The sequence below is a fragment of the Mustela putorius genome, unplaced genomic scaffold (genome assembly GCF_011764305.1).
Source record: "Mustela putorius furo isolate JIRA1106 unplaced genomic scaffold, ASM1176430v1.1 tig00000835_pilon_pilon_pilon, whole genome shotgun sequence".
In the NCBI taxonomy this organism is placed as follows: Eukaryota; Metazoa; Chordata; class Mammalia; order Carnivora; family Mustelidae; genus Mustela; species Mustela putorius.
Genome location: NW_025421492.1, coordinates 3,219,777 through 3,291,865, shown reverse-complemented (window position 1 = coordinate 3,291,865; position 72,089 = coordinate 3,219,777).

Sequence of the window (72,089 nt, the reverse complement as noted above, 5' to 3'; positions counted from 1 at the left end):
AAGTCTATGAGCTTTACAATAACTAATTTAATCTGGAGAACAAACCTAAAGCCTACATTTTATTACCACCAATTTATTAAAAAGAGGGAAGGCCCAGAAAAGTCATCTTCCCGCACTATACATTCATAGGCAGAAGAAGAGTGACTGAAATCCCACAGGTCTGAATTAGACCATGTTCTCCTATCCACTAGGTGACCTTAGAGCTTCAGGCCTGGGAAACAGATAGAATCTAGATAATAAGATAGTATCTTAAACATGCTTTTGATTGTGGGAGTGTTGCATAAATATTAAAGCTGTTTTACATAAGAATAATTAGTAAACTAATATTTAAGTAAACATTTTTAAAGCTCCCTTACATTTGCTAAAATCACTCATATTTAACTGAATTCATCTAAGATTATGCATGATTTATGAGACCAATTATTTTTATTATATTTTATTTTTTCATCCATTTTTGCACCACTTTCTAATGTACAAATGCCATAATTTGGGGAAAACCTTTTTTACAAAAGAAAGAAAAAATTAATTGAATTTTTACTCTGGGTGGCACATTTATATCTTTTCTCTTTTAAAAAATGTTTCATAAGTTACAGGTTTATTTTGGAATATAACAGCTCCTGCAACTGACTAGCAAGTGTGGTAATGATTATTACAAATAAAATTCATCAGAAGTCTGAAATCTTCATTAATTTTGCCTATAATGTCGATTTATATCATTAAAAAAATCTCAGTTTGAGCTGAAATACTTAGTAATTTCTATTTCTTCTTCTCCTCGTGATGATGGTGATGCAGCAAGCATTTTTTTTTTTTAATTCACGTAGACACACAATGTTACATTAGTTTCAAGTGTACAGGTTAGTGATTTGACAAGTTTATGCTTGGTGCTGTGCTCACAGGCTACCAACTGCCCCTCTACACTGCTATCACAATAGCACTGACTTTATTCCTTATTCTCTGCTTTTTATCCCCATGACCTACTTATTCCATAACTGGTCTGTAGCTCTCTCTCTTTTTCACCCATTTTGCCTAACTGCCCACACACCTTCCCTCTGGCAACTATAAGTTTGTTCTCTGTGTTTATAGTTCTGATTCTACTTTTTGTTTATAATTTTTTTTAGATTTCACGTATCAGTGGAATCATACGGTATTTGTCTTTCTCAGTCTCACTTATTTCATTTAGCATAATACCCTCTCGGTCCATCCATGTTTTCTCAAATGGTACGGTCTCATCCTTTTTTCTACAGTTGTGTGAGAGTCCATAAAATATATGACTTTTCTTCCTTATCCATTTTTCTACTGATGGACACTTGGGTAGCTTCCATGTCTTGGCTATTGTAAATAATGTTGCAATAAACATAGGTGTGCATATATCTTTTTGAGTTAGTGTTTTCATTTTCCCTGGGTAAATGCCTAATAGTGGAATTATTGGATGATAAGGTATTTCTGTTTTCAATTTTTGAGGCACTTCCATACTGTTTTCCACCGTGGCTGCACCAGTTTACATTTCCACTAACAATGCATGAGAGGTCCTTTTTCTCCACATCCACACCAACACCTGTTGTTTCTTACCTTCTTGATTTTAGTTATTCTAATAGGTATGAGGTCAAATCTAATTGTGGCTTTGATTTGCATCTCCCTGATGATTAATGATATTGAGCTTTCTTGGTTCTTTAAAAGAATCTGGTGATAAATTATATAATTGTTAGGGAAAAATCTTCCCATTTAACATACCATGAAGAGAAAGAGCAGTTCAAAATAAAATTGGAAAGCTATTTGAAGCATTTATAGAGCTTTGATTTAGGCTCAATAATATGATGACTTTTACCTGCAAACATATTATGATATGCAAATAAATGCATGTTTTAAACTATGTGAAAGTGTATAAAACCACACTGAAAGTATTAGACAATTGTTTGTTCAGATTAGACCAAAATTCCGATAAAAACTGAGAGGAAGATGGACCCACTGGCCCACTGGCTAAAATGGAAACACTTCTTCCAGTTAAATCAATGAGTAATGAAGACAGTGCAAATCATTGTCATGCTTAGCAGAATAACTTCATAGGCATTTTAGTATTAAAATCACAGGACTAAACATTTTGTTTATCATTGAAATTAGAACCGAAGCAATGGTGCTAATATATCAATCGTTTTGCTTGGCTTTGTTTTCCATATTTTCTATTTATATCAGAACTCAATATTTAAAAGTAAATAAGCAGGATTTATTATACAATAAATTTTTAAAAAGAGGTACATTAAAATATGAGTTTTACTTTCACACATCTGTACCCATCTACAGACCTCTCAGAAGAAATCACTGATTTCTAGTTTTATCCTGAGTATGATGTGAATTTAGAGTGGCAGTAGCCATAGCAAGAATTAACGTACCCATTCATGACTCTTTCTCCTGGTTCTTTCGTTTGGCATGTCTGCTCTTCTACCTGATCTCATTGTAGCTTGTCATTGCTTTCAAAGAATGATCTCTTAATTCCAAGTTTCCTCATTCTCCCGTTTTTGCAATTTTTTCACTTTGTAATGATCCTATCCAAACCATCGGAGAAGTTTATCGAAATCTCCATTTTCAAATACATAGAAAAACTGAGAATCCCCGCCTTGTGCACACCGATGGATACTACCTTCAATATTTGAGCTAACAGTGACCTGTCGGAAGGGTTGGGTAATGATGGGACTAATGAGGTATCCTGATGACAGAAAAATAATTTTAGTGTCACTCTGATTTTCTATGATCTGAAGATTTTCTGCACTAAAATCTTTTATTGTAAGTAATAGAGACAGATGATCCAAAGAATATTTTAATGTACTGATTCTGTGGCTTTGTATTCACATTTCCAGAGACATTGTTTCATTACAAGAAAGCCCTCAGTTTTATATGCCTTGACTATAACTTCAAGTAGTTTGCTACAGATGGCGGAATCACATAAGTTACAATGGTAGTTTTATCGCTTAAACAATTTTAGCATTTTTCAAAGTAGGCAGCTTAAAAAATTAAAGATATTTTAAATAACCCATCCTCTATCTATTATAAGTTTTAGTAATGATGTTAATAATATTAGTAGCACCTAGCAGTTATTAAATATTTACTAGGTTTTAGCTTAGAGTTATTCTATCATTCCAAGTGAGATTACTGTCCAGGAAAACTATTATTCTGATATTTGGGACAAAAAAAAATTGTACTAAGCAAAGTGACATTTAGAAACATTTAGACTAAGAGAGGCAGGAAACACGGACCCGATAACCTGCACTTTGAATCTGCCTTCAAAGCCTATACCCTCACAATGCCCTCTGGACCCCTCGGCCAGCTTTTATACTTCCTCCAATTATAAGAGCAATTTGGATGTTATAGAACAATTGATCAAAGACAGTGCATGACACACTCTTACTCGGCTCTTCCTTTTTTTCTTTGTCTCAAGCTTTTCTTTAGGGCCATGTTGGATGCTTTACAGCTCTGAGACTTTACTAGGGGGGCAGTTCATAATACTTTGCTGGGGACTGAGCATTTCTCCTAGAAACAATTCAGGCCACAGAGCAAGTAATGAAATGAGAACAAAAAATATTTCGTATCGTGGGTCCTTTCTTCTCCTGTGCTCCGATAGGTAATTCTTTCCCATAGTTGTTAAAGAGGTTCCTTTAACTTACTTTCAAAATGTTTTTCTTTTTTCTTTTGAAAGCAACTACTAATATTTCCCAGTTCTTGAGGGAATGATAGGGGATGTGCAGTGTAATCTTTTCTTGCTTTGAGAACAGCATTTTTTGGGAGGGGGAGAGTATTTTTCACTGACACTCTTACAAATTATGATTGTTTCTTTTTATGTCAGTACTCAAAAGAAACCCTGGAAATGAGAGCTTTACAGATTTAGAGTGTAATGAATAAAGCCTGCAAGAGAAGAATCCCATGGGTGATGTTAGCTCACTTTACTGATGACATTTGACAACAGTTTTGTTTAGCATGCGGTTCCCTTGGCAACTGTTTTATAGGAAAACTGAAAATAGTGAAAAAGCCCTGAAAAATGCACTTTTATTTTAATAGCATTGGTGACTTCTGTTTTTTTCTTTTTCCTTTTCTTTTTTTCCCCTCCTTTGTAATCTGTGTAATTATTTAAGGGGATTGGCCATTAATCTAACATTTATTTGTGCAAAGCATAAGTATATTTTTAAGGAATGATGAGATTCTGAAAGTGATTTGGCTTCCATAAATTTATTCTAATGTACATGATTCTTCTGTAGGATTTAAGATGTCATGATAAAAATGGTGATATATCAGATTACCCTGACTTCCAATTCCATGTGTGATAGTAAAGATTTCCTTTTGCATGGACAGGATGTGTGTTGTAAATAATACCAACAAAGTCCACATGACTGAAGGAGGACCTGATTTCAACTTTGAACACTGCACCACGGTGATGAATTAGTTCTCATGTTAAAGATCAAATGGCTCAGTGCGTTAAGTCTATGCCTCCGGCTCAGATCATGGTCTCAGGGTCCTGGGATTGAGCCCCGCATCAGGCTCTCTGCTCAGCAGGAAGCCTGCTCCCACCCCCCAACCCACCTGGTTCTCTGCCTACTTGTGATTTCTCTGTCAAATAAATAATTAAAACCTTTATTAAAAAAAAAAGATCAATAAAAGCTAAGTCAATGTTTTAAGGCTAATATTAAGTCTATACTTAATGAGACTGTAGACACTGGAATAATGGAATATTTCCTAAGTAAAGTCTATTTAAATTACTTACTGGTTTGAGCTTCAGTCTGTAAGCAAAACATGCCTATTGATGTCCAAGGACAACATTTCTTACAGCAGGTGGAGGACCCCTTGGTACTAGTATATACTCCTGGACCTAACAGTTCAGTTATGTGCTTTCTAAGATTCCATCATGTCTGTTCAAAACCTGATTATGTCAGCTGACTTTGTTATTGCTATTATTAAGTTGAATTAAATATTTTATAAGCTTATTAACTTTGAATGCAAGATCATTGTTTCCATGAAAATTAAGTACAATGTATTGGAAGAACGAGTTACTGTGAATCTCCAAAAAAGATAGTTTTCAAACTAGATGCTAAAGACACAATTTTGGTAACACTTCTAGTGATAATATAGAATGAAAGAACAGCTGGCAAACACCCCAGGGGCCAGCACTGGGATAGGAAACCTGGAACTGTAACTGATGAATTGCAACAGGTTTAGGTTGGACAGTTTGAGAGTTAAAAACTCCAGGAGAACCAGTCAATGGCAGGCACCACAAGATTTTGAGATTCACCTCCAGGATGTTGACTAGATTCCCATAGTAAATATCAGAGAAAAATTCCCTTGGGCTTCTAACAGAGAGATTGGGGAGCGGGGTAGGGGCAGGGGGGAGAAGGTATCATTTTGAAATACACCAGAGCACTCTGTTCTTGACAGCGCCTTAACACAGGGGAAACTAGTCACCCAGCACCTAACCTGCTGGGTATTGTCAGAGCCTCATGGACCTGGGGAAGAAAAATACCCAATTCCAGCGTACTCTAGCCATCCTATCCTGCTTGAGCGGGGAGGAAGGACTGAGAAGTACTTATGATGTTTATGGTCCAGACACACCCCCAATGAAAAGAGTGAAACCTAATCCCAGGACTACAGAACACTTCCCTTTGCCTTGTACCTCACCATTACATCACCAAAGGCCTATTTACATCAGTTTTCATTAATCCAATACATCATATCTATTAATCAATAAAAATTACAAGACATACCAAAAGGCAAAAAACAAAATTTGAAGAAACAGAGCAAGCAGAGAAACCAGATGTGGCAGGAATGTTGGAATGATTAGGTTGGTAATGTAAGACAATTCCGATTAATATGCAAATGACTCTAATGGATACAATAGACAGCATGCAAGAACAGATGGGCATTGTGAGCAGAGAACTGGATATTCTAATTAACCACAAAGAAGTGCTAGAGATCAAAAACATTGTAACAGAAATGAAGAGTGTCTTTGAAGGGCTTATTAGCAGACTGGACCTGGCTGAGGAGAGAATCTCTGAGCTTGGGGATATCTCAGTAGCATCCTCAAAACCTGGAGTGTAAAGAGAACAAAGACTGAATAAAACAGAACAGAAGATCCCAGGACTATGGGGACAACAAATGGCATAACATTCACACATGGGGATCCTAGAAGGAGAGAAAAGAGAAGAAAGAACAGAAGAAACATTTGAAGCAATAATGACTGAGAATTTCCCCAAATTAATGTCAGACACCAAGCCACAGATTCAGGAAGTTCAGAGAACACCAATTATCAATTAGGATTAAAGCCAGAAAAAGAAAAGAAAGAAAGGAAAAAAAAAAAAAAACCTATACCTGAGTATATAAATTTCAAATTACATAAAATCAAAGACAAAGAAAGAAATCCCAAAGGAAATCAGAAGAGAAAATACACCTTACTTATAAAGGGGTAAAGATTAGAATTATATCCAAGTTCTTCTCAGAAACCAAGAAGCAAGAAGACACTGGAGTGAAATACTTAAAATGTTCACAAATGTTCAAAAAACTAGCTTAAACTCTGTACCCTATAAAATTTTCTTTCAGAATTTTAGGAGAAATGAAGACTTTATCAGACAAACAAAAATTGATGGAATTTGTTGCAAGGAGACCTGATTTGCAGTAAAGGTTTTAAAAAAGATTCTTTTGAGAGAAGGGAGCTAATGTTCATCTTAATTGACCTAACATTACAATTTGTTAAAAATAATAATAATGAAGTTGATTTTATGTTTTTATATACATCATATATATATATATAGCATGTATGTATGTTTGCATATATATATCTTTTATATATATATGTGTGTATATATATATATCTATATGTAGATATATATATAGATATCTTAAATTGCTTTAAAAAATAAATTCTTTGAAAATCATGGAGGAGGGGCGCCTGGGTAGCTCAGTGGGTTAAGCCGCTGCCTTCGGCTCGGGTCATGATCTCAGGGTCCTGGGATCAAGCCCCGCATCAGGCTCTCTGCTCAGCAGGGAGCCTGCTTTCTCCTCTCCCTCTCTCTGCCTGCTTCTCTGCCTACTTGTGATCTCTCTCTGTCAAATAAATAGGTAAAAATCTTAAAAAAAGAAAAAGAAAAGAAAAGAAAAGAAAAGAAAATCACGGAGGATAGGGGCACCTGGGTGGCTCAGTGGGTTAAAGCCTCTGCCTTCGGCTGGGGTCATGATCCCAGGGTCCTGGGATCTAGTCCCGCATCAGGTTCTCTGCTCAGCAGGGTGCCTGCTTCCTCCTCTCTCTCTGCCTGCCTCTCTGCCTACTTGTGATCTCTGTCTGTCAAATAAATGAATAAAATCTTAAAAAAAATAAAAAAAATCATAGAGGATAAGACATGCAGAGCCTGTTTCTCTTGGTTTCTGATTTATTTTAATTTTTTTTTAAGTTGTTTTTATTTATTTGAGAGAGAGAGAGAGAGCATGGAGGGCGAGTGAGAGGGAGAAGCAGGCTCCCCACTGAGCAGGGAACCTGACATGGAGCTCCATCCCAGGACCCAGGACCTGAGCTGAAACCAGACGCTTAACCAACTGGGCCACCCAAGAACCCCTGATTTATTTTAGTTTTTAAACAACTTCATTGAGACATAATTAATATGTGAAAATGATATATTTAAATGTATGATCTGATAAGTTTTGACATACATGCACACACACAGGCACGTGCCTGTGAAAGCACGGGCATCGTCAAGCAAATGGAAATATTCATCCTCCGTAAATGCTCCCTCTGGCCTCTGTCCCCTTCTTGTCTCTCTGCACTCTCCTTTCCCAAAGACATCCCTGTCAGTAGATTACTTTTCACGTTCGTTATATTTGAATGGTATCGTAGGGCAGCCTCCCTTTGTTTTCCTGTGTTCATGGAGTGTAGTCTTTTTAGGATGTGCCCATGTTATGTGTGACAATAATTCAGTCATTTTAGTTCTGAGTACTCCCCAGCATTATTGGCACACCATGGTCTGTATACTCACTGACTTGTGGAGGCTATCCAGGTGGCGTCCAGGTTGTGGTTATTCTAAATATAGACACACTGGACCTTAATGCACATGTTTCCGTGTGGCATGTGCTTTCATTATTCTTGGATGTGTAGGGCACAATGGTTGGATCATGGTAGGTGTATGTTCAACTTTTTAAGAAATTACTGAACTGTTTTCCAAAAGGTAGCCACATTTTATATTCACTAGCAGTATGCGAATTTCAGGTCCTCCATATCCTTACTAACATTTAGTGAGGTTGTTTTTTTTTTTTAATATTAGCTTTCCGAATACAGATTTATTGACACCTCAGGGTTGTTTAATTTTCATTGTCTTCTTTATTAATGATGTCAAGACACATTTTCATGCACTCATTTGCCATCCTTACATAGGTGATAAAGTCTGTTTAAATTTCTTGTCTGGTTTTTTTTGTTGTTGTTGTATTATTTACTTTCTTCTTACTGAATTATATATATTACAGATGCAAGTTTTTCATCATCTATATGGTCTGCAAATATTTCTTTCAATCTCTGGCAGGTCTTTTCATTCTCTTAATAGTATCTTTTGAGGAGCACAAGTTTTGAGGTTTTTTTTTTTTTTAAGATTTTATTTATTTATTTGACAGACAGAGATTACAAATAGGCAGAGAAGCAGGCAGAGAGAGAGGAGGAAGCAGGCTCCCTGCTGAGCAGAAAGTCCAATGCGGGGCTCGATCCCAGGACCCTGGGATTATGACCTGAGCTGAAGCTAGAGGCTTTAACCCACTGAGTCACCCACGTGTCCCATGAGTTTTGAATTTTGATGAAGTCCAGCTGACTACATCTTTTCCACGAAGATTCAGGCTCTCAGTATTTTACCTAAAATATATTTGCCTAACCCAGGATCCTAGGTTTTCTTTTCAAAATATTGTTGGTTAATTTTTACATTTAGTATTATGATCTGCAGTGAGCTCATTTCTGTAAGTATGATATATGGATCAAGGTTCATTTTCATGTGTACGAAGATCCAGTTTTTAAGCAACATCTGTGGCTTGAAGAGAATGAAACTGCCCTTGTGGTGAAAGAGGCATATGGATGGCCATGTGGTGGTGAGCACAAAGTGGAATGTCTTTGTATCATGTAATAAAAGCCCAGTAGAAGCATCCACCATGAGAGAGGCGGACAGAAATAACTGCCCAGCGGAGAGCTTCTGTCATTGTCCATTCTTGGACTTTCACGGAAGCCTCATGGGCGCAAAGGTCACCTTGGCAGTGATGAGGCCTGTGTGTGGACCTAACAACGTGTGCTCCCACTGACAAAGACTGATGTAGCTACTCTGCTTGTGATGGTCCATGCGACCATGAATTTAATCCAATGCTAATCCCGTAATGTAACAGTCCTCCTCAGGGAAACCAAAACAGCCTCCTGGTGACAAGTTGATAAGACCAGGCCCCTTACACCCACGGGGGACAATTCCTCAAGCTGTCTTGGATTCAACACATGTTTTAGATATGACCTTGCATTTCCTACATTTTCTGCCTTACGCAGTATTGTTGTCTGAGGACTTACAACTGCCTTTGACCAGGGGATCCCTGTCACAGCGTTGTGGGGGTGTTGTGTCTTTCAGACAGCACACCACTTAGAGATGGTATGTATAGGGGGGAGAAAGAGGATAGCTTGTTAAAGTTGTGGCCGGGGGACAAACACCTGCAGTGAAGGATGTCTCCATCAGGAGGGTAAACCCATGACCTTTATAAGGAACCTGATCAGTTACTCCCTGTGAGCAGCTGGCAATTAACATGGCAAGTTCGCTGACTGCTCATTGGAGAGATGGTCCTTGTGACCTAGTGCACTAAGGCTGTCCAAAGTCTTTTCCCAATCCTCATGGAAGTGTCTACTTCAACCAGTTTCTCCGATTCAGGCACCTGTGGATACACAAACGGTATGATATTGCCCCAAATTATATGCCCCTTCACTGAATGGGAGGACTGGAAGGGGGAGCAGCAACTGACACCAAATCTTTTTTTCCATGAACCATAGGACTAAATGTTCAGTCAGTTGTTTTACATTAGGAACAAATGGGTTTTGGTGGATTTATTGTATCATTGATCATGATTTTATTTTCTACCACTGCTTAAAGGCATTTGATAAAAATAACCTAGTAAGAATTATTTCTCTTATTGATTTTTAAATGCCCTTCGATTTTGGACAGGTTCTGACAATGGGCCAAGTGATGTCAATATTACTTAGATTCTCAGTTAGTAATGTTTTTGGAAATTAAGCTTTCAGGACCATGAAGAACCAGTGAAAACAGGTGTGCTCTCTTGCCTACACCAACAGAGATTTCAGTAGATATAATTTATTTTAAAGCATCTTACATGTGGTTTCAGATTTGCGTGTTAAAGATTTAAAGCACTTTAGATAAGTTGGACCGATTCCCTTCAAACCCATAAAAGAAAGAAATATCCTCTTTCAAACCAATGCCATCAGTTTATTAATGCAATGCCAGAATTGTAGTAGAAACTGTTGTTTTGTATTTATGGGCATGAATAAAGTTGCCAAAGATAAAAAACAAGACTATCAGCTACAATATACATAATGCAGAATTCAAGTGATGTCTAAGAATTTGCTGCACCTAGTTAATCCGTGTCTTCATGCCTCGTGCTGTCCTTTCGAGCTATTTCTCCTGGCCAACAAGCCAGAGCTGCATGGCTCGGACAGTGCACGGGAGCAGGGCTATGCTGGTGTAGACCACGGTGCTTTTCTGCTGACACCTAGTTCAACATGTTTCCAGGCCTAAGACCTGTCTGTCCTGCTGTGTGGGTGGAACTCCGGGGAGTCAATCACGTGTTTGCTGAGGAGCTGATGCAGACTCCTCTGGCTGCTGTCCCCGGAGCCCGACGGTCATCCCCGCAGAGATGGACAGTCTTTCCATTTTTTAAAGAAAAATAATCATACTCCTAGAAATATCATGTCAATCTTCCCACCTGCTTGTTTCATTTTCCATTGGATTTCCATTCCAGAAGATAAAATACTGAATTAATTAGCAACAGGGAACACCAGGGAACCAATGCTCTTATTGGAATTCAATTGTTATCTCTAAGGATTCCTTTTTATAATAAAATACTCAAAATAGAATAATGCCCTTATTTTTGTATTACACAGTCCAAAAAGTCCTAAGTTACGGAGAATACATAATAAAAATAACCTGTTTTTTTTCCCACAGTGCCTACTACTCAAAATAAATGAGGATCTCATTGCAAGAAATAATAGACCAGAAAAATAGCATACATTCTTCCAGAGTGAAATATCTGTCGCATGTTTCGTGATTGTCCCATATTTAGTCACCCTGGGTCTTTTGGACAGTAGCTGATGGAGGATTACTGCCAGTCAGTTCACTTTTCCCCTCGAACGATGAGTAACCCAAACTAGCATCTGCAAAACATTGAAGCTTTTAACCAAAACTTCAAATGACATGCATGGCTCCGTTCTTCTAAACTGCAACTATAATTTTATAGAATTTCATACTTAATCTCAAAATAATCACCCAGAAAAATAAATAAATAAATAAATAAATAAATAAATAAATAAAATAATGACCCAGAAAAATGATATGCTATTAAAAAGCACACCTGACCTTCACAATACACACACACACACACACACACACACACTCACACAGTACAATACCCTTTGGCTCCAGATGGCAGTTACTTTTCAGGCCTTCTCCTGTTGATACAGAATAAGAATGAAATAATGGTTTTAATTTGCATTCTTTGCTGCTGGCACCTCGAGCTCCAAACACGTTATTAGTTAGTCACTGCCTTCAGTATTTCATAAAAAATTATTAGCTCATATGCACATTAGATCAAATGTTAGCATTTTTCCAAGAGAAGAATGTGAAAGTTAGGAGTGTGCCTACCATTAGGAGACCGGAAGGACCGTTATGCAAATCCTGTGACCCGCAATATTAAGCTGACACATATACAATATTAGCACTTGTCCTTACTCTTCTCAACTGATTATTAATATGAAAAAGATCAAAATGAGCATTTTATTACCACCAATGGACTAAGCAGGCTTTGTTGTTGGTAAAAGTACGCCTCACCAGTCAAAATTTTAAACAGGTGGATTATTTTTCAAACTAATTTAAAAAAAGGACTTATGGCTGTAATTAGACTTTCATATTCAAAAAATATATTTGACTCCTCATCTTTTTGCCTTATACATTGTTTGGTTTCAAAGAACATGTTAATCTTCTGAAATCTGTTTCTTTTCCTGTGAAACAATGGGAATGATAACTGATTTTTCCCTTCGTTAAATATACGTCTAACATTTCCTATGGGCCAGACACTGTTAGTCAACTAATATCATGGAACAACAAAACATGTTTCTCCTTTACTCACAAGGCTTAAAATCCTAGAATTTTGTTAAGTAATATGTAATGATGAAGAAATGACGAAGAAAATGCTAGTCGATATTACATACACCGATGCTGAGCTGTCCAGTGACGAGCTCTCTGTAGGGGAGCTACTCTATGTTAGTGACACATCCAGAAACAGAACAGAGGCTACTGTCCCTGTGGCCCTCACATTCCAGCACAGAAAGGATAATCGATCATCAATAACAGGAGCCTATATAAAATTATGTGTTGCACTGGAATGAGATGCATGTTGTGCGAAAAATAAAAGTAGATAAGGGACTGACGGACTACGGCTGCATAGGTCATGGCAGGGAGAGTGTTAAGCAGAATAGTCAGGGATGCTGTCGTTGAGAAGGCAGTATAGGAACAAAATACTCAAAGGATTTAGGGAGCTACTCGCAAGGTGGCCGGGAGGAGGTTGCTGCAGAAGGGAGATGCCTCGAACAAAGCTCCCAGGCAAGGTTCTTCCCAGTGCCCTTTGGAACCACCTTGAAGCCCACGTGGCAGGAGCACAGGGAGCAAAACTGCGCGGTGGAGAACCAGACTCAGAGGCGTGCCTTGGAACCAGATTATCACCTGGGGTCTAGTACCACACGGCCACGGGCTCCACTTCCCTCTGTGTGCAAATGGGGATCTACCATCGAAGTATGAATATCTGCCTTCCTGTTCGGACTTCTGCCGTTAGTACTGAGGAGAGACTGCAGGGGCATGGGAGGAGCAGGGGGATCTCTTAATCCTTTCAATAGTCCAGATATTGTTCATTTATGTTCCTCTGACTTCCTAGATGAATCTGAGAAAGAAAGAAGTTTACAGCTCGGTCGTCCATGTTGTGGCATCTAAAGAGGATGTTGACATTTTCTTTTTTTTTTTTCTTTAAATAACAATATTCTAAATATATATTAATTTAAAAAACCCTAATTAAGTGGCAAGTAATATAAAATTATTTGGGGAAAGAGGGGAAAATCATAAAAAGAGAAAGTGTTTTAGATGAATGAGAAATTATTTTAAATACGCACTTTATATGGAATGTCAATACATAAAAACTTGCTTGTGTGCTTTAGGCATTGACTTAGATAAAAGTTTCAAGGATACTTTTCAATAGCTTTTTAAAAAATATTCTAAAACAAAATATTCTAAGCTAAAATGCATGTATATAGATTCCGTAAAGCTTATCCCAAACTTATTTTCTAAACATTTTGAGAATCAGTTAGATTCCAACACTTTGTGCCCGGAACGGAATTGCATGGTCCAAAATGGTACTCAGCCTCAAGGACAACTCCAGCATCCTAAGACAAGACTACGTAATTCTAATTTATTTGAAAACTTAGATTTTCAATTTCTGTACTGCCTTCATAAAGGTCCTGCATTCCAAGTGATTTTATTTTATTTTAAACACAGGAAATCATGTTTTCATTTCGGTAAGTATAAATATTTTGTAAATAAAAGGGAAGATATTAACTTCACTTTAGGCTGTTTTTCTGAGCACAGTGAGTGAACTGTTTTTGTTTTAAAGCCTGACCCATGTTTCGGTCTTGGAAGGAACAGAATATTGGTGTAACGACAATGAGGCATTTTCCTGCGTTCTCTCCCTAGGTTCCTAATATCCCCATAATGGAAGTGAATCTTTGCAGACTTTTGTGGGGTTTCTTGTAAACTTAAAAGGATGAGTAAAAACAACTATGACATTTGAAAAGGGCTCACAACAGTTTTAGTAAAAGAATTTTAGTTTTAGTTTTAGTAAAAGAATTGGTTAACAATTATAAACTTAGCTCACAACTGGTTAAAAAGTGCATGACAATCAAAATGAGGGAATCGTGCAGCAACCTGCTTCCAGAGTGAGCTGCTCTAGACCCACAGGATGGGAATTGGTCTCAGAGCTTCTAACGTAGAACTGAAGTGGAAAGCCTTTCCTGCATTTATTTTGTTCATGATAAATAGCTCTGCCCCTTCTTTTCTCTTAACTCATGTGAAATGATGCTAATTTTTCTAACTGATGTCTATTATATTCTTTCCTTTGTTCACACACCCTTCTTAATAGTTTCCCCCTCCCTATGACTCAGCTTCTCCCTTTAACTTTGGTCAGGAGCAAAGAGAAGGAGAGAGAAAGGAACAGCCGAGAGAGGGAAGAGCTGATTGATAAATCCAATGTAAAACGTAAATGTCATGTTTCACATTCTGTCATGTCTTGACTAGTACAGTTTTACTGGCAAGACCTCTGGGAATCATCATAAACTGATCTCAAAACACTTGCAGTGATCAGGAGGACACGAGGTTTGGTGCCTACAGTGGGTGTATCTGAGGTCTGTGGTACTGGGACATTGGTATTTTTGGGATAGATCAGCAACCACCAAGAACTTTTAGTGTACTCTCCTAATCTAACCATCTTGTTTCCAGCTTTACTTGTAAGTTCAAGCTATGTCACTGTGCTTTCTCTATCAAAGATGTGAGATTTCCACAAAGTAGTCTGAAAGCTGCAGCGCATTGATTAGGAAGTGTCAAGAGACTTTCCAAACTCAGGGATTCTGTAGTATTGCAGGTTCCTACTCTAAGTCCACTTTGTTTCCGAGGGCTGCAAGGTCAGCGTCTTTAATGGGGTCCAATTAAGAGAAGCCTAAGGAAACCCTGAGGAAAACAGAACAATGACGTAAGTAGAAGAAAATTACTCTGAGCAAGTTTGAAACATAATCATCATTTAAGTTTGGAAAGAGTTTTCACCAAGATTATCTCATAATAACTCTATCAGTAAAGTTTATTTATTAAAGTACTAAGGAAATTAATAAACATCTGTCTAGAGGGAATACTTACTATATCTAATCATTCTTCAAAGCACAATAAAATTATTACTGTTTAACATGTTCTGTATTGACAATGGTGTTTGACAAAAAAAAAAAAAAAAAAAAAATTGACAAATACTTCAGTCTCTTCAAAGCTGTTAAGATAGACCTGTGACTTTTCAATCATTTTAAATAAGAAAAAAAAAAGTGTGAGAAATATCTATTATAGAATGTAATACTCTGATAGCATACCTACTCTGATAGCATACCTTCCTTAGGTATTGTCTCCTTGCCTTTTCATTGTAGTAAAAAAAAGAGGTATGTATAGTATTCTAAATGTTTCATAAAATATATTTGTTTTTCTTTATAAAATTACTAGGAGGTATTTTAAGTCTTTTGATAGCAAAATAGGTAAAATATTATTAAAATAAACTATTTATTTAAAAAAGAAAAAAATCAAGTTTTATTATTTAAGTTTATGTTTTAATGAACATGTTGAAGAAATACAGATATCAAAACATTTGACCAAATGATGCAATATAATTTTAAGGTATAAGGAAATCTGTTGTGTAAGCTTCCTAGGTTGTTTTTTGTTTTGTTTTGTTTTACATTTTATTTACTTATTATTTGAGAGAGACAGAGAGAGCATGAGCGCAGGGAGGAGGAGAGAGAGACAAGCAGGCTCCCCGCTGAGCACGGAGCCCATGGTGGGGCTTGATCCCGTGACCCTGAGATCATGACCTGATGCTGAACTGACTTAGCCATCCAGGTAACCCTATGTTTCTTAGGTTTTTATAGCTGGCTCAGAGTTACTTTCATTTTTAGATAATAGGCTGCAAACTAAGGTACATCTTATGTTTACATGAAATTAAACATCCACTTTTTAAAATCAGCTTTATTGAGTTATAATTTGTATACCATATGATATGACCTAATTAATATGCCATGAATTACATGGTATAGTAATTATAAAATTAACCAAAATTCAGTGATTTTTGTACATTCACAAAATGGTGCACCCATTATCACTGTATTATTTCAGAGTATGTCTATCATTTCCCAAAGAAACCTCACACATATTAGCTGCTGGTCCTCACACACCTAAAGCCAAACTCCAGCAAACCCTGATAAGATTTCTGGGTCTATAGATTTACACTCCTGAACATTTCAAATAGAGGTTCAAAAGAACCTTGCTTCTGTAAGTTACTTTTCACTGTGTGTCTGAGGAAAAAAAACTTCAAACATCTTTGTATTTCCCTAAATCAGTTGATAACTAGAAGGTGTGCAATAAACATGCAATGGATAGTATCAGTGTGAATCACAAAAAAAAACAAAGTAAAACAACACTAATTAAAGAATTACATTTGCTATATTTAAATATGTATATATCTCAATTCTATATCCATGAATATCTTTCATATGGTTGGATTTCCTTTTGCACTGATATCAGTTGATTTTTTAAAAAACAGGAAAGCAGAAAAGGTAGGCTGGTTTGCAGAAATTTTAAATTTGCTGTATCCAGCAAAGCCACATGTTTCTCTCTTTTTTTTTAAGGAAAAAGTAAAGCCTTGGAGATATCCGTCCATTCCCCTATTGTGTGAACACAAGATCTGTGTACTCTTTAAATAGGTCATTTTTTGAAACTTCATAAAAGTGTGTGTGTGTGTGTGTGTGTGTGTGTGAGAGAGAGAGAGAGAGAGAGATCTGAAGTGCTTGCATTACTGTAATTTTACAAAGGTTTCAAAGAAGCACCTGACACAGTTCAGAATATTTCTAATGATTTACTTCTCTGGGAAGGCATCGTGATTTACTACCACTGTCAGCTGGAGAGAGCTTCTCAGTGCCCACCAACACAATGTGATTTGATATCATGCCCAGAAATGCCATCACAAGCAAATGTCTCTCTTCAAGCACGAGAACATTATTGCGTAAGTTCCCCACAGAGCTATTTTCTAAATTGTCTGAGAAAGTAGAGTGGGGCTTACTGAAAAGAAGAATAAATGTTTCTCTTACCCTTGTGGTTGGCAAGAAGAAAGAGGCTGATTGTCAGAAGGTGGGTACTGGAGAGTAAACGGGAAATTGCCTCCATTTATATCCTGCCTTTTTCTAGATGCCCCAGCAGGATTTACTTTGCACATTTGCATTCCAGATTTTTAAAGCACCTCATTTCTATGTTATCAACATACATAGAGTTCTTGTGAGAGCAGAAATTATTACTTCTTTAAAGACTAAATCAAATGGAAATCTTGACACCTAATGTAGAGAAAGATCTTGGGAATTGTAGATCATTGTCTATTAGAATGCACCTTTAATGCTGAAGTTTCAGTCTTTCTAAATGGGCTCTAAAGTATGTATAGACAGATATAGATTCTGTTATATACAGGAACATATGAGACGAGGAAGGGTTGAATGCAGGTGTTCTGTGCCATTACCAATAGCTCTGCTTTGCACTGGTCAAATTGCGTATCAGGTACTGTAGCTTCTGTTTTGGGAAGAGATTTGTAAATTGCTGCATGGAGAAGACAATCAAATGTCAGGAGCAAATGTGCTCGTTGAGTTATGCTTTGCCATGTCTGGATTGTTTCCTTCCCTACTTTGTTGCTTCGCCTCATAATGCCAACTCAGGAAAAAAAAAATACAGTTTCATGTAATAAAAGTTCCACCTAATCCAGTTCAATTTAATATTTAAATTTGTCTTAGAGTATCTCCTCTTGCCCATCTCAGGGAGAAGAATTAGTAAAAACAGATGATAACACTGTTGAATTTGAAAATATTTGCCTAATTAACAGACATTTATGGCATTTATTTCTACTGCATGGGGCTAATTTGGCTAAAGCTAAATTGTCAATGTTAGATTCTTATAGCAAAAGATAATTGCTGTGGTCTTTGAGTTTCTAGAATTGGGTCTGAATTGGAGGCATTAATGTAAACTAAGATATTTTAACATAGATTTGGATTTATATAATATGTATACATATAGGAAATTATATAGAGGTATGCATGAGTTTATATATATGTCCATTGGTATATTTATATTTCTTAACAAAGTGTGGTGAGAACAACTAGAAACAATGACATCCATGTAGGAATGAGTATAATTGGCACCCAAATCTTGGTTTCTAAATACCATTCTCCACAAAACAAACAAACAAACAAAGAAACAAACAAAAAACAGATCTACTTGGAGAGATGGCTTATCCCTAGGCTTAGGTTGGAAAAGCACAAAATGGATCTAGAATCCCTTGTGCCTAAAAGTAAAACAATTCAGAACGAATAATTAGACCATATCCAAAGAGCATGGGGGCTCCATGAAAGAGGTCTATGTGATCACGTCTAAGGCAAGTTGAGCACAAAATAAATAATGATCATAATGGATTGTTAAATTTTGAATTAAAAAAATGGAATCTCTCAGTATATATGGATAAGAAGATTAAATGGATTAATAAATAGATGGCAGAGAGGAAAAAGCTCTCTCCTGTAGAATATCAACTAATAAATAGGGAAGAAATAATCAGATTAAAATCACGATTTGACAATCATCAGAAAAATCTCAGATTGAGGCAAGAAGCATCAATGATGCTAAAACTGCTTGGTGCGAGTTGGATCAGGATCAAATAATTTTATAATTTTAAAACATTTCCCCACAAAATACATATTAAATCACTATTTAATAAGTTAACTTTGTTATTCATATATCCTTCGCTGTGGAGAAATTGGGCAAACATCATGGTGACCAAGTGATAAACCCTAATCTTCTGGGACAAACCAATCCTGTTTCCCTCTTGACATGGTATATTGTGTACAGCACATCATGACTTTCATGGGTTTTTGGGACCGAAGGGCATAACCTGTGAGGAACTGTCACAGAAAACCACGCAGATGGATAGTCTTCAAAACAACTGGCCTGTCCTCTTCAAAAAATTCTGACTTCTAAAAACAAGAAAGACAGAAGAATTGTTCTAAGTGGTGGAGATGAAAGAAGATATCTGTAGAAAGCACATGATCCTGGATTGTATTCTGAACCTAGTTGTGGAATTTTGGGGTCAGTTAGTGAAATAAAATTGGGTTCTATGGATTAGATGGTAGTATTGGATCGTGTTAATGTACCTGAGGTAAAAGTTGAGCCCTGGTTGTATGAAAGAATGTCCTTGTTTTTAGACAAAAAATACTAAGGCGGTAAATGGTAAGCGATAGCATGTCTGCAAGTCGTCTGTGAGTTTTAGGACCGCTTTCTGTACTATGTCGACAGGTTTTCTGAAAATTTAAAATCCTTTGAAAATAAGAAGTCAAAAGAGAGAGATACAATGTTTCTGGTTGGGAAATTGTTGACATCGGGAAGGAGCAACTCCCGATTAATTTTGTGTTAATTTTGTAGCTTTTTTTTTTCCTTCAGTAGTAATTATACAGAGTATTTTCATTTAGACAACAATATCAGATCCCTGTGGAGTTCAGTTAGCACCTGTAAAAATTTCCTAATGTTGCTTATTAAGAATATCTGTAACTAAAAGGCCTAGATTTCAGTATTTATTGACTAATACAAACTACAGAATATCCAGAGTAGAGCTTTTGTTTTGCTGGGAATCCCAAAGCTGTGAACAACAGGGAGCATATATAAACTTTCAATATGTCTCATTCACATCAAACCTATGAAGGCTTTCCTAAGAATGATTTCCTACGTGAGAGTACCCTTATTGTGGAAATCTGAATTCAAGGTACCTGGAGCCTCGCCCATGTCAATCACTTTACTTACAGCATTATGAGTGTGAGATTTGTATTATCAATATCCCCTATCTGTGGTATTCTCTAACAGGATGGTTCCTTCCTTAATTTAACTCTTTCATCTCCTATTGTCTTAAATTAGTTAAAATCATCTGGCGCTTCCTATGTTCTCCATGAATTTACTGGGTTCACTTTCTATTTTCTACATTATGTAGGATACAGTTTTGCCGTTCGTTCAGCCAAATGCATAATGAGGTTGCCTGTATCTACAGCTTCAAAGAACAGGGCTTGCAGACAGTTTCCTAGGAGCACTGGGGCTTCTCTCTTTTCCCAAACAAAAAGCCAGAGCCCCATACTTTACTGAGGCACCCAAATTCCAGAGACCCAATTTGATTTCAGTGATCTATTGCTGCAATGCAACTATCTCGGATATCAGTGTCTTACAATTAAAATATTCTATCCTATATCACAAATATATGGGCCAAAAATGGGCCAGGATGAAGAGAGCAATTTCTCTGCCCTGTGTATTGTCAGGAAAGGGTGATTTGGTAGCATGCAGCTGGTGGAGGGCTTGCAGGCTCCAAGGTGGCGTCAGTCATAAACCCAATTCATACCTGCTTGGAAATGCAGGTGCCTGGGTTCAGCTGGGCCACCCTCCCTTTCCACGTATCTCATCACTAAAGTTGGTGGACAGCTTACACGGCAGCTCTGGGATCTGAATGTTTTCAGGGAGAGAGAGGAATCTACTACTGTCTTAGTATAAGAGCCCAGAAAACAAAACAGTGCTTTCACTAACTGCATTCCATTGGTCAAAGCAGCATAGTCTGCCCAGATCATAGGGTCACCTCACCATTATATGAAGGTCAGAGAATCTTTGGTCATCATTAACCTTCTAAAAGAGATCAGAGATTTTATAGTTATGCTTTAATATAAATGATGCTGTATTTACAGATTATTTAATCATGACTAACCAACTAATAAGGATGAGAAAAATGTAGATTTTTATAATTAACCACACTAGCAACATAAATATTTCCTCTAGATGATATAAGTAACTACTACAATTCCCCAGAGACAACTCTTCAGCTAGGACCAAAGGACCAGAACAGTGCCATCACAAATAAAGATAGGTGAATGACCAACAATCACATTAAAAAAGGGCTCAACATCATCTTCAGAGAAATAAAGATTGAAATAACAAGGAGATACCATTTCACAACACCTAGAATTGCTAGAATGAAAAGTCTGACCACATCTAAAACTCATGTAGCTTTGTGTCAACTGTATTTCAGTTAAAAAACAAAACAAAACAAAACAAAACAAAAAACTGACATCAGAAGTTCATGAGGGGGTGTATCTACTTAAATTCCTGGATTTGGGGGGTGCCTGGGTGGCTCTGCAATTAAAAGTCTGCCTTTGGCTCAGGTCATGACCCCAGGGTCCTGGGATCCAGACCCTCACTGGGCTCCCCATGCTGCAGAAAGCCTGCTTCTCCCTCTCCCACTCTTCCCTGCATGAGTTCCCTTTCTCTCTTATCACTCTCTGTCAAATAAATAAAAATAACTTAAAAAAAGATTCCTCGATTATTAGTGGAAGTATACAAATTTTTCACCTGCTTTTAGAAACTTTTTGTCATTTTGTTATAAAATTAAGTTTATGTCTACTTTATGATCCAGCAGTCTGACCACTAGGCATCTGAGAGCAATGAGTATATATGTCTCCAAAAACTTGTACATATTTATCCAGCTTCAAAATCTACTTGCACAAGCATTTGTTTTATCGTTGCTATGTATATATTGGCATACCCATCAATTTGAGAAAATAAAATTTAGAAATATTTTTGTTTCTTTGTTTGTATTAAGATTTTATTTATTTATGTGACAGACAGAGATCACAAGGCAGAGAGGCAGGCAGAGAGAGAGAGAGAGGGAAGCAGGCTCCCCCCTGAGAAGAGAGGCCCCCATGCAGGGTTTGATTCCAGGACCCCAGGATCATGACCTAAGCCAAAGGCAGAGACTTTAACCCCCTGAGCCACCCAGGCGCCCCAGATTCAGAGATATTTGTATATTTAAATACTATCCAAAATGAAAGCAGACTGAACTAAAAGTGATGAATCATAATAAAATCTTCTTGAGTGAAAAAATCTAGATACAAAAGAAAACATATTGCATTATCCAGTTTTTAGGGAAAAAAACACAAATAGATATAACCTAGAGTAATAGAAATCAAAATGTTGTTTGCTTCCGGGGAAGAGAGGGTTGACCAGAAGAAGGCAGAGGGGAGTTTTTGGTGTTCTTACGTTGATCCTTTCTTCTACTTCAGATGCTCTTGTCCCAGAGTTCTGACTTATTCCTTCAAATAGTTCACCAGCATTATCTCCTTATCTGTGTCTGGCTTATTCCGTTTATCATAAAGGCCTCCAGGCTCACCCCTGTTGTAACAAATGGTAGGATTTCTTTTTTTAATGACTGAATAAGATCTCATTGTATATATATAACCATAATTTTTTTATCCATTTATCCATCAATGAACACTTTGTTTCTGAATCTTGGGTGCCTCACTGCCCTTGGGAGAGCAAATATCTCAAGATCCTGATTTTCTTTCCTCTGGGTATACACCCAGAAGTGGGATTATTGGATCATACATAGTACTATATCTTGAGGAAACTTCACATTGTTTTGCATAATGGCTGTACCACCACCAGAGCACACCACCAGAGACTCCCTTTGCTCCACATCTTCACCAACACATGTTATCTGTTGTCTTTTTGATGATAACCATCCTGACAGGTGTGAGTTGAAATCTCATCGTGGTTCTGATTTGCACTTTCTTGTTCATTCTTTACTTGATCAAGGCTCTAATGGCTTCATCCTAGAACTCTTATGGCTTCAGATGTCTCATTCCTCAAAACTTCCCACCTACCCCTGTCTTTGAACTCCTGTACCTTCCTCTCCAGATGTAACTGTTTTAATTGGTTCTCAAAATATTTATGAACTATAGGCAGTGATGATATTATGTCAGTTGTGGGGAAAATAAAACTCAAAACACCTAGAATAATAGAATCTTCAACTAGAAAATGCTAATGCCTAAGAATGAAACCCTACTTATACATTCATAATGCAGTGTCCAAAGCATGACCAAAAAGAAACTCCTTGCTTTGTTTCAATTAATTTATTGCTAATGTATTTTGATACATATTACCTTAGTTGATCTTAAGTTAAAAATAAGCAATTCTTGCTGTTATAACAACACCAAGTAGTTTATTTTCCCTAAAATTTATTTCCTTTCACTCTGTACAGGTGCACAAAGACTTTCTACTACTACTACTACTACTACTACACACACACACACACACACACTCACACACACATTCCATTTTGTATTTGTTTGGGGGAGAAATACTGCTAGCTTTATAGAAGTTTTTCCAATGGATTCAAACTGATTTAGAAGACATTTACTTTAAAACCAATAGGCAGTGTCTATATTACAATATCTGTGGTTTTTAAATTTTTTTGTTTTTTGTTTTTTGCATTCCTATCCCTCTGAGTTCATGCTCATCAATCATACTAGGAAGCTGACTTATATTCTCCACACTTCACCACTAACTAAATTAGAGAGCTGAAAAACTTACTCAAAGTTTAAAATGTGATAAACGTAATCAAATTTCTCTAGTCAAATTCTAACAGTGGTGAATAGATGACACTAATTACCTTTTCTTATTATGCTACAAATGTGGTTTACTCCATCTTTATTCATGAAGAAATATCATGCGTCCCACTAAAGGGACTGCAGCAAGATGTAATATTGGCTTATTTGTTTCCTTAGTCTTACTTCTTTCTTTTACCAGCATCTGAGAGCTGCAATTTTAAGGTGCAATATATTTATATGCAGTACTTTTTTTTTTTTTTTGCCCACTTTGGAAGATAATTGTTACTCACTGCAAAGATTCATAATTCCACATAAACAAATGCTTTTAAAACTCCAGTAAAATGATGGAATTTTATTTGATGAAGCTCATTTTTGTTTTGTAGGGAGCAAGATTATTTCAAATCAGTTAGCTTAGAAAACAAGTGGGGCATGTGCAAGGAAAATGCATCAAGATGGGATAAATTGTACCATTCTTTCCGGAAAGAATACAAATATACTACTTTTCAAACATGTCCATTTTTACATGGGGAACTTTATCTGTAATTCACCTTGAAATTTTTTTATGAGAAATAACTGGTCGAACTCACTTACATGCTCTTTGGCTTAAATAATTCTCATGTGTATTTCCAGTGGTCAATATAGAGAGAGTTGCAAAGGCTCGTCACTGAACGATTGCACACTCATCCCCCACATCAAGTGGTGCAGAAAGGAAATTTATGCAGACACTTGATTTTATCAGACAGCCAAACTCTGCTTTGTCTTTTTGCATGCAAGGTGAGAACACCTGAGTCTCTCCTTGTGAGTCTCTGATACTTACTTTAAGATATTAAAACAATAAACAGAATAACAGATATACAATAAAGTATTGATTAATTTTAGAATCTTGGAACCTTGGAATTTCGAACATGTCAATACAAGGTTCATCTACTGTTTGATGAAGAAGGTTTAGACACAAAGAGAAATTAGAAGTTGTTAACTTAGACCTAGAAGTTGAATTTGATGAGTGTGGTTTCTGATTCCCCCAGAAAAAATTCATATGGAGATATAAGATAAGGAACAAAAATAAAATAAAGCTTGCAAAATAACTTGCAGGACAGAAGAAGCTGGTACACAGGACACTCACCGTGCCTCATGTTCCAGCTTCTTAACAGCACATCCTTTCAGGGTTCCTGGGTGGCTCAGTTGGTTAAGTGTCTGCCTTCAGTTCACGTAATGATCTTAGGGTGCTGGAATCAAGCCCCACGTAGGGCTCCCCGCTCTCCCTTTCTCTCTGCAGCAAGCCCTGCTTACGCTCTTTTTCTCTGTCTCTCCTTCTCTCAAATAAATAAATAAAAATCTAAAAGAAAAACCACTATACTTCCTCTCAGTTTTAAAATGACAGATAATGCAATTACAAAATGAGTAGAGAACCTGAATAAACATTTCTCCAAAGAAGATATACAGATGACAAACAGACACATGAAAAGCTGTCCAACATCACTCATCTCTGAGAAATGGAAATCCAAACAACAATGAAATATCACCTCACACCTGTCAGAATGGCTAACGTCTAAAAAAACAAAAAATAACAAGTGTTGGTGAGAATGTGGAGAGATGGGAACATTCGTGGACTACCGCTGGCAATGCAAACTGGCATAGCCACTAAAGATATAGGTGTTTATAGCACCATATTTACATTATCTAAGACATGGATGTAGCCCAAGTACCACTGATAGATGAATGGATAAAAAAGATGTGGTATATTTACCACGGAATGTGACTCAGCTATGAAAAGAAGAGAATGCTCTCTTGACATTTACATGGATGGACCTAGAGGTTATCATGCTCAGTGAAATAAGCCAGGCAGAGAAAGACAAATACCATATGATTTCACATATATGTGGAATCTAAAAAGTAAAACAAGTGAACAAAGAAATGAACAAACGTAAAACAAAGGTAAAAACATACGGTGTATGTTACACAAACATAAAACCTCCGCCTGAGGTTGCCGGAGAACAGGTAGCCGGCAGGATGGGTGAAAGGGATAAATGGATCGTGAGGTAGAAACTTCCAGCTATAAAATAAATGAATCCCGAGAAGAAAAGCACATTTTTGTACTGGGAATATAGTCAGTGATATTCTAATAATGCTGTTTGTGATAGAGGGTGACTGCACTTACTGTGGTAAGCGCTGGGTGATGTATGGAATATGCCGGACATCTAAAACTAGTACAACATTGTATGTTAGTTGTACCCTGATTTAAAAAGGAAAAAAAAAAAAAAGGTGACCTGGTTCAGATGCCAAGTTAGGTGGGCGCGCTATGTATGGCAATTATAATGGATTTATATTTTATCTTCAAAGTAAATAAAGCCTTAGTAGGGTTTTAAATAGGGAAGTTACTTCATGTAATTCATGTTGTAAAGCCACATGACCTTGGGTGAGTTACTGATTGCAGGGAACAAAGACCACAATGAGGTCAAGCGTGGCTCAAACAGAGGGAAAGGGGGAAGGTGGTGTGGGATTAAGTCAGACTCCAGGTTGGTCATTCCTCCTGAGATCTCGTTGTGTGCAGATTAACTGTGGTGCTACCACGGTGGAAGCAGGGAGAGTGGTTGTTGCTGATTGTGACATTCCGACAGGAAGCAACGGGCTAACAGTGGAAGACACGGATGGGTTTGTCCCAGCTGCTGGACGGGGTAGACCAGATGGACTAATGGATTCAGCGAAGCCTGTGAGGACAGCGGCCGCAAGGGTAACTTGTGGATTCACACGTTAAGTAAAGAGATGGGGGTTATTTAGGTAATGGGATAGGAATGTATATTATGTGGAGGGAAAAATGTTTTCTGCTTGTAAATCTTAAGTTCGGTAAGTCTTAGAATATCCAAATCAGAATGATAAATTATATGTGGAAGCTTGGCGACCATAGGACATTGATGTGATGATCTAAGTTGGGGATTATTAGAATATAGGGGATATTTAAATTAAATGATTATTTGCCCCTAAATTGATATGAAATAAATTTTGAAAAAAAAAATACACTGTAGATACACTTTCTGATGGTAAACAAATTTTGCAACCCCTGCGTTTTTTTAAATGTGAATTAATGGAAGAGTTTAGAATTCTTGGGCTGTGTTTCAATTTTTTTTTTTTTTTCAAAATTCTTTTAGTAGATATTGTTCTGTTGTCTTCTGGGAACTGTGTTGCTGAGGAAGGGCTAGACTAGCCTGGTTTTGTCTGGAAGGTGATGTGTTAATTCTCCTTTGAAATTAATTGGTCAATTTTTTTTCTTTATTGTAAGAGTTCTAAAACCTAATCAAGATATGCTTTATAGGTGATTAAATGTAAATAACTCAAGTGATATTTTGTGTATGATTTCAACCTACAGTTACAGGTCTTTCTGAATTCAAGAAGGCTTCCTGTTTTTTTCTGTACGTTTTCATTAGTGCAATATACTCACTTGGACTATGGACTATGAAAAATTCACATTCTATAAAATGGCTCTTTAGCATTGATAATTGTATAGGTTTTTTCTTCAATTTAGTTAATTTTGTCCTTTCCTTTGCATTTTGGGAAAGTTTACCTTGAAACCAAGTCTCCATGTCAGTGACTTGGTTATGGTATGTTTTATATTCTTTACTGATTTTAATTTTTTTAGTATTTTCACATCATTACTTACATCCTTTTACTAGCTCTTCAAGCTCTTATATTTTTGAAGTTCATCCCATTTTCCTCTATATTCTGTAAACATTTGTTTCTTAAAATATATGGCTTCTTTGATTTTCTTCAGAAAAAAGGTTTTTTAAACAATTTTTTCATTTAATAGAATAAGCATCGTTCAAAGGAATGTTTTTCATCTCTTTTACATGTTTTCTCTCATTAACTGATGCATTTGTGTAAAATTTTTAAGTTTAACAACTATATTTTTAAAATACTTCATACTAATCTATCTTTGCTTTAAAAGATTTTGACCTATCTCTCTTAGTTACCTTCTTAGGCTGATAAAGCATCTGAAACTTGGTTGGATGATAGACTATATTATCTATTGAGTATACAGAGTATATAATGTACTTTTTTTCATTAGAAGGGGTCGGAATTATCATAAAACTTCATCACCACAGTATTTCCCTAAATACGTCAAACACATCAAAATTATAATTGGCAACTTTTATGTACATCTTATAAATTTAAGAAAGGCTCCTCATGTTTAGATTTTTATTCTCACTAGTTGAAAAGTTTGTTGAAAAATTAAAGTAGGTGGGGCGCCTGGGTGGCTCAGTGGTTTAGGCCTCTGCCTTCAGCTCGGGTCATGATCTCGGGGTCCTGGGATCGAGCCCCACATCGGGCTCTCTGCTCAGCGGGGAGCCTGCTTCCCCCTCTCTCTCTGCCTGCCTCTCTGCCTACTTGTGATCTCTCTCTGTCTATCAAATAAATAAATAAAAAAAAAATTAAAGTAGGAGTAATCTCATGGCTATTGGGCTCTTAGCTTGATGGAACCACATGACCTGTCTGCCTTTACCAGGGCAACACTATGACCCTGATTGCCTCAAAACCAGTCTCAACCCTAATGAGATGTGCGACAGAATTAAGCACCTTCAGAGAGTGTGCAAGACACCTTCACATTTAACTCATTTTGCTGGAGAAAGTCTACCATTCGGGTTCTACACATTTCTTCCTTGCCTTCCTGGACTCCTGTCTGACTTCTACTTGTAAATTAAGGAGGTTGAATTTTTACCAAAAATAAACTCTTAGTTTCCACTGAATTGTACACGGCTCTCTGGAAAATTTGTCTCCTGGTTTCCTCTTTGTAGTACTTTTTCCTTTTTGGATTTTATCTTTTTTCTGTTGTGTGAGATTGAGACCATTCCATTTCATTGAGATTTGCTCCACTACACATATGTTAGTGGGGTTCAGTTTGGTTAGTTTTACAGAGGGTAGAAGTTGTAGTTCTGTATTTTTGCAGTCATTAACAATGATTAAAGAAGAATTAAAGATAAATTGATACCATTATATTTTCAGGAATCTTTACACATTTGTGTCTAAGTCAAGAAAAGTGCTTAAAATCAGACATATGGGTAGTTTTTAAAGTGTGATCGCATTTATGATATTTGCAAATTTCATTTTCTCTTTGTCCGGGTGATTCTATCTATTAAGCTCATTGTCCATGAAAAGGGTATGTCTATTGTTTTTCTTTCCTGTGTTTTTCTATGAATAAACACTATTAAATGGAGCAAAGTGTATTTACCCAAACATATGGTTGACTAATAAATAACTCCCAACATACTATTTTTTCTATAAAATGAAATTTACTCCAAATAACTCAATATTGTTTAGTCTTTATCACTCAGTGAAAAGTTCTTTCACATTTTTGTCAAATATCATTTTCCTTGCATCTTTATAGATTCTTGCATCTTTAGCATATACTTGGACAGAGCTTCCTTGAATTTGGTAGAGATAGAAAGAGCATTCAGAGAGCCAATGTCATTCAGAGGAGTATCCTGTGTGACTGGCAACACAAAATTACTTTACACACTGCATATGCTATAAACAGAAGGCTTTGTTATGATGCATGGGAGTTGTCCTATCACGGTAATTCATTCAAGAGATGGTTAGAGCAAGAGACCAGGCTTTGGCTATAGGGATGGTGGGAAGATAGGCGAGAAGTACTTGAGACCAATTCAACTGACAGGTGGTATGAGGGTCTGTGACGATTAATTTCTTTGTGTTGGTTTAGGGGAGATGGAAATGATATTAAAGAGGATAAAGGGGGAACATATGTTGCAAGGATGGTGTGAAGAAGATGCGAGACGTCGGAACAGTGGACTTATCTGGGGACATAGGAAATTTTCTATGTTAGAAAGACACCAAATATCCCCATTGAGGATTTGCACAGCATATAAATACTATTCATTGATTTCTTTAGATCAGCTCTTCCATTATTTTCTATAATCTTTTTAATGATTTTATTTGTTTATTTATTTTTTTAGAGAGAGAGAAAGTGAGAGCAAAAGCATGAGTTGGGGGAAGGGCAGAGAGAAAGAGATCTCTCTCGAGCAGACTCTTTGCTGAGCAGGAGCCCACCTCTGGCCAATCTGGGGACGCTGAAATCATGACTTAAGCTGAAAGCAAGAGAAAAGTAGGTTTGCAAATATCATAAATGCAATTATGCTTTAAAACAACTCATCTGTCTGATTTTAAACACTTTTCTTAACTTAGACACAAATACTTAAAAGTTCATCAAAATATAAAGGTATCAATTTATCTTTAATTCTTCTTTATTAAAAAATCATTTTTCTTATGCAAATGAGGAAAATAGACACCACTGGTTTTGAGTCTAAAACAGAGATCCTCATAGAAGTGTCTTTTATAATGACATCTAGCCTTGAGCAGGTAGGGAACAAAACCCACTTAGGAGCAAAGTATACTTTAATGAGCTGTGAATACTTCTCAAGGCCATCTTTAAACACTTGTACTTCATTGCAAGACAGAGAAACAGTAATTAATAAAAGAGTCTCTCTAGAAAAGAAATTAGTCAGAAATAATTTTTTGTTAAAATTACTGGCACTGAGGACATCTAGTGTGACAGGAACTGGCCGACTCCATCTGCTGCTAGTCTCAGTCTCTGTTCCCAGGACACTGTTCAGAGATTGTCATGCTCCTTCCATTCAAGTAAAAAAGCAATAATCAACAACCCCGTCGAGTAAATGGAAGTGTGAATAGCATTCAGTATGCATGCATAACTGGGGAAAATCATTCTGTGCACCTGGTCTTTTTTTTCTTTTTTTGTATTTGAGAATTAACATCTAAGGCTTGTAAAGACAGTGCATTCTCCCAGTCATGGCTACATTGGATTTCAATTGCTCTTTTTTTTTTTTAATCTCATTAGAAGTGGGAAAATGTGTCCATACTTAAAGACTATCTATTGTATTAATTTAGTCAACACTGACAGTAAAATCCTATTGCCTTTATTAATGAATCATTGCTTATAGCTCATGATACCATTTAAAGTGACACTTTATATAATTTGCCTTAAGCGATAAGAACAATATAAAGTATAGTGCTTCAGTGTGTTCTGACTTGGTTTAAAACTGATTTTCTATTTATTTATAATTTTTAAGGGTCTTTTTTTTTTTTTTTTTTTTGTCAGAGAGAAAGAGAGAGCACAAGCAGGGGAAGCAGCAGGCAGAGGGAGACGCAGGACCCCCACTGAGCAGGGCCTGATGCGGGGCTCTATCCTAGGACCCTGGGATTATGACCTGAGCTGAGCCAAAGGCCAATGCTTAACCAACTGAGCCACCCAGGTATCCATTGAAATCTGTTTTCTGTTGAAGAACAGTTGATCCTTCTAATGTGATCTGAAATCTATTCTCTTTTCCACATTACACTCTACTGAAATGTTCTTCCAACGTGTCTCAAATACAAAAGAAGGAACAGAACATTAAATATGGTTACATGACTAAATTGAGTCCAGAAAGAATTTGAAGAGTTTCCAAAAGCTGAAAAGCCTGCAAAGACCTTACCATAAGCTCTCCAATACATACAAATTAGTTGTAAGAAGGGAAAAAACAAACAAACATGGTATCCAAAGATTTGTATTTTACCAAAGAAAGTCAATGATTAGGTGAACATCTTTTGTAATTCTTACTCCTAAATGTGTTCAAAGTAATTGGTGTTGTAGAAATTAATAAAATTAGAGGTTCTAGAAAGAAGTGAGTTTCAATTTTCAAGATCTATTTTGATGTTGACCTTCTGTTTGACCTTCCCGTGTGGGTGTTTGGTAGAGGTAGTATAGCACTGTGGACATCAGCACTGTGTTGTAAAGTAATGAAATCATCAGCAGAGCAATGCATTACTCATTTTTTTTGCCACTCAAAATATTTTACCTGAGAATGCGCTTTGTTTGCTCATAAGGAATTTAAGTTGAATAAGACAAGAAGTGAGGAAAGTAGTGGCATAGGTGGTCTGCTGTCACCGGCATGGCTCAACACTGATTACAGTCGGCACATGTACAAGTAAGTGGAGAGTGAATGCACCCCTACATGAGCTGGAGCTGGAATGGATGAGGACTTGTCTGAAGGGTTAAAGGTTGGATGTGGAGTTCAGAAAACCTAGACCGTTCAGTGGGTGGAAGACCATCAACTAACAGAAAACTCTCATGGGAGGGGCTGTTGCTACTCAAGTCACCCAGATCTTATTTTCTACTTACTAAGAATTTTGAACTGTTTTCTGCATTGGCGATTTTGTACTTTATCAGTCCTTTCCCCTGGAGGTTTTCCTCATGTACTCTTGTTGATTGGCTCAAATACCACGTCCCTGGAGAAGAATTCCTGACCACCCTTCTCCATGTACTGTCCTACAATTATTCTCAACCATCATGCTTGCCTTGCTCTGTATTTGCTTGTATCCATGGGATTTGATGGTCTAGAACATAAGTTCCATGAAGGCAGAAAGGTTGTCCTTCTTAATGAGTACTCAATCCCTAGCTCTCAGCTAGTCTCAAATTCTCAAGAAACTATTGATTGAAAAACGCAAACTGAATACTTTTTAATTAAGAATGGATCACAACCGAGTACCTTTGAAATAAATGTGCAGGTAGGTACTAAAGGAAATGGAGTTAAAGGAAGATAATTGAAGAGAATTACAAAATATAAGCAGATTGAGATTAATGAAAAAAAATAGAATTCTTTCAAACAACTTATCTCCATCAACACTCCATATCCAGATGGTTTTATGGGTGAATTTTTATAAATTTAGTGGAATAAATAACTCTCATACTATTTATACTTTTCAGCAGCACAGAGAGAAAAGATAGCTTCTCAATATATTTACAAAACAGTGCTATGCTGACAAGGATGTCACATAGAGATTATTTTACTTATAAATATTGATTCAAAGTCATAAATAAAACATTAACACATAGAACCAAATAAAATATCACATGAATAATACACCCAAACAAACAGGATTTATTTTGGCAAGGTAGGAATTATTCAGAACCAGGAAATTAACTAAATATATTTCACAACATTAACTAGTCAAAATAAGAAAAGTACAAAAATATTTACTGACGCAGAAAAGGCATCCTTGATGCCATAGTCTATCAAAATGTGAAAAGAGGAAGACTCTCTTAACACGATGAAAAATGTAGACCAAACCGCAAAATGCTTAAAGGTAAGACATGTTGAGCACTCTATTTAATAAACAGGAGGAAGATGAAGCTTTCCTTTTTTTTTTTTTTTTTTTTTTTTTTTTTTTTTTTTTAATTTAATGGTGTCCAGAGATGCCTGGGTGGCTCAGTCAGTTAAGTGACTACCTTCAGCTTAAGTCATGATCTCAGAGTCCTAGCATCAAGCCCTGGGTGGGACTCCCTGATCAGCAGGGAGTCTGCTTCTCCCTCTTCCTCTCCTCTGTGCTCTTTCTCTCTCTCAAATAAATAAATAAAACCTTAAAAAAAATTTAATTATGTTCTGAAGTTTCTCACCAATTCAAAGAAACAGATAAATAATATAAAAAGTATAGATTCTAAAATAATGAAAAATCATAATAATAATAATGTAAACATGAAATAATTCAGTAAGTAGTCACTTACAAAATAATCTAAAACAATTGCTTCTTCATATATAACAAAAATTAGAAAAATTTAAAAATTAGGAAAATTCCATCTGTAATAATAAATACAATATGAAGGAAAATAAACTTAGCTCAATATATATAATCATCTGAAAATGTGCAGAGGACTGAAAGAATTGAATAAATTGACAAATATAATTTTGTTTAAATGATGGCACATAATTGTATATCAATGCAAGCTACATCATTAAAAATTATTAAAACTTATCTTATAAAATTATTATTATTATTTTTTAAGATTTTATTTATTTATTTGACAGAGAGAGATCACAAGTAGGCAGAGAGGCAGGCAGAGAGAGAGGAGGAAGCAGGCTCCCTGCTGAGCAGAGAGCTCAATGCGGGACTCAATCCCAGGACCCTGAGATCATGACCTGAGCCGAAGGCAGTGGCTTAACACACTGAGCCACCCAGGCGCCCCTATAAAATTATTTTTAAAAGTTCCAATAATGCATACAAAGGAGCAATATCATGCAGATTAATGATATATATATAAATAGCAAAATAGCATATTTAAAATTATCCAAATTTTGTATCTCGCGGTAGTTCAGTTTTATATCAGTAGAAAAATTAAAACAGTGCAGGAACTATCAGCCCATGTTTAGTCATTACCACAAAATAAACTCAAACTAGCAATGATTGTTAAAGTGTGATAAGGCATTATAAACACATTAGAGGAATGTATGAGGATATGCACACGTAAATTTGAGTTGAGGAAAGCGTCTTTATAGTAATTATTCAGCATATATAACATTTCAATATTTCAAATAATATTGATAACTTAAATTTTAAATATTTGTCTGATTTACAGCACAAATTTAGAATATCAGATTTGTTTTTGTTTTTTGTTTTTTGGTTTTTGGTTTTGGTTTTTTTTAAAGATTTTATTTATTTATTTATTTGACAGACAGAGATCACAAGTAGGCAGAGAGGCAGGCAGAGAGAGAGGAGGAAGCAGGCTCCCCGCTGAGCAGAGAGCCCGATGTGGGGCTCCATCCCAGGACCCTGAGATCATGACCTGAGCCGAAGGCAGAGGCTTTAACCCACTGAGCCACCCAGGCGCCCCAGATTTGTTTTTGTTTTGAGTTCCAACTACATATTTGAAATTGTTTAATAAATATTTTCAATAATTTAATAATTATTTTTCCACAAGGATTATTTTTCCCATGTTGAAAATATATGACTAGGAGCGCCTGAGTGGCTCAGTGAATTAAAGCCTCTGCCTTCGGCTCAGGTCATGATCTCAGGGTCCTGGGATGGAGCCCCACATCGGGCTCTCTGCTCAGCAGGGAGCCTGCTTCCTCCTCTCTCTCTGCCTGCCTCTCTGCCTACTTGTGATCTCTCTCTCTCTCTGTCAAATAAATAAATAAAATCTTAAAAAAAAAAAAGAAAATATATTACTTTTTTTTAAAGATATTATTTATTTATTTGACAGAGATCGCAAGTAGGCAGGGAGGCAGGCTGAGAGAGAGGGGGAAGCAGGCTCCCCGCTGACCAGAGAGCCCAATGAGAGGCTCCATCCCAGGACCCTGAGATCATGACCTGAGCCGAAGGCAGAGGCTTAACCCACTGAGCCACCCAGGTTCCCCGGACTAGTTTTCATTAATGGATGCAATGCACTCAAAACTCTTATGTTTTGACTTTGAGTCATCCTGAATGTAGAACTTTAAACTTATTGTATGAAAATTTAACGTAGATGTCTAATGATTATATGTTGATTGTATCTCATATTTTTCTAAAAAATCCTTATTTGTGTTGAGTATAATAATTTTTGCACTGGATGGTTTATTCTCTTTTCTTTCTGTTTTACTTATTTTTACCATTGAATTATGTATGGGGTATATTATAAATACTCAGCAGTAAAAAGCATGTAAAATAGCCACCATATAAATACATGATTACATGAAGAAGTTAATTTTGAATTTGAACTCTCATGCTGTTCCTAAACATGAAAGATAATTTTGATTTAATATTAAAATAACCAATTAAGTGCATTCTATGACAGCTGCTTTGCATAAGAGAGCTCATGTGATCTTCACAAAAGTGGTTTGGAGTAAGCATTAGCATTATGTTTTATACGTTTCACAGGACAGAGGTTTTAAAGCTCCTGAACAATGTGGTTAAACCATGGAGCCGGGCTTTGAGATTAGGTGCATCTGACCCTACGTACAAGGTTTCTTAATGGCACATGTTGTTCATCATGTGGAGAAATGGCTGTGATTACCTTATCACTTCATCTTGGGAGAAACATAAGAATAAATATGTGTAAACTCTTACTCAGACAAAAGCTGAACTGATGTTTATTGGATTAATAACGGGGAATTTCAAGCGTTTTTCAAGAGGATGATCTAATCATTTTCTCAGCTCTCTTTCAACAGAGAGATGTTAGATGAAAGGCAAGATACTAACAAACACTAAATACAAACAAGAATATATTCTCCAAATGCTTTCATTAGCAGTACAAAAGTAAGAAAAAAATGCAAACTGTATGTTAAAATCTTTCAAAAGAATACCCCCAAAAAATGACACAGTAAAATGTGATAGAGTTTTACATGTACTGGAATTCAATGAAAGAATATATGTTTATAAATGTGGAGAGCGATTTACTTACCTAATATGTACAAAAAGTGTGAGGCTGAATGTTAGGGTCAAACAGATAGGGATTGGGGTCGAGCTCAACCACTTGCCATCTTTCAACTTTGTGAAAGTTACTAGTCAATGTTCTTTCTTTAAAATAAAAACAAAGAAACAATAAAAAAATTATCTGAATTCCTGATATACTCAGTGTCATAGGTTATTACATTATTGTTTCTAATTCTTTACTTCCCTGCCATGCAACCTGGTTGTACTTACAACTCAAGTGGAGGTTGGACATGTGATTTTCTCAGACAAATGTATTCCTAAGAGATAGTGCATGGACAAAAGAGTGGTTTAAATATGTCAGTGTTGAGGCGCCTGGGTGACTCAGTGGATTAAAGCCTCTGCCTTTGGCTCAGGTCATGGTCCCAGGGTCCTGGGATGGAGCCTCGCATTGGAAGCAGGGAGCCTGCTTCCCCCTCTCTCTCAGCCTGCCTCCCTGCCTAGTTGTGATCGCTATCAAATAAATAAATAAAATCTTAAAAAAAAAAATGTTTGAGCTATTTTGCTTGCCCTGTCAGACTTCTACTAGCCTCTCTGAAAAGAACATGACCTAAAGACCCGCAGAGTCATTGATGTAAAAGAACGCAGGAAGAAGAGCCGTGACCCCAGTAGAGAGCGACGGGCAAGCCCAGCCAAACTGAGACCAAGTCAGCCAAACTCCAGCCAATGGCAGGCCTGTGAGTGAAAAAAAAAAGTTTGTGAAATAAGGCACTAAGATTTTGAAGTTGTTACACAGTGAGAAATGACTAGTACATCTACTCTTGACGTTTTGTTAACTCTTTTGGTTTTTTTTTTTGACTCTTCCTTCACATATCTCACGAGGTCTGTGTCCATGGAAATATACAAATGCAAACATATTCAAATTCATCATTTTTAATCCTTTTTTAAAAGGATTTTATTTATTTGTTTGAAAGAGAAAAAATATGTGAGCATGTGTGGGGAGGGAGGGGAGTACCAGAATTAGAGGGGGAAGCAGGCTCCCGGTTGAGCAGGGAGCCCAAGTTGGGGTTCCATCCCAGGACCTTGGGACCAGGACCTGAGCCAAAGGCAGACACTTAGTTGACTGAGCCACCCAAGTACTCCTATCACTTATAATCTTATTGTGGACATTTTTTGTCATTGTTCATATTGGTAAATGTATGCTGGGATAGTAAAGGAAATATTTTTTCTTGATTTTTTTTTCTTTTTGTTAAAAGATTTAACATAAGGATTCTGGTAATGTTCATTTCTGGGAGTGCTAGTTCATCATTTATGGGTTGTTTTCACAAAATAGGAGAATTTCAGATGAAATATTGCAGCACAAATTTTTTTATACTTCCACATTAAGTCGCAATTTACATATTACATGAGGGGGTAAATTTGTGGTAAAAATGGAAAAGAAAGAAGCAGAAAATGTGGCTCAGACAACCTCTCTCTACAAACAAAGAATTAAGCAGTGTAAGTGAATTTGCTATTAGCTTATTATAGTAACTTGTCACTCTGCTCTTAATGTGTCAGCTTTTTCCTTTACAGAAGTAGATAATAAGGACTTACTTAAGTAACTCTCAGACTTCGTCTAATGGGTGCACTTTCTTTTCTACAGTTATCATTTTCCAGTAACCCCTAATTGATTTCTATCTGTCATTGGAATAAAAACAAGCCAGCAAAAGTATGCCACCCTACATAATATTAACTTTGAAAGTTTTGTTTGAATCTCTTAAAAATATTACCACAGAGAAAATTTTGACATCATCATTTGGGCTCAGGGGTCCAATAAAATAATCCTTTTCTTTCCATATTGAGTTCACAACAAATTGAAAGACTGCCACATAAATCAGATGGATGGGTGAAAAAAAAAAAATTCAGCTTTAATTGGTAAACCTGGAAACCAAAATTCTCAGTCCCAACATTATTGAGTTTTTACCCACCTGGGAAAACATCAGATAGATCCCTCCAAGGTAGATCAATGATAGCTTTGAGTTGGAGAGCGGAAGACAAAGTGTATTCTGGGTAAGCATCTGGATTATGAACTGACAGCGAAGGTTTTGAGAAAAGACTCTGCTCGCTGGTTTATTACCTTCTTTTGATTTCACATCTCAGACCAGGTTTTCTTCACAGTGGTAAGGAACAAAAGGAAGACCAGAGTGGGTTTAGAATAAGTGGTTTTAGCCAACTTAATATTGTGGAGAGGAGGTTCTCCTTTAACATGGATGCCTTTGTTTGTATGTTTGTACATGCATTCCCTAAATCAACATCCGAGTCCTTCCTCTATAAGGACCACTTGGCCTTCATCACAAAGATGAACCATACGGTTCCTGCCCTCATAGAACTTCAATTCTGAAGTGGGTTACGAACTGTCAACAAGATATGTGGTGATAAATGCTCTGATTAAGGTCACCTCAGGATGCTGTGGCAGGAAACATTAATTGCATTCAAAATTTGCAGTTCGGTGGAGAATCATGTTCATATGTCAACAGGTAAGAAACATCTGGGCCTGCTCTAATAAATCCAGGAATTTTGATAGAGTTTGATTCTGTGATGTAATATAGGAAAGGTGAAAAATAAATTGAATTATGTCCATAGCTTGCCTTCTATTTCTGGTAAAATATTTAACGTTTTTCCTAAGAACAGTGGTGGTACATTAGCTAATTTTAACTGTATAAGGAACATTAATAGATTTGTGTGTTTTCTCTCTGAAAAAAAAGAGAGAGAAAAGAATGAAAGGCAGGTGGATTATTTAGCAGACTGCCAAAGCAATTCAAGTAAAAAATCATAAAGGGCCAACTACGGTAGTGTCAGAGGAATGGAAAAGTGGCTAGGTGTAGTTAATAAGTCATCTTTTTATTCCACCCAGCTGTTTTGTTTTGTTATTGTTCATTAAGAAACCATCCTTTGTTGCTTCCCTGTAATATTCTCAGACTGGACTTTCCAATACAGAAATCTGCTCTCTTTGGGACAGGAATGGCCATAAGTTCCCATATTGTTGAATCATTGAAATCAGTCCTGTTGGCAGCTGTAATTGGTCATAAGTGTGGAAATGTACTCTAGCAGGAGCCGTCAGCACCTTTATAACTGACATAAAGTCATTGAAATAGAGGATAAATGGCAATTCATTTGAGACCTGAAAAATAAGGTGAATAAGGAGATTTCTGTTACCAAACATAAGATATAATCTAGGCATATGAGCATACAGGTCAATAGAATAAGAAGGATGGTAACATGTTCTCCATATAGTTGGACTTTAAAAGCATAGCATCAAAAGCAAAACAAAACACTCAATAACATCAACAACCCCTTACACTATGTAATAACTGATTGATTTTACTGCATGAAGAGTTTAAATGTTCACATTCTCGCTGCTTGGTAACATCTAAATTGAAATATTAGAAAAAAATCATTGGAAATTATAATGGAAGATTAGAGGCTGGCATAAGTTTCATACCCTTGAATTTTTTTTTAATCTCTTAAAAGCTAATCAGAAAAGATAAAAATCTCCACAGGAAGATGATCAGAAGATATGATCATTCACAGAGAAATAATGCATGTTCAAATTATAAGACAAAAAAATTCAACCTCATTAAAAATAAAAAGTGTGAAATAAATGCAAAAGTTAATAAGCATTTTGCCCATGAAAAAGTAAAAAAGTAAAAATGGAAAAAACTGCTAGCCTCAAATAATAATCAAAAAGTAACTGAACAGGAGTATAAATTGGTCTTAATATTTTGAAATAATGAACTATTATAATCGAGCCATAGATCTCAAAAACTCAAAATTTAGGATATTTTTAAACCAATAAATTTACTTTTCCAAAGGAAATTATAATGCATGTATGAAAAATTACAGAAAGATTTTTATTATAGAGAAGTACACTAGTGTAGTAAATTAATATCAACTTATACAGTCAATAATAAGGTTATATTTTGTTTCTTCCATGGAATGAGATTCATTTAGTTAATTAAAAATGATAAATTGGGAGACTTCATGTATAATATTAAAAATAGATATACATTTGGAGAAACTTATTTTTGAAATATTTTCTTCCTAGTCTTAACACATTCTCATAAATCCTCATCAGAATATGCTTGGGAGGGAACACTCTGTAATATATAAATACACAGATTCCACCAATAGTTTCAGCATTCCTTTTTCAAAGATTTTATTTATCCATTGGAGAGAGAGAGAATCATGAGAGGGGAGAAGGTCCGAGGGAGAAAAAGTTTCCCCGTGGAGTTGGAAGCCAGACTCTAGGATCATGACCTGAGCCAAAGGCAGTTGCTTAACCAGCTGAGCCACCCAGGTGCCCTAGTTGCCCAATTTTTAATGACAAAGAAAGTTCTAGTAATCAGAGTAGCTAAAATATGCCATCAATGATCTAACACACACAAAGGAATCTGCATTCCCTAATTTGCATTACTCAATCTAATGTTGCCAAGGGTTAGGGGATAGGTGAGTATTTTTTTTAAGATTTTATTTATTCATTTGAGAGAGAGAGAAAGAGAATGAGCAGGAGGGAGGGAGAGAAAGAATCTGAAGCAGACTCCATGCTGAGCACAGAGCCTGATATGGGGCTCAATCCCACAGCCCCCAGACCATGACTGAAAGATTATGACCTGAGCCAAAAACCAAGGGTCCACTGCTTAATCAACGGAGCCAACCAGGCACCCTGTTGGGGTTGGGACGGCTGGGTATTAAGTTTTTGTGTCATCATGTTTTCTTCATTGGCTCCTGTCACCACAGATCTTAAGGAAATGAAACAGGCTCAGGGGATTCTAAAGGATGAGGGTTTGTCGCAATGACACTTGGGGTAGAAATGAGAAATGCAACATGACCAGGCTGCCATGTGTCCAGGTCTCATGAAACTACATGTTTAAATGGTCACAACAGCCATTAAAATTGTCTGGATAAATCAAATGTCAGTGTTATAATTTTACTTCTGAAGCCCTTGTTGTTTTACTGTAGAAATGTGCCATCCTCAGATTATTCCTGTGACAAACTGACTGCCTTTCTCAGGCTTTGCTCTATGTCACACATTATTCTTAAGAACATCTCATTGTGGAACTGAAATTTTGTCTATCTATGACACATACATTCTCTTTCTTTCTACCTTTTGCTGAAACTCTTCTGGAGAGTGACTTTGGGCCAGTGACAGTCATCTCACTGTGGGCAGAGCATTTGGTTTAATCAACTATAGTCAAAAAGCAAGGTGACTTATGTACCAGGATCCACAATTCTATATTTGCCATTTAAGTGTCAACTCATTGGTGTGAAGATGATAAGACGTGGATAACGTGCGTCCCAGTTGATGATGATGTTACTAATGTAAATAAGAACTATAAAGGACCAGATAAATGATTGAGACACTTATTCAATTTTCTACTTTGAAACTATAAATTTCAAGAATTGTCATATGACTATGTACATTAAAAATATGTTTACATTTCACAGATATATTTCCTGAGTTGAGTGCAATACTGAATGAGAAAATTTAGAAGCATCCAAATCACCAAATTCCCAATTTTATCACAGATCTCTGGTTGATCAACAGATGAAGAGGAAACAGAGACTTGCCTTTATGGGACTTCTTGTAGAAGTGTTGTAACCCATGTTGTAAGAGACCCAAAGTAAAATGTAAGGATACTGATACTGGATACTGAGGCTCACAGAAGTAATAACATGTGCTCACCCATCTCACATCAGGAAAAGCACTTCCACAGTCCTTGAGTTGCATGATAAATAAAATAACCTGCGTGGGTTTTTTTTTTTTTTTGTTGTTGTTGTTGTTTTTGTAATCCTAAACATAGAATTCCACTTTCAGAAACACTGACTAGCATCAGTGAAAGCAAAGAAAAACAATTATGGCAGAGCATACTCACAATGTCTGCTTAAGCTCTCCAGCACCCAATCTTCCAAGACACCCCCCATGATCCCTGAATATGTGTGTCCTCCCTCCTGTTGAAGGTGATATGAAAATAAATGAAGACCAACCAAGTGAGGAGAAAAAAAAAGGGGGTTTTCTTCTGAGCTTCCCATAGCAAGGGAATCAGCCACCAAGATTTGTGTTTTAGCAGGCTCAGTGGGTGCTGGGACTATGGGAACACTTCACAGAGTAGTGATACAAGGAAAACTTCCTGAAGCTGTCAGCCTGGGAAATCTGGCATTCAGGGCATCCTATGCAGTTGGTTAGGGGAACATACTTGACTTTCTCTGGTTGGTCTTAAGTTAGTCATGGGGACAAAAATATGAAAGAAGTTCTTGGTTATCTTGTCCTGGCAATTTGGGGCTGACTATTACAGAAGTTAGTGAATTAGCTTCCTGGATTGTCACTAGCTGAGGAGAGCAATCTGGTTTCTTGCAAATCGAATACAGCAGGCTGGCTTCCAGGTTATTTATTTTAGATAAGGAGGTCAGTTTCCTGAGCAGGTTGCCGTAAGTTATGGGGTATGTATTTAGTGGGGTGTACCTAGTGACTTTGTACTTATCAATAGAAAAAAGCAAAGTTCATGGATGGTCACTCACGTGATTATGTTACACAAGATCGTGACTTCCATCTTGCTTGCAGACTTTCTATCTTGCTGGCTTTGAGGAACGAAGGTCCAAAGATGTTTGGAACAGTCCCCAAACCATAGAACTAAGAGTCCTCTCTATTCCGGAGCCGGTAAGGGAATATCGCCCTCAGTGAACCATCTTTCATGAATAGCATCCAGTCAAAACTCACTCAAGCAATCTTGGAGGCAGAACGTTCTTTAGTGGAGCCTCCAGTAGAGACAAACCCTGGAGGAGTAGCCCTTTGAGAGACTCAATGTAGATAACACAACTAAGCCATTCCCGGACTCCCTAGAGACTTAGAAATGAAAAATATGCATTTTTTAAACTAATTTTTGCATAATGTGTTGTGTAGCAATGAGGAAACAATACAAGCATTATTTAACTTTCAGAGTTGACATTTTCAGGTCCCAAATCAAAATGATCCCTAGTATTAAGGTATTAAAGGCAAGTGTGTATGTGAGTGTGTGCGTGACTGAAGTTAATACTGGATTTTGACTATTTTAAGCTGATAACAATAAATATTACCTTTTTAAAAAACTACCTCCTGGGGTGCCTGGGTGGCTTAGTTGGTTAGACATCTACCTTGCGCTCAAGTCCTAATCCCAGTCCTGAGGTGGGGCCCTGTGCTGAGCTCCTTGCTCAGTGAGGGAGTCTGCTTCTCCCTCTCCCTCTGCCCCTGTTCCTGTGCGCTCTCTCTCTCTCTCTCTCTCATTCTGTCTCTCAAATAAATAAAATCTTTAAAAATGTATAAATAAATAAACTCCTTTTTCCTCATCCAATCCTCATTGAGTGACTTCCCAGTGCAAAGTGAGATCAATCCAAGAGAAGAAGTCCAAGTCCAAATTCTTGCAGATTTTAAGAGTAATGAGCATTTCTAGCTAGTTATCCTAGCTAAGGCATTCTCAGAAAATCAGTAAAGAGTTTTTGGTTTTGATTATTTTTCTCATTAATTAACCAAAAGAAATAAATGGATTAATTACTTTTTTAAAAGAATTTTTGTTCATGCAACTGTTGCATTTGTCTCTTAATAATAAGCTGTCACTCTGGTGTCAAGCCCAGTTGGTGTGCTTTTTAATTAACTTTCAGTCATCCTTAGGGCTCGGTCATATCTGGGCATCAACAAAGCACGTTGCTAGGCCTTCAAAGTAAAAGGCCAAATGTAAAAATATTGCTTAATGAAGCTGTTCTAAGAGCCCGGAAACCCCATGCCCCGTTGTCCCTCCTATTCTGCAGTACCTGGTAAGCGCCCAGAATGCTGGGACAAAAAGGTAAAAATACTAACTATGGTGGATTTTATGGTGGTTCCCAAGCAACCAGACCTTTCGCCTGAGTTTTACTAAATGTTTCTAGATTATTTTCTTCTATTGGGCAAGAATGAATTTTGGAAGAGAACGATAACAAAAAGAGCTAAGAGACAAACAGAGGTACAGTTACCCTCTGGTCAGGGTGAGTTTGGGTTGTTCAAAAAGGTTATTCCTGAGATTTTAAACAGGCACCTTTGCGTGAGAGACGATGCAGTACCAGGGGACGTTTTTCAGCGGATATTCCCGCCTGATATAGCCGAAGGCACCCTTTTGTGTTCACATTGTCACAAAGGGATAACATGATCCTGAAGAGGGAACTTGCAATGAAAGAAGTTATCAAGAATCAGTATCTAAGGAAGAAGTATCAGTTAAAGATGAAAAATGATCTCCACGAGATGGGAAACAGGAGGTAAGCCCTATGATGCTGTGATATGATCTAGAGAAAGTCTCCGGCCTGCGTCTGCTGCCGGGGTGGGAACCCAGGTAGATTCTAGAAGTTTCCTTGATTTTAGGAGTTGAAGCTGGAATCCCAGAAGCCAAGGCGATAGGACAGAATAGATAACCTAGAGATCTGATGTGTCTCCTTAGGGTAATCGGTTGAGTACTGATCACCACAACATGTGGGAGGAAACTACCTGAGCTGGGCAGAGCATCATCCCAAAAGACCCCAAGCTTTCAGAGGGCCTGGGAGAGGAGGTGTTCCCTAAACCCAAATGGAAATTCTCATAATCCAGAAGTCTCATAATTCAGGAGAATCAGTTGCAATCATGATCAAAACTTTGGGTGTGATCGATATGCTTGCCTTGATTTTAGCTGTTGTTCATGGGGCTGTTCATGTACCCACACCTTCAAACTGCACATGTCGGTTACACCTCAATGAGGCTCTTTATCTAAAGGCCAGTAGCAAGCTTGATGGTTATTATAATACTTAAGAAGTATTCCTTGACGTAAGACTATGAATTAATTAGACAGACATAATATGCAGTAAGTTTTCATTTATATGAATCTAAAACACAAGCAAAAGTAACTTGTGAAGCAAATCTCAACAACACTTGCCAGTTGTGGGATGGTGGAGGGGCCATAAACTGGAAAGGGCCTGGGGTTGTCTTCTGGGATGCTGGATCATACCTCACCATCTGAGTGTTTGTGCCATAGTGTACAATTAAGTATAATTTAAGCAAAAAATGTACAATCAAGATTTGTGCCTTTTCTGATATGCAACATTTCAGCAACAACATCTAAAAATTCAGCACCCTTACTTCCTTATTCTTTATCACAAACCAAAGTCATGTCTTTTTAACCACAATAACAACAGACTATAATAAGAATTAACTATAGTGCTGATGTTAGAACTTACAAAAATTAAACATTTTATACATTTCACCAATGTTTAAAAAAATATTTAGAGTACATTAAAAATAGAAGGTATCCTAAGTGGAGATGGCTAGATAAGATTAATTGATTTGAGAGAGTACATATGCTTTTCTCTATTTCTTTGTGAAATACCTTGAAAGTTCTAATTCTTTGTGAATTCATTGGAACTTACGATTTATTTTATTCTCAAAATGTTCAAGTAAAATAGTACGTGGTTTTGATAATTAGAATATTCTTGGATATATCTAATTGACTTTAAAATTCTGTAAGATGTTTGGTGAAGTTGATTATGGACCTAAAATTGGAGTGAAATAAAGAAGTTACTGAAAAAGTATCCACAGTTAAATTTGGTAGATTGAGCAACCTGCACAGGCAGTGAACCAAAACTTTTCCTTTATTCCAGCAAGGCTTTGTTCAGCACCAGACTTTGTACATTTTTTTCCTTTTTATTTAAGGTCATAGAGTTCACATTCATTGTTACTTTTATTTTTTAACATTTGACTTCTATTTTTTCTTACTCTTTCTCTTTCTCCTTTTGCTGCATTTGCCAGATTTTCTATTGAAAAGTCTGAATAGAGTTGTAAAGGAATAGCAGGAGAAATGGCTGGGATCTCCTCACTTGTCAGATAAATCCCAGGGTGCCTCTGCTGTCTAACCAACATATTGATTGATTTCTTTACTCCTGGAAGTCTGTGACATTACGGCACCATTTAAGCTCCAAAATGAAAAGCCTTTGCCTTGAAGGCGCACTGTGTTACAGGTACACGTCTGTAGTATCCACAACTGAATATCATTTTGCAATTTGAAATATCATCCAAAAAATATCCCCCCAATGGAAATACTGGACAGCACCTTATTTGGGACATATTTCATACAACGTGGATATATTTATCACCACATATTTCATACAACGTGGATATATTTATCACCCAAAACACTAAGATGACCAGTCTACTTTTTTGTTCCTTATCCTTCTTTTATATATTCTTATATCTTTGGCTTTAATCAATGCCTATAAAGCAAGTAAGAATAACATTCTTTTACATTCAGTGTGGCTGTTACCTTTGGAAGCACTTTTTTACTAAGTAGATTATAATAGAGTGGATCTTGCAAATGTTCCTCATTTATTACAATTTTATTTTTAATAATATAAGGTTTTGTGCTATCCCTTGTTTCAAAATTAAATAATCAATATTCTATAGTTTGAAAGTAAGCTGAAATAAATTAATCTAACCATATATGAACTCCATGTATAAAACAGAGAAGATAATTTACTCTAGTAACTACAATATAGCATCACCATGTTTTTATGCAAAGCCTTCAGAGATTCTGAGTACAAAAAGAGCAACAAAAAAATTTTAAACTTTAAAATGTATTCAGTAGACTTATTGTTACTTTGAAATTATTATTATTATATAAGTAATATAAGATAAATGCATTATTATGTTACTTTTAGCAGCACTGAGATTTTTCTCTATATAAAAAGAAATACTGGTATGAAATCAGGAGCTTGAAACAAAAATATATAATCTTAAACTTCAAGTAGAAATTTCAGATGGAATTTATGAGCTCCTAAAATATATATCTATGTTTTTTTGGTTTTGTTTTTGAGAGCTGCTTTTTACCTCAGTACATGATTAACATACTCAATATAATGAAGGGAAAGAAAAAAAATAATCATTGAAACTAATAGTGAATAAATGCATCTTCTGAAAAATATAACAAAGTAGTCAAACCATCTCCTAATATCAAAAAAAAGAATGTTGATTGAGGGACAAGGAAAAACACAAATACACAAAATGATAACTAGCAAAGAGAAAATAACTATTAAAAAATAGAGAATCATTAAATACTATATGGAATGAGGGTACACAAATATATATGAATACCTAGATGAAATGAGACTATGCTATGAATATTTTATATAGTAATAAGTCTCATTAGGAAAAGAATGTTTGAAAAAAATAATTTCTATAGAGCACTACCTCCAAGCAAACCAGCTTTTATTTCATGACTCAATGATTATAGATAACACAATCCTATCAAAACAAAGAGGGAAGATAGAGAAATTTTAAGTGAAGCAAAAGATAGTGAAAATTAATAAATTACAAGATGAAAGGGGAAGATGATAAGAGAGAAAAAGAATAAGACAGAAAAAATAAATAATTTATTTTTTCAGCTAGATAATATGCTTTGGGAGAAAAGGTTCTTTAGTGAAAAATATTTATTTGCTAGATATTTTCTGGAGCACAAATGAGTTTTACTACAGTGAATGAAATGAAATTAATGAAAATATTCATAGCATATTTGACATATATAAAATACAGAAGAATATTTATGATTTGTTTATAAGTACAAATTGTCTTTGTGACCAAACTAAAGCCAGTACTTAATAGTGATGTTTGCTATGATTTTATCTCTCTTTTTATTCTTATTACCAACTGTATGATAATACTTACATATATATTCTACAAGTTCTTAGGAAATGATTTTTTTTTACATAGAATTATTTATTGGGCCTACGTGTACATAAAACATGAGGATAGCACCTAAATTATTTTATTTTTCCAAGTAAACATTGTTCTTAATACCATATATTGAAAATATGAATTCAATAAATTGACCAGATAAAAATGCTGCTGATTTGTGTGACCTTCATCAACATTCTTAGATGAATTTTTCCCCTTAGCAATGTTGCCATAAATATGATGTTTATGAAGTCTTCAAGTTAGGAATGCACAACATTAGGAATATCATGATATCCTAATACATGTATTAGGAACACATAAAGATATAAAGTGACTACTTAGGCTTAATTTTTTTAAGATAAAATATTAATGACCTGTTAAAAGTATTCTCTTTTGAGCATCTTTTCATATGTCGGTTAGCCATCTAGATGCCTTCTTTGGAAAAATGTTTCTTCATGTCTTCTGCCCATTTCTTAACTGGATTATTTGTTTTTTTAGTGTTGAGTTTGATAAGTTCCTTGTAGATTTTGTATACTAACCCTTTATCAGTTATGTTTTTTGCAAATATCCTCTCCCATTCTGTAGGCTCTCTTTCAGTTTTATTGATTGTTTCCTTCCCTGGGAAAAAGCTTTTTGTATTGATGAAGTCCCAAAAGTTCATTTTGCCTGTTGCCCTTGTCTTCAGAGATGTGTCCAATAAGTAAGAAGTTGCTAAGTTGGAGTTCAAAGAGGTTATTTCCTGTGTTCTCCTCTAGGATTTTGATGATTACCTGTCTGACATTTAGGTCTTTCATCCATTTTGAATTTATTTTTATGTGTGGTGTAAGAAAGTGGTCCAGTTTCATTATTCTGCATGTGGCTGTCCAGTTTTCCAACATCATTTGTTGAAAAGACTGTTTTTTTTTTTCCATTGGATATTTTTTCCTGCTTTGTCAGAGAATGGGAGACATAGGGTTGTGGGTCCATTGCTGGGTTTTCTTTCCTGTTCCAATGATCTGTGTCTCTGTTTTTGTGCCAGTACCATACTGTCTCAGTAACTACAGGCCTGTACTTGAAGCCTGGAATCACGATGTCTCCAGCTTTGCTTTTCTTTTTGTTTCTTTTTCAGGACTGCTTTGGCCATTTAGGGTCTTTTATGGTTCTATACTCATCATCAGAGAAATGCAAATCAAAGCCATGATGAGATACAACCTCATACCTGTCAGAATGGTTAAAATTAACAACACTGGAAACAACAGGTATTGGTGAGGATGTGGAGAAAGGGGAATGCTCTTACACTTTTGGTGGGAAACACTCTGGAAAACAGTATGGAGTTTCAAAAAGTTACAAGAGACCTGCTTTCTGATCCAGCAATTGTACTCCTAGGTGTTTACCAAAAGGATACAAAAATAAAGGTTCAAAGGGAAGCAGACACCCCAATTTTTAAAGGATCATTATCAATAATAGCTAAATTATGGAAAGAGCCCAAATGTCCACTGACTGATGAGCAGATAAAGAAGATGCTGTATATGTACAAATGGATTATTACTCAGCCATCAAAAAGAATGAAATCTTGCCATTTGTATTGACATGGATGGAACTAGAGTGTATTACACTAAGCAAATTAAGTCAGTCAGAGAAAGACAAATACCATATGATATCACTCATACGTGGAATTTAAGAAATAAAACAGATGAACATAGGGGAAGGGAAAAAAAACCGTAAGAGACATTTAGCTATTGAGAACAACCTGAGAGTCGGTAGAGGGAGGCGTGTGGGGGATGGATTAAGTGGATGATGGGGATTAAGGATGAGCACTGAGTGATGTATGTAGATGATGAATTCCTAAATTATATACCTGAAACCAATTTTACCATGTATGTTTTATAACTAGAATTTAAATAAAAATTAAAAAAAATCTTTTTAAAAACTTACACCTCTTAAGATTAGGAAACTGTCTCAGAATTTCAGAAAATATAGTAACAAATTTCAAAACGTACATGCTATTGCAGTATTTCATGTAAATTCACCAACTGATGTAAATTTTGTTGATTAATAAGTATTTAGATAGCAGTGAGGGTGAAAAGTAACTGAAGGCATCCAATTATCATAACCTTCATTTAACAATGCTGTGTTATGGTTTCTCTTTATATTCACAAACAACTGAATTAAATCAACATTCAATAATTGTAATTTATATATATTGCCCTCTTCTGTAATTTAAAAAATTAAACAATGATATAATATGAAATTCACTTTCTGTCTCTGTGAATTGGAATTCTCTAGGTCCCTCTTATAAGTAGAATCATATAGCTTTTGTCTTTGTAACTGTAGCAGGTGTCAAAATTCTCTCTTTTTAAGGCTGAATAACATGCCACTGTATAGACTCCAGTCTGTCTATAAGCATATCATACTGTATTTATCCATTCATCTATCAAAGAACAGTTAGCTTACTTACACCTTTTGGTTATTGTGGATAGTACTGCTATGAATATGTATGTACAAATATCTATTTAAGCCCCAACTTTTAATTCTTTTGGGAAGGTATACATTTTTATAATGCATTTCTACTTACCTCTGATCAAAATTTAATACTTTTTGGAATATAACTAGAGCCCAGAAGATATTTATTGAATGCATGCACTTTATTCTATGGCCTGATTATTTGGCAATTCTTTGAAGATGATGACATATTTTTATGGATCTTCAATTCTCATAATCATTAAATGCATTAGCTTGGACTCAACCCAAGAACATTCTATCAATACAGGCCCCTCCTATAGAAGTACAACATACACTTACATTAGTATTTTAAATTTTAAGATAGCCTCAAACAGCAAGTGAAATGTTCACATAAACATAAATTTTTACAATTATTTGAAAGTTCTGCAATCCCTTCAAAATCTGTATATCTACATGTGTATCTTAAGTGTTGCATAAATATTTGTTAATTCTTTCAAAGTTTTAGTTGTACATAATTAAAGTTTCCTAATTTATATATTGAAATTATTTTGTTACCTATATGCTCAATAGTTATGTTTATATACTTCCTTTAATGGCAAATTATTTGATTTTTCTCTTTCTTAAATGTAATTGAATAAGCTTTAAGTACAATTTCATGATTTATGGTATTTCTGATAATTTATTCCATCTGTTTATAAGCTTACTTCTTTACATGTGTCCATTTTGACCTTATCAGTTTCTTCAATGGCATTGGCAAATCTTAACTCCTTGTAATTTCTTTTCACACCTAATATTTTGGAAATAATGCTGCTAACTTGATGATCACAGCTTTGTACTAAAGCTTGAAATCAGGCAATGTGATGCCCCCAGTTTTGTTTTTCTTTTTCAACATTTCCTTAGCAATTCAGGTTCTCTTCTGGTTCCATAAAAATTTTAGGATTGTTTGTTCCAGCTCTTTGAAAAATGCCAGTGGAATTTTGATCAGGATGGCACTGAAAGTATAGATTGCTCTAGGCAGTATAGACATTTTAACAATGTTTATTCTTCCGATCCATGAGCTTGGAATGCTTTCTCATCTTTCTGTGTCTTCTTTAATTTCTTTCATGTTCTGTACAAATTCTTTACCTCTTTGGTTAGGTTTATTCCCAAGCATCTTATGGTTCTTGGTGCTATAGTAAATGGAATCAATTCTCTAATTTCCCCCTTTCTATATTTTCATTATTAGTGTATAAGAAAGCAACTGATTTATATACATTGATTTTGTATCCTGCCTCATTACTGAATTGCTGTGAACAAGATCCTAGCTGATGGGATCCAACAGTACATTAAAAAGATCATCCACCACGACAAGGTGGGATTTACCTCTGGGATGCAAGAATGGTTCAACATTCGCAAATCAATCAATGTGATAAAACAAATCAATAAGAGAAGAAAGAAGAACCCCATAGTCCTCTCAACTGATGCAGAAAAAGAATTTGACAATATACAACATCTCTTCCTGATTAAAATGCTTCAAAGTATAAGGATAGAGGGAACATTCTTTAATGTCATAAAATCTATGAAAAAACCCACAGTGAATATCATTCTCAATGGGGAAAAGCTGACAGTCTTCCCTTCGAGATCAGGAACAATGCAAGGATGTCCACTCTCTCCACTGTTGTTCAACATAGTACTAGAAGTCCTAGCAACAGCAATCAGGCATCAGAAAGAAATTAAAGGTATTCAAATTGGCAAAGAAGAAGTCCAACTCTCTCTCTTTGCAGATGACATGACACTTTATATGGGAAACCCAAAAGACTCCACCCCCAAACTACTAGAACTCATACAGCAATGTTGCTAACTTGAAATCATAAAAACTCATGTTGACTCTAAAAATGCTAAAAGGTGAATTTTCTTCACTCAAAGGTATCTTTCTAGAGATAGTATTCTCTTTGTTCCAGTTTTTTGTTTTATGGTAATTTAAAAAATTAGACATTAGGCCTCTTAGATTGTGGGAGTTTCTCAATTTATAGGTTAGGAAGCAAGAGTTAAATAGCAGTGTTGAGATTTACATCTAGTGCATTCTAATACACTTTGAATTTGCTACTTAAATAGGATGACATGTGGCAAATGAAATTTAATGTCGACAAATGTGGAGTAATTCAAATTAGCCTCAGATATAATAAGTGACAGATAAAAAATTATAGATAATTGAAGTGATGCACGAAGACCTTGAAAAAGACATTCAATTGTTAACAAACTTTCAGGAATCTTTTCAACTAAAAAGAAACTCTGTGCTCTTTCTTAATATGTCAGAATTTAAATGCAAAAAAACAAATACTCCGTGCTATGTACTAGCTTAAATAATGTTTAATTGGACCACAGCATTCCAAATTGAAAAAAAGGTGCATTCTTCCTCTGGACAAGTCCTACATCTTCTAGAGAGACAAGTAACTTTATGTCACTTTAATGCTTTCTAAAGTACTTGAACACAACTTTCTCTTACTGTCTATTGACATCTGGAGTGCAACTGTTGGCATAAAGACCAGAAAATTCTGCAAGGGTGTTCTGGCATGGAACTTTAACTCAGATGTCTCCCAGTAGGAGAAGAACTACCAGACAGCACAGTCTTGTCGAGCTCCGGGGTCCTACATAAGGTATTTAAGACATCTTTCTTTATTAGGTCAGAAGCTGTATGTCTTTCCAGTTCAGTTCACTGTAGCGGGCATACACACTAAATTAAATCTGCTTTAACTCCTTTTTAATTATACAATTCATGAAGGAGTAATTGAAACCCACCGACATATAGTTAAAAAAAAAAAAAAAAAGCTTGTACTGGAATATCAAATGTTTTTCTGTTTTTGCTTCTTCCCTTAATTCTTACAACCACAGAAAAAGGGAAATTATTTTCATTCGTTTGTCTCTAATCCTTAAATGCAGAAACTTGGCCTGAAATTCTATTCCCAGAATATATGCCTTGTAACATAAATAAATCAGAATTTCCTATTTGATGTTTTTAAATACTAAAATTAAACAAAATGGTGCATTTACATGTATTTTATAAGTAACTACACATGACACACTTGTGTGATCATGTGTTAATGCATTTAATTGTTTTAGGCATATGCAATTTATGTTGCACATATTCTCATGTGAGTTTATTTCTTTGCCACACTGTTGTACATCTTTATTAAAGAAAGAGGTTAACAACAGAGGTTAATAGTCTGCTGGCTTCCTTAGTTATAAGTAATCTTCAGGAGTAGAAGAAATAAAGCTTAAAAAGCATAAAAGTTTAAAGGACTTCCAACACAAATTTAAGTGAGAGTATTTAATGCCTTCAATCTCAATCCAACTATGACTCTTGGGGCTCAATCTCTGGTTGTCAAGGAATGACTTATCTAAGTCTTCCCCATGGCAGTTAGTATATAACAATGTACATATGAAACTCAACACATATTTTTGGTAATGACAAAGGCTGTAGTTCATTGAGAGAGACAAAAATAAGTTAATCAAATATCTTACAATTTTATATCTTACAACATACACAAGCAGATACCTCATTTAATCTTCATTAAAAATATAGTAAAATTAATAATTATTCCACTTTATAGAACACTGCACGTGCATAAAAAGAATCCTTCATTTCAATGTGAATACAATTACAATACACAATATAATTAAACATGTAGCTCTGTTCAGAGATTTCAGAGAAGAGGAGTTCTCTATAATTCTTCCTGAGGCATATGTGAGTAAACATGCTTCAGTGTTTACAAGCCATGATAACTGAAAAACTAAAAAAAATCAGGATGCATATAGACACTTTTGTAATCAAGACTATAATTAAATCCCATAATTAATTTTATAACTAATAAATTGTATTTATTACTGGAATTTTGACCTTCCTTCATCTAGATTATTACAGATGAAGGTGCTCATAATTATGACATGCTCATTAAACACACCTGAGGAAACCAATCCCACACTGTATTCATAAAGCTTAGTTCAAAAACTGTTTCTTTTCCTTTTTCAAGCATTCATTTAGTAGAATTTTTTGTCCATTTACAGTAGAATAATGTTCTTCCCAACAGAGTTGAACAGAGGAGTGCTAATCTTTATTCATAAGGCCAATAAATTTGTTCAAAGAACACATCTGCTAAAGGCTAAAATGACTATGAACAAGATGAATGGTGACTCTGTTTAGCTTTCTAGTGACAGCTATTACAAAAGGTTTAGGTTATTTATTTTTGGCTCACTGATAAAGATTGTGGTATAGCAGGTGAAACACCAGATAAAATGCTTTCAGAATTGGTTTATGATTATATCCCCAAGAGGAAAAAAAATAAACTATGTATATATATGTATGTGTGTGTATATATATATACACACACATATAATACACACACACACACACACACACACACACGATTTCAGTTCAAGAAGAGAAACATTTTAAATTTTAAGTAAGTCCACATGTGATATTATAATTTCTTTTGGGAAAGTAAACCAACCATTCACAGTTTATATTGCTTTACTTTATTACTGATATTTCTAATAATTTTATTACCTTAGTTTTATGACACATTACTCTGAAAGGCATTATTTCTTCTGTTCAGCAAGAACAGCAAAATTCTCTCTTACTACTAACAAGTCAAAGGGGCTTTAAAAAGTTATGTAGCATCAAAATGAAAGAGACGTCCTTGTGAAGGATTATGGGGAAGTATGGTTGTTCTTAGTAAACATGAGGTTATTTGCTGTTTGTGATGCTTTAGATAATTATTTATATTTTGGTTTTTGAGTTCATTTTTAGTGATTCTTGTGGCTTGCATGATAGAAATGCACCATATAGCTCCAACCAAATGTGTAAACAACAAAGTCTCCAAATAATTTTTCCTTTGTTTTGTTTTTGTCTCAGAAATTGGGAGTCTGTGATTGGCTATTAATTTGTACATAATATGCTTAAGGATAGATTTATTAGATTTAAACATAAGATCTAGACTTTTTTTCGTATCTAAGTCAGATATTACAAGAAAAAGCATTGTTTATAATTAAATATAAACAAAAACAGATTCAATTTAAACATTTATTAGATTTATTAGATTTAAACATAAGATCTATATTTTTTCATATCTAATACAGATTTTATAAGAAAAAGCATTGTTTATAATTAAATATAAACAAAAAACAGATCCCAAAGTCATGTGTTCATGCTGGATTATAAATTTCTATATATTCTCTTTAAACTGTTAATTTCTATATATTCTCTTTATAACTGTTAACTTTATTATTTTGGTCAAAACATTTCAAATTGTGAAAGTAATATATGACAATTAGATGCAGAATACTTTCTGGTCTGCTCTCAGGGGTTCTCAGTGGTTTGGGTTAAATTTTCTATTGAAGTTTCATGTGAACACACTGTTTCTGCTCACCTCAGCTCTCTCAGTTTAAAGAAATGCCATCTTGGGGCACCTGGGTGGCTCAGTCGGATAAGCATCTGCCTTCTGCTCAGGTCCTGATCTCGGGCTCCTGGGTTCAAGTCCGGCTTCTGGGAAGTCTGCTTCTCCCTCTCCCTTTCCCCTCAACCTCCACTCATGCTGTCTCTCTGTCACTTTCTCATTAAATAAATAAAAAAATCTTAAAAAAAAAAAAAAAAAGAAATACCATCTTGTTTCTCGATAGTGAACTTTCTTTGTAATAACATATTATCCTGGGGCACTGTCATGAAATATCATTCTAGTTTCTTTCTTTTTTTTTTTTTTAAATCCAGTTCAGGCTTTTATTAATAGTAGATGGAGAATCCCATCTAATCACTGCTAAACAAACTATCTCAGCTTTAGCTAAAATACTGCATTTTAAAAAAATTCTCTTACATCTGGATCAAGAAAAGTGTGTGGAGGTTGAAATTATTAAATTATTTTATCCCTGGTTTTGGTGCTTTTAAAAAAATATTTTCAAAGGAATATTGTTATGTAGAGGGAAGGAAGGGAAGCGTGGAGGGAAGAGGGAGAGGGGAGGGGAGGAGAAGAGAAAGAGACTCGAGAACAGAGTGAAGAACAGTTGGCTACGATTTCCTGTTCCAGAGAAAGGAGATCTGGTGATAGAGTGAGCACATACCTCAATTAATGCTCTGGGAGCGGTCTTTTGAGATGTATAAAGCCTATAAAAATATAATCACCGTATGAGATGCCAAAAAATATCCATAGGCGATTTGTATACTGGCCCTGTAAAGTGATTGATTAAGAAATTCTTCCATTGACATACATGAAATACCTCTCTACACAGACATTTTACTAATCTGCCTGAGACTATGCTTTAGAATTTGTTGTGCTGAGCGAGAGAGAAAGAGACAAAGAGGAGAACGTAATTACGCTCATGGTCAAACTGTCCACCTCACAAGCAACCCTTCCTCCCTGGGCTCTCAGAAAGAGAATCGCCACCAATTGTACAAGCATCTGCATTCTCCTGTCTGCCAGTGATTGCTATTTGTTCATTTGACAACTTCTTTTTTTTTTTTTTTTAAGATTGTATCTATTTATTTGACAGAGAGATAGAGAGAGTACAAGTAGGCAGAGCGGCAGGGAGAGGGAGAGGGAGAAGCAGGCTTCCCACGGAGCAGGAGCCCGATGCAGGGCTCCATCCCAGGAGCCTGGGATCATGACCTGAGCCCAAGGCAGCCCCTTAACTGACGAAGCCACCCAGGAGCTCCATTCATTTGGCAACTATTTGTCAGCTTCTACCTTTCTAGGTGCAGAGTGTGTCACAGCCAATAAAATGAACAAAAGTTTTCCATTTCCTTTGAATTTATATTCTAATAGAGAGATGCAGGATAAACAAATAATATTTAACTAATTAGATGCAGTGTAGTCATAGGAAGGAAAACAAATCACAGAGAGTGATAGGGACTTCAAATGGGAGTGGAGAATCTAACAGACAATGGAGAAGGTCTCATGGTGCAGGAATATTTGCTGAAAGGGCAAACGACATGAAGCATGTTGTCCTAGACGTACCTGATAGAAGATGAATCAGTGCATATAGTCAATGCAAAGCCTTGAAACCTAAGCACGTCTCTTCCAGACATAAGTGGGAAGCAGGGACCAGCTGGAGCCTCGTACGTGCTGGGAGAGCAGCACTGAGCCGGGGTGGCGTTGGGGGCATCTGTGCAGGAACTCGGGGAGCAAGGCTCAGATTATGACTTTCCTCTCAGCGACAGTGGCATCTGCAGACATGACATGACTTGGAGATAGTTGCGAGAGAGGCAGGAGTGCAGGGAGCTTTGGTGGTTTGCAGCGTGGACAATGGAGTTCAAGCTAGAGATAAAATTTGGGTGTATTCGACAAATTCAGTTTTCCAGATGTGTGAGATCCATGGAAACTGGTTACGTTTCGTGTCTTATTTGCACACATTGGGTGTTTCCAGATACTTCACAGAGTTTTCTCATTTCACTCTAATGTTAGGCTACTTCTAAAAAAAAAAAAAAAAAAAAAAAAAAAACTATCATTTTTAAATCTTCTTTTAAATAATGTGGGGGACTTATTTGTTGCTGGAAGGCAACTTCAGCCATTTGTGAAAATTTCCCCTAATATAATATCTGTCTTATGAGGGGTGGAAACACAACAGCATTTAACATTTTTAAAATCTCAATCCTTTATCCCCTCACAAAATACATTTGGACGATTATGACACTAAAGAATATGACACAATATCTATTTAACGTGATGTCTATGTCCAATTTCCATAATTGTGCTTGTGATATGGTCTGTGGATGTGTAAATGTTGTTTAATGAAGGGTTTACATTTTTTAAAAGTTCCAGGGAACCCATAGGTATTATTTTCTTCCCCTGAAAAAATCTACTTCCTTTATATAACATAGATAAAACACTACGTCTCTTTCCAAAAGATTGTAATTGCTAAAGGTCTTTTGAGTTTTGAGCTCAAAAGTTTTGAGTTTGAGCTCAGAATATTCCAGAAATGAATCTAACTGCCTGATAGCTTCACCATATTGATTCTTTGTTAACCATGCAATGTAAGTACCATGACACCAGCGGAAAAGCTGGGGTCTAGAAAGTTTAAATAACATCCTAATCATCCAAAGTAATTGAGTAATGAGTAATTGTTGAAGAGAAATGCTAAACCAAGAAAATTAGAATTCAGAGCCTGTTCACAAAGCTCATTTTGCTGCAATCTATTCTGTGAGAAACTGAATCAGTTTAGGACTTACACAGGGGAGAAGCCTCCTGAAAGAAAAATCACAAAAGAGCCACGCAGAGGAAGACTTCATTCACACGAAAAGCACAAAGAATGTGGAAGCTAGCAGAGGTCTCCCTGTTACAGGCCCTCAGATTGGCCAGAGAAAAATATGGAACGAAGAAATGAGATTGTGATTCACGGGGGACAGAGAAGATGTCATCTTCAGTTCTTACACGTGGCCACCAAAGGAAAAACAAGTCCAGAAAGTGCATTTTACAGAGTTGAATCTCACAAGAGAAAGGAAAGTTTGACTGAATTTGGGACAGTATGGTCCACAGCCTCAGTTTTAGGTCCAGAAAAAAAGGGGGGCGGGTTCTTTTGACGATAGATACAACTTCTAGTATGAAAGCTGGAAAAAAAATACTAATCCTTTACCTGTTTTATTCTAGTTTATTGTTAATTAATGCTGTGAGAATAGTGAATACATTTGGCTTCCATTTATATCAGTTTCTACTTGTTTAAATCTTATGTCATAGGTATGGAAACTATATTTGAAACTTTTTAGAATATCTTGCCTCAGATTGTGAAATATAATTTTAGCTCAAAGATATCCAGCTCCGGAGTAATTTAACAACACTGTCAAATAAATCTCTTAAATGCATAAGTGATACCTCAAAGTCCCTAAGACAGAATTTGAGACAATATAGAGAAAAACAAAATACTATTTTATTTCACCTACTTAACAATTTCAATACCCTTCTTCATGTCATTTTTATTTACTTTACCTGAAAAAAAAAAAAACTTGTTGAAATTTTATATAGAAAATTTACTCTCTTTCGTAAGAGAAGTTTTAATATTTCCTAGTAGTAGTGGCATGTTTTACTCCAATCTTGCAATAAGCGTGCATTGATTACCTACTGCTGGAAGAATTGATTTTAGCCACTGTGCGGCATACATACTATGATGAATTAGAAATAGAACTTCAAATGCAAATTGATAAGTACAGACTTTATGTTCAGTAATAGTAAATCCTGTTTCTTGTATTAGACAGCATAGATCCATAAACTCCATTAAGTCTGTGTAAGTTCTTGTGTATAAAAAATATCAATAGTGATAAAAAGAGATAAGTGAACATAAGAGGCACAGTTAAAATTTACATTCATAATTCAGGAGTCCAACCATCTAATTTAACTTGATATACTCTCACTTGCCATACATGCAAATAAACCTGAATTCAAAACTATCCCACACCCATGCTGAGCTTTGATACGGGCTAAGGTTAATTTAAGTCATCATATACACAAAATTTGCCCATGGAATCAGGACATATTTTCAGAAAAAGGAAGGAAAAACTCTTTAAATGTACTGCGTTTCTGTAGCTTCGTGTAGTTTCTATTTGTTTATTGTATATTTTAAACAGCTTAGAGTTTCCCCTTCTCATTTCTTGGAAGACAGGAGTAAAAGTCAAGAGAGATAAAGCATGAAGTGTGCATTTAAGGGAAAGTCAGTTAGGCCTTCCAGGAAAATGGGTTTCTCTGCACGTGCCTGGTCTGAAGCTCAGAGGAATAAGATACAGATACCTCCCAGAGCCAAAAAGCGCTTCTCCCACTTATTTTTAAGCTAAGGAACTAAGCCCAAAGAAGAGACAATGAGGATTAAAAACAAAGTTCTGGATACAAATACAGATTTCCATTTTCCCACTTCAGCTTAATTTTCTATTGCCTGGAGACTCAGCTGGAGTGATTCAATATTGGTCAAATATTTAGAAGTATAGCATTCTACTACTCCCCTCAATATTTAGAGATAATACTAATATTCCACCTATGAAAATTTTAATTTTATGCTTTTAAAATACCTTTTAGTCATTTGAGCTAGTAAACATGGATTTAAAGTATTTTTTATTTCCATGGGATTTGTGAAATGAGTACCTTTCAATAATTAAAGAACAATATGTTAAATTACATTATTTCTTAATGAACTAAAAATAAAGGGTAAAAAATAACCTAAAGCCATATTTGTAAACTGTTATAAAATATATGGTATTTAAAGTATAGTGTGCATATGCATTAAATATGCATTATTACATGCAGAGGGAAAAGAATGGTCACAGTCTTCTCTGATAATCTAAAAACTTATTGAGAAAAGATGCAACATTCTTCTGAGAGACAACAGAATTCAATACTCTACTTTGTGTCATCTGGAAAGAACTGTTACGTGATGTGAAATATAAAATAAGCAAAAACAGTAGGGACAGACACAGACCAACTATGGGCGAAGAGAACTTGCTCTAGAGACAATTATAATAGAAGTCAATTGCAACTAAATTCAGTGGCCAGATCCTGGACTTGGAAGCGATTCAAAGAATTAAAGGAACATATGTTCAGATACACAAATAAAATATAATCTTAATAAGGAAAGAGTCAATAAATCTTAACACAGAAACTGAACCAAAAAAAAAAAAAAAAAAAATCAGAACCAAATGGACAGTGCAGCTTTTGGCCGTTACGGAATAACTGGGACAGGAGTAGCTTGTCACTGTTAACAGCTGGAAAACTGGACAGAATATTAGTAGTTGGGTAAAAAAAAGAATACTAGTAGTTGACTGCTTGAGGACATTGGGTAACCATCAGCATAGCACTGGGATCCCTGAGAGAAGGAAAACAAATGAGTGGCCTCTTTGATCGCCCTGGATTCTTCCTGGAGTGGCTTTTCTGGCTCCTGGTTCCGGAGGGGCCGTCCAGGCAGAGTACCGCTTCTTCTCACATTGGGACAGAAATCATATTTCAGGGGTTGCTGATGCTGGGATTTTCCAAGAGCAAGCCCAGTATCTACACAGGTCTCTGATTCTGGGTGTTAAGCCACATGCACATATGACGTAAAAATCTACAAAATGGGCAAATCCTAAACAGGCTGATGTAGGCTGCCCGGCATCCAGGTTCATGTGTGACAGAGGGAGCTGGGAGTTCCAACCAGCCAGGGTAGATGTACTTTTTATGGCTTCAGGCCTGTTCCTATTATGGCATCCCTGTCGGGCTCACTCTCAATGGTAAAATATTACTATGTCACCCTTGTAACCCCAGGAATCTCTCATCCTTACAGAATTCTAAGGACCCGTTTGAGGGTGCTGCCATTGTCTTGCCTACAGGCAATAGTCACGTTGAATTCTTTGAGGTTATTGGGACTCTTGTCAAGGATGTATTTCATCTCTCATGAAGGGAAGGTCATCTGGGCAGTCTTGAGGGACAAATATAGGGTGTTGGTAATTCTTACACGGTAAATATGCTGGAAAATGCCAATCTCCTTAAGTTGTTGGGTACTTTTTCTATAATACACTAAGTTTGGCATTTTCCCTTGGTTATGACAGACCATTCTTAGGGTCAAGTTTCAGTTGACCAAGCAGGCTACTCATGATGGCTGCTCAGGCATTATAGCTTCCCCACTAGGGAAGAAATGAGCTCTCTTATTGTTAAGGCATCTTGATGGCATTTGGGGTCATCAAATTCAACAGCATCTGCCCGTCTCCATCCCTCCCTATCCATATTAATATTCTTCCCAATTAATATTCTTTCTCCTTAACATTCACATAACAGATCTTGTGAGTTTGTGGATTCAGTGTGAGTTTAATTTAACCAGTGATGGAAGGGATTTTGTATCACATTTACACAAATCCTGGCCAGGGGGATAGAGGATGTAACATTTTCTTTTAGTGAAATCTTAGAAGCTTCTGGTCCCTTACCTGGCATTGACTTGATGATCAGTAGCTCTGATACTGTCATTTTTTTCACCAATTTCTCTGGTACCTATAGAAATAACCAGTGAAAAGAAAAAAGAAAAAAAAAAAGAAATAACCAGTGAAACATTTATTCTTTATTTTTATTAAAGAGTTCTATCGCAGCAACCACTCTGTCACCCAGAGCATTTGCTTTTTACTTATTTGATGTCATTGTAACTACAAGCGGTCATTTAAGTAACTATTTTGCCACTGTGTGATGTGTGGCAAGGGTACCCTTTATCAACAGAAACAGGTTTCTTTCTTCCTTTTTTTTTTTTTTTTTTAGATTTTATTTATTTGACAGAGATCACAAGTAGGCAGAGAGGCAGGCAGAGAGAGAGAAAGGAAGGGAAGCAGGATCCCCGCTGAGCAGAGAGCCCGACTTGGGGGCTCGATCCCAGGATTCTGAGATCATGACCTGAGCCTAAGGCAGAGGCTTTAACCCACTGAGCCACCCAGGCGCCCTGTTTCTTTCTTCCTTTTAATCTAATGAGTTTAGGGAACAAACTCCAGAAAACTAAGAACCTATTCAGACACCCATTTTTTTTAAAGTTTCCTTCTTCAAGAACATTTTCAGGACCTATTGAGGTTTGATCACAGAAGCAGAACTGCTTAAAAGACAAAAAGGGGATGACCAAGGTAACAAAAAGGTGTGGGTTTCGGGGAGGTATTTTTTCTAAGAATTGAATTCTCTCCAGTCTTCTCCCACTCTGGTAATTGACCTTTGGACCTAATCATCAGCTTTAACCAGTTTGGAGAGAGTGTGGCACCATTAATATGCTGAAAGATAGCCCTCCGGCTTTGAATGCAGCCTTTTAAATGATGATTAATCCTTTTCAGCTTTTCAACGTATTTGTCCAGTGCTTGGCTTGCCCCCAGCACACCTCTCCAAAGCTTGAGACGTTACACCAGTTAGGCCTTGGGAAGGGGCCTCCTGAAGGCCAAGGCAATTCTTGGAGAGAAATGTAGCTGAGAGCTGGCAGCTACAGTGCTTCCAGCCTGTAAAAGACAGGAGTGGTCTGAGGAGAGCACCAAACTGTCCAGAAAATAGAGCAAGAAGCAATGCTTTACAATTAGTTTTATAAGGTCTGAAAATGTCAACAAGAAATAGAAATTACAGATCAATGTGCATCATGGAGCCTTCACAAGTGCTACCAAATCTGATCCAATAATACAGAAGAGGAGAGAGGCACCATGGCTGGGGGGCGGGGAGTGGCGGCGAATCAAGAGGACAAGTTTTCATTAGTATCCAGAAGTTAGACAATCACCATATTGACAGAAGAAAAGAGACCATCTAGAATCTCTTCTCAATAGATGGAGGAAACTTTTGTCAAAGTTCAACATAAATTCATGATAAAATTTTGTGGAAAACTAAAATTAGAAGGAAATATTATCCTTCCTCTAAAAGTCATTATGGGAAAACCTATAGCAGGCATTATACTTAAACAATGCGCCCCCCATGGCAGAAGTAAATAAAAGAGTATCTGCTCTTACCACTTCTGCTCAACATCGGATGGGTGCCACAACACAGCATGAAAGCAGAAAAATTTACATGGAAAATTTAAGAAAGAAGATTGGAAAAGAAGAAATAAAATTGTACTTAGTCATGGCATGGGTATTCCCACAAGAAGAGTCTGAGACAAATAGAAAACAATGGAATAAATCGTCTTAGCAAAGTTATAATATATGAAGTAATATAGATATATCTAATTTTTATATGCAATCTATAAGCTAGTAAAAGTGAGATGAAACAATTATTCAAAATAACATCAAAATGATAAACTGTTTAGGAATAATTGAACAAAAGTACTAAAAATTCTATACTGAATATTAAAAAGTATTGCTGTCACAAATAATGACACAACTAAGTGATGATTTTAAAATAAGTAAAATATATTTTATAAAATTGAACTGCCATTATTGATATTTACACAGACATAAAACTATTAATTCCACTAGGTTTTTATACAAACTTGTCCGTGTTATTTGCTTTTAAAAAAATAGTTTTTTCCTTGGCATGAACATTATAAACTTTTTTTAGCTGACAGTACAATGAATTTATAATTTTTTTCCCCCAGTCTCCACTTCCTCCTCTTCCATAATTCGTCATCCTCACCATATTTAGCATAAATAATTACCTCTGTTATGTATGCAGATGCCATTCAACTAAGGGCTTAGTCATGCCACATACTTCACTTTCATTAACTCAATATCCATAAAAGTCTGTAATATGAAATATAATACCAAATTTGTAGACTTGAAAGCAAGAAAAGATTTACCAGCTGATGAGAAGATGAATGAATCTGTGTCTCTGTTACTTCGAAGCTGGACTAATCTCTGTACCATTCTATTCAAAGGACGAAACTGTTCAGGCTATGATGTCCTCCTGGAATATTTCACAAAATAATGAAAGGACTAGAATCCAAAATGTCACCACACTAGGGGTGTTCTCATTTAAAGAAGTCATAGGCATACCTTAGATATGTTAGGGACAGTTTGTTTTAAAATTTATTTCCATCTTGTAGTAGTTGTATTGGGCAGCCCACAGTCACTGTTTGCCTAGTCATGAACGTACAGGCATAGTGATTTAACCTGATGAGGTAAAGTTATTTTCTTTTTCATTTTTTAACAGTAATTGTAATATTCATTTTATACCTAACATGCTGAAAATTTCTTTCCAAAATGGGATGTCACCTTATTTTTTTAAAGATTTTATTTATTTATTTGTGCATCTATTTATTTATTTATTTATTTGCGAGAGGGTGGGGGATGGAGGAGTAGAGGGAGAGGGACAAGCAGACTCCACCCTGAGCTTGGAACCTGAGTCCCGAGGCCACACTGGATCCCACAGCTCTCAAGATAAGAACCTAAGCCGAAGTCAAGAGTCAGACGCTCAGCCAACCAAGCCACCCTGGGGCCTCGGTGTGGGAGAGCAAGACCTCAGCTGGTAGTAGAAATAGTACGAACAGGAACTAGTAAATATGGCAAAATCTGTGTGCATCTGGCAAAAGCCAACCCTTCCCCAATCTTTTGTACTGAAAACAGTGCCTGTGGAACACATCCATGATGGCGGGTAAGAGAGTTAGGCTTCCTGAGGTTGGCTTTCCCGTCCCCTGCAGCCAGCAGGTTAATGCCTCACTAGGACCCATGCTGATAGTCAAGCACACGATTCCTTGCTGCCCCTCATGTGATCACTTTCTTGAGTTGTTCTTTCCTTGTTTTGAATACTTTACAGTCTATGATGTTAATAAAACCGAGAATTCTCCCCACAAACCCTTGGCAGTGTCTGAGGGTGCAGCCCCTGGGGGCCTCTCTTTGTTCCAAGTTATACGACTCAGAGTCATCATTTTGTCTCTCAAGGAAAGTGCTATGTGGCACCCTGGGTTGTCACTTGAGATTTAAAAATACTTTCAGTATTTTTTTTTTAAATAATTTTAAAGAAATGTCTTAAATTTTATTTAAAACATCTATAATCAAATCCAATTTTTATGCTAACTTCATCCAGTGACTATAATGATATAGGTCCATTTTATCTTAGTCATATAATCTCTGGTTTTCTTTATATTAATGCCCTTGAAACCTATATCATGAATTTTTTTTAAATTTTATTTATTTATTTGACAGACAGAGATCACAAGTAGCCAGAGAGGCAGGCAGAGAGAGAGGGAGGAAGCAGGCTCCCTGACGAGCAGAGAGCCCGATGCAGGGCTCTATTCCAGGACCTAGAGATCATGACCTGAGCCAAAGGCAGAGGTTTAACCCACTGAGCCATCCAGGTGCCCCTATATAGTGAATTTTTGCTGATGAAACTTGAGTAAGAAATTAGGAAGGAGTATTTCCTTAGAACCAGCTAGAACTCTGAGTACTTATACAAAGGATCATGTTGAAGTTAGAATTCTTAGTCATTTGCAGTATTAACAGATTGTGATAATTTTTCATGTAAAAATTATTGTGCATATTCATACTGGCCTTATTTTAAAATTAGTTATGTGCACAATTTATGTTATGTGGCACTAAATTGAGATAAAGTTCTGTTTTTTCATTCTGACTTTTTTCTTAGCCCAGCTTTTCCTATGTGTTATTAATTCTTAATATATGACTACTTTCTACAAGTTAGGGGCCCTGCAGACAATTGTCTGCGCTTTTCCCACGTCTTCACTGTGTGCATGCTTTCATTTATTTTCTGTCTTCATGCAGTTTTTTCTGAGTAAATTGCAGGCTAATAATAAGTGATGAAAACAGGAATCTATGGGTTAGTAAACTACTCCCCTTTTTGTGGATTGGACACTATGGGGAACTAATTAAAGTTTTTACATCTTAACTGAGAAAACTGTTTACGTTGAATCTACATGGGACCACTGGCCATGCAAAGCAGGCAAAACCTGGGTTTGTTAGCAAAACAATTTTGAGAGCTTCCAGAGGGGAACCCCTTTCTTTCCTACAAATTTAGTGCATTATGAGATGACCAGTGCTGGGCAGCTGGAAAAATATGTGGTCACAACATAAAAGTATTGAGAAATGGTCTACTTTTTGACCCAGCTTTTTAATCACAGAATAAATAAAATTAGTAGTGAAGGCAAGGCAGACAGTAAAAGAGAAAAAAACATGACTTCCCTCTGCCAAAAATATGACAGCCCTAGTTATAAGAAAGTCATGGGTGAGGGGTCCCTGGGTGGCTCAGTCCCTTAAGTCTGGACTCTTGCTTTTTGGCTCAGGTCATGATCTCAGAGCTGTGAGATTGAGCCCCCATGGAGTGCTCAAAAGGGAGTCTGCCTGAAGGTTCTCTCTCCTCCTCTGCCCTCCCCCCACTCACACATTCTCTCTTTCTTTCAAATAAATAAGTAAATCTTTAAAAAAAAAAAAAAGAAGAAGAAGAAGAAAAGGAAAGGTAAGGAAAATAAAAGTCATGGGTCAACATTTTACGAGAATGAAGCTAAGCAATTTCTGAAAACAGAAAATGGCACCCCCAACCCAAACCTGGGGATAAGGACAGAGGAACAGCAGTCAGGAAAGCCAGAAAACACCTGCTCCGTGGAGCTCCCTGAAGAGTGAGCCCCCACTCCCTCACCCTGGGGAAGCAATGGCAATAAAGACACATGATGACATTCATCATTCCATTATGGCCGCTCTTCTGGATGTCTTTTAATTGTCCTGATCAGCTCTCAGTGCTCTCCACTGTGCTTTGTCCTCCTGCATATTTACCATTATAGAGGAGATTGGTGAGCTTTATTCCACGTGCTCCCATTCAGCTACAGACAAATATGATGCACTGACTGAAGAAGACAAAAAGAAAATGAAGTCAGGGTCTTTATTCCCCATGACCTTCCATGTGTGGTCTGTAGTTTTGGGAGGAGATGCTAACTTTCTTCAAAATCTACCCCAATGCCCACTGACCCCAGAATCATAACTACAGTTAGATCACAAGTTTGCCAGATGATAAGAGAGAAGACCTGGTACTGTAGGAGACAAAAATTTCATTCTTATATTTGTACTGATGTTTATACATATTTATGCATGTGTGCGTGTGTGTGTGTGTGTGTGTGTGTGTATAACTACCAACTTGCACATAAAATTTTAAAATAAGAGATTTGTGCTGTTATGCATATACCTATACCTTTGCATGCATGTGTGTGAATCAGCTCTATGGTAGCATAGTTGTTTGTGTATATGTCCACTTGTCTTGGAAGTCTGTGGTTTATGTGGACCAGGGTTCATATGTTAACCATTCTCAAATACTACAAATTGCACAGTGCATTTAGTGCACAGTTCTGCAGGAGATTCTTAGGGGGAAAAGGACATCATTGTGATTTACCACAATTCTTGACTGATTCATTTCTAACTGTTATTTTCTGTTTAAGTCCTAGTATGATGGGAGATTTTGATAATAATACCAAAATCACTTTGGACAGCATCTCTTAATTTAAATTATTCTCTTAGAATATATATGTTATGATTCAATCAGGTAGTTTCTATGAAGATAAAATCTCATTTAAAGTCCTCATATGACTAAAGGCTGGATAACAGACACTTTGAAAGCTTGGTTTTCTGCTAACAATCCCTTCCTGTACTCCTATTGTGTGCTAAGCACTGTATGGCCAAATCAGAGCCCTGTTCGTTTCCGGTCTGTTTCTTTTGGTTTTGTTTTTATAATATCGAGGTGTCTATGAACAGGTCTATGCTATTTGGATTCAGCCATTTAAATATATTATGATACGTGTGTGTGTGTGTATGAACAAACTTTGAATTTACTGACTTTATTTAGCAAGGTGTGGAAAAGGTACTTTACACACCCAGTCCAGGAATGTAATGCTACAGGATATTAGCTCTAGAGTCTCAAATTATTTTTACTATGTGCATTAATTTTCGCTTAGCTATGTGCTGCTTCAGGAGGTTATAGTCAGTCATGTAAATGTATTATTAAAATGTGCAAGATAATTAGGGTATAGAACAGATGTATGATAATAAAATACTATGACAAATCCCTTGCCAAATAATTCTATTCTGTGTATAAGACAAAAACAAAACAAAACAAAACAAAACAAAAAAACCCACTTTATTAAGATCCCATAAAATTTCAAGAAACTAAATTGTTTTAATAGGGTCATCCTTATACTGGTAATTTCTATCATAGATTCTCATGTTTCTGAGGTTGTAAACTCCTAGTAAAATATATAAAACACAAAATGAATTGGTCCATTTTTCTTTATATTTCATACTTCTTACTGAGTAGTTCACAAAAGAACATACAAATTTTATCACCTAATATTTTACCTGGAAAATCTTTGTCAAGTACCTTTATAATTCAAGAATAAATTGAATCCCTATTGACATTTTGGAACTATACTTTTTCTAGGAATTTTATGCATTTTATATCACTACATCTGCATTGAGATTTAAGAGAGATTAAGCCAAGGCCACTTTCTACAATTCTCCCTTAATTCATGACTTGTATTTAAACATCTACTGAGGTTTATCACTTAAAATAGTTAATTTTTTCAACTTACCAATACTAAAACATATTATCTTATGCAGTTTTAACATAAAAGAGTAGTAAGAAGTTCTTCTACATCCTCCTAATTTTCTGCAATATTCTTTTGTATCATTGATCACCCTTGCAAAATGTGAATAATGTATATACTTAATGAAAGATGTCAGCATACAGGGAAAAAAGTATATTAGTTGCATTTATTCACTTATTATAGCATAGTGTATATTTATTCATTCATCAACTTCCTTTCCCTCACCATTAAATGTAAGTCTCACTCACCTGGAATTTTTGTTCAAGCCTTTTCAAAGTCTTTCACTGTGCTTGGAAGTTGACAGCCATTTGTTCAACTAAATGGTTTTGGAATAAGTGAATATGTGTATCAGATACAATGATATTATTGTGTTATTAGAGCTAGCTTGGAAATATTTAAGTTTCTTAACAACTGAAAATATGCAAAATATAACTAGTGAAGAATGTTAATTAAAATTGTGTGATGACGGGTGCCTGGGTGGCTTAGTCAGTTGAATGCCCAACTCTTAGTTTTGGCTCAAGTCATGATCTTAGGGTCCTGAGATCAAGCCCTAAGTTTGGCTCCATACTCATTGTGGAGTCTTTGAGAGATCCTCTCTCACTCTCTCCCTCTTCCTCCACCCCTCTCCTCACTGTGCTCACTTTCTCTAAAATAAATAAACAAACAAATAAATAAACAAAATCTTTAAGAAAAGAAAAATATTGTGCGATGATTAAAGTGATCACAGTTTACTATATTTATAGGTCAAATTTGTTATCTATTCAAGAGTTGTTTAAAAATTTCAAGTTATTTTACTACAGATATTATGATTAGAAATGACAGAATATTAATTTTCTGAGTAATATAAAATGCTACAAAAATTTTATGTATCTATAGCCATATTTCCATAGAAAGAAATTCTTGTTAAAACATTTAACTTGAAATACCGATCTGTATCCTAATCAATATGAACAAAGTTTATGTATAAAAATGACTTTTTTTTCCCACAAAAATCACAAACTAAGACTCTACAATTTAAAAAAATGCATTGTATTTGAGGCGGAGCAAAATATGTGGCCCCCAAATATGCCACTTTGACATGTCAATTATTTTGATCTAAAGGCAATCAAGACCCAGCAGTCTCAAGAGAAATTTTACCTCTCCATTAAATATCAAAATTACTTAGACTGTCAGCCTGACCCAGAAAGAGAGTATTAACAGAGGTAAATTTTTATCTGAATGCCCTTATGTTTATGGCACACAAATGCTTAATTACCAGCATCTCCTCTTCTTATTGTCCTGTGAATCACCATCCCCCCGCTTTGAAGTCCCAGGTTCCTTCCCTATTCCTTAGCTCAGGATGGCATATAAGCTTCACCTGACTGGCTTATCCTTGGGTATCTTATTCTTATGGGTTCCCTATACATACATCTTTCAATTTGTTTTTCTCCTGTTAATCTGTCCTGTGTTTAGATTATTAGAGCAACCAAAGAACCAAAAAGGATAAAAGAAATTTTTTCCTCCCAACATATTCATTGTCTGCTATTAATTATTTAAGCTAAATCAAGTGTAAGTATGTCTTAGTGAATATACCAGAAATTTCAATCTCCTTTTAAAGAGTCTATAGAAAGAGCAAGAATGACTTCTTCTTAAGCTATATATAAATTTCAAAATAAAATAAACAGCTCACAGTAAAATCTTGCCAGTTATCTGTATGTTTTTTAAAGAGTGTTCTCTTTTGGCTACTGTAATAATAGGTCATCATTTGCCAATACCCAGTGTTGCACATTCTGCTTTCCCTGGTTATTTTCACCAACAAAAACTGGGAAAGTCATCTTTGCATCCCTGCTTCCTGCATGTCATCTGGCACAAAGGCAGCCTACTAAGCACTGTGTGGTTAGAATGCTAAAGCACACAGTATGGATAATGGAGCCAATGCTGCCCATACCTGCTGACTGAAGCATTCAGGATCTGAACTCTAAGGCTTCAGATTGACAAAGAGTCCAACTGATCTTTCCCTCAGTTCCTATTCATGTTAAGTGTCCTGGAATCCACAGGTAGATATTAGATTTACATGTTTCCCTTCTCTGCTGGCTCTGAACTCAGGCATTACTACTTATGAGTCTGGATAATACCAAAACTGCTATCAGAGACTGCTTGCTTCTGCACAGGTCACAGTGTCACTGTCTTGGATAACAGGACATTACAGGGCATGTAGAAATTGGTTCAGTTACTCCTCCAAGAATGCTGGTCTGGGCCAGTCTCTACTAGTCACTACTTCTTTGACCTAGGAACAAAATACATTGTTTTTTTTTGTAACATTAAGCCTCCCCCCCCCCCTTTCCAAGTATGTTATTTCTGTTTTGGCATTTATTGATTGATAAAATAAACAATAAAGATTTTTTCTAAATTTTGTGTTTCATGGAAGGTATCTCTCCTTGTGTGATACCAAAACATGTTCCTGTGCATCTGTGTTTACATATCTTAGAAGCTGGGATTTTAATCATTGTCTCTACAAAATGTTAAATATTCCTCTGAGCAAAAGCTATCTTCATATTTAATTTCCCCTGAAATCATGGAAATGTGCCATTTAATAGTCCTCAGGGAAAAACCTGTTAGATAACTTACATAGTAAGGATAGTCTATTTGATGTACTTCCCTTTATTAACTCATATTAACTTATGAATTCACCTGTCATTTAACTGAGATATTTACCTAAGGTATTTCATCCATTAAATTATTTTTTACCTATGACTTGACTGTCACCTATGTCACTTACTATTTCATAGGCTCTTTTGGTCTAAATTTAAAATTTTCTCAGGTTTTAAGAGTTTCTGTTTCTACCTAGATGTTTATGACTTTCCTCTACATAGTTCTTAAGAGAAAATTACTTTCTACTGATCAAAATTGATATAAACAAAATTATTTTTCATGTTTTATTTAATGACTATTCATGGAACCATCACCATGTGCAAGATCGTGAGGCTATGAATTCTCTGGGAACCAAATCTAGAGAAATTTCCTGTTTAAATTAAGAAAGCTAGCTGAGGAGGTGCTAGGAAACTGAAGAGGGGAGTCAGAGAGGCATAAGGAAACCCTGTGAGAAGCAGATGAATTTCAAGACAGTCTTGGAAGGCAATCATATGTTCAGCCCCCTGATGGCTGATACGTAGGAGCTGTTCTACACCTACTTATGGCTGGAGAAACATGGAGTGGCCTAAAGATCACAGCCACCCTGTTGTCCTCCAACTGCAG